Genomic DNA, 61,061 nt, shown 5'->3' on the forward strand with positions numbered 1-61,061 from the left:
ATATAAGTCTTTGAGCTTAGGTTAGACTCATTCTTGCATTAGACTGCAACAGAGAGGATTCAACCTCTTTGTACAGAGTGAGAGGAGGGGACTGAGCACAGATGCTCATCTCTCCCTTTAGCACAGGCCAAGCCTCTGCCTCCAAACGCCAGCACCTTCCCAGCACCAGGCAGGACTGAGCCCAGAAGTCAAAGCATTCAAGCTCTGTGAGCAACAGAGGGTGAGGAATGCTTCAAATACACTTGCATGGACAGGTACCCAAACTAAAAGAGAAGAGCTTACTAAAATATGCATCTTTATTCAAACAAGGTTATCTCTGAACTCTGAAGTGTCAATTTACATTAGTCAGAAACAACATATGAAAATGTCAGCTGTTTGAATTTTAAGATCCCCAGAACAGTGAACAGTCTTCAGTGTTACACAACTGGTGCATCGATAAGCCTCAGATTCTCTTCAAGCAGGAAGCCAGGTAACTTACAAACCATATTGTGAATTCTACTTTTGAACACTCAGTTGTGACCATGTACTTCATACGCCCTGATCAGTACAACAAGATTCTCTTGTCACTGCTAAATATTTGCTACTTATCACCCACAATTCAAACACAATTATTAGACTTGTTCTCCCCCATACTGTGAAACTTCATCCCAAGGCGTCTTCTCTTACTTTTTAAGAACCAAACATGCTATCCTTGTTGAAAGAGGCTTGTAGCAGCCAGCGTAACAGGAGGCTGCACTGACTGACAAGCATTTGAGTCCAAATTTGTTGCAGTCACTTCAAGAACAGAGATGACACTTGAGCTGGGCAGTCAGGAGCTTTCCTTTGATCCAGCGAGTTGAGGAGGCAGCAGTGGAAGTTCCAAGGAGAGATGACTGAAATGAAGCACGAAGCAAAGTTATCAGTCTTTGGATGTTATGCTTTAGACCTTCTGCTCCCCATTACAACACTTTCCTAGTTGCACATGGGCGATGTGTCAGATCTACGGGCAATACGAACACACGAGCTGAGCCTCACACTGCAGATGTAACTGTAGGTTCCAGTTTTCCCCTAGACACCATGCCCAGCCTTCTGTTCTGTCTAATGGAAGAATAAAAGCATGGGCTGCTCCAGCTTTAAAACAAAGTTACAGCTGGATGCATTCACAGTACCAGAAGGTACAGGCTTTGCCCAATGGACACAGAGGTCTTCCTCATTACACTGGTATATTCGCCTGCTTATCAAAGTGCCACTGGCAGCCTGCCTGTGTGAAGGGTCTTGCAAAGCCTCCTGTGAGAGGGAGTTCTGTCCAGGTGATGCAAGGATGCAAAAGGCTCACAACCGGGAGGAACAAGACTGTACATTTCCAGAACCACCTAAGAAGCTATTTGACATTTAGCTGGAGGAGTCAGGGTTGTAACAGCTTAGACTCAAGGCACCTGTAAGTATTTGCTGGTGTTGAAAGAACTGAATGGATAAACCTCTATGTGCTATTCTAGCTTATCTGAAAAGGTTTTTTTCATTGATTTACCATATTTATCAGCATGGTTAGTTTGAGGCAGTAGTTTCTCCAATTAGTACAGCAAAATCTTCTGACATTTAGAAGCGAATCCATAAAGCTGCACCACTCCCAGTACACCACCCACTGCAGCTGCTGAAATAGGTGCGTAGGAAGCACCATTCACTGGAATAGCACACACCCCTTCCTTTTGGACAATGTATTTGAAGGAACAAAGCAAATTGCATAGATTTGTGATTTCTCCAAACTGACAGGCACAGTACTGAAGTGTTCTTCTTCACAGCGAGTTTGGCAGCATGTCACACTCCCAGGGAGCAGACTGTAGGGATGCAGTAGTAGAATGCTAGATCCCAGGAAATTTTTGCTGATTCAGACAAACACACTGATAATTAAAGGTGAAATATGCTGTGTATGTTTTGTATTTTTATAAACCAAATCCCCCTATTCTAACTCTACACACAAACAACTCAAGGACAAAGGTACCACAGACACATAAACGAGGCAGAATTAGTTCCTTTCACATTCCTAATTTGGACTACCTTCTTTGCTTCTTTCCCAAAGCAAATGTTCACCTGGTAAGCAGTATCAAAAACACATGTTCAGTCTTATGCTTGTGATATGAAAGCAGGAATTGACACAAAACATTGGTTCTACAATAGCTGCTTGGATTAACAATCAAGTCTGAAGTAATAGTTGGTGAAGAAATGGGTTAACACTCAACACCTGCAGTTTAGAATACTTGCCACTCAAAGACTTAAATCAAGGCATCTGTAACTTGATTCATGAAAGACACAAGACAGCATTATAAAGGTAAAGACCTATTCATACACTAAACATATTCTTAATAAAACCAATGACATCTTTGCTGAGAAAGTGCCACAGATCCCCAAACAAAATTACAGACTGGCTTGAAAGAGGAAAAAATACCAATCGGTCCCACAATATACTTGAAGAAACCACCTGATCATGTTTTCTCTCACTGTCTAACATCACAGCCCAAAACAAGGCAATAAGCCTTTATCTGCACCTCTGTGTAGTTGTTTTCTAGATCAGGTTTTAAGAGTCAGACTCTTAAGAACTCCTGTGTTTGTGATCACGTATTTACAAGTGTTGGTATTTCAGGAAGGATTAGAATTAACTAAATAATTCTTAAACCATTAAATCCAAATGGTAAAGAAATGAAATGTTGGTTACAAATTTTTGCACCCCTCCAGAAACAGAGGATAACACTGTCTGGGGCTGTGGTTTTTTGGAGGGTTTTGTTGTTGTTGTTTGCTTTTGTTTTCTTAAATTGATACGCCAGGACACTTGGTGGCAAGCTTTCTGCACAAATCACCCATCTCCAGTTTTCGTTATGAACAACCACCAGACCTGTGTGTCTCAATTCCCTCCTCTCGCATCTTAATAAACCAGAAGAGGAACATGGCATTTGTCTTCTAGTATTTGTGAGAAAATTGGCTGAAAGCACAGACCTGGACAGGGTCTGCAGTCTCCTCCTATCTCGCATTTGCTTCACTCTTCCCCAGTCTGTTTTCATCATTAACAGTTTAAATGATAATTTGTTTAGCAAGATTCAATAATTTACAACATTGAAGTGTAACACACACTAAAATTCCCCTCATTTACAGAACTGTATAATTTTCTGTGCATACATACTGCTGTTATGTACACACAAAAGGGACAGGTCATCAAAAGAACTTTTTGGCTGCTGCTTCTTGTTGACTCCTGAAAGAAAAAGCAGACGAGAATTCATCAAGTACTTGGAGTATAAAACTAGCTAACTGGTTCCAGTTTCACATCAGACACAGAAGGAAAAAGTTCTAGACAGAAGCCAGAAACTGTGAAAGAACAGATGAACTGATTTATAAATGGAATACGTCAGCTAAAATTTTCTAAAGCTTCTCAGTATCTGATTGGCCTAAAGACGATCACAGAAAAGGAAATACATGCAGCTAAGGAGTGAAAGACTTCACTTGAAACAGGACTTCCTTTTCCCTCTGGTACAGAATACATTCATTTTCTTACTGGATACAGATATTGTGGATCAATCACACAGAGATGCTCAAAAAACGAGCTGGAGGGGACCAGCTCTGCATGTGTCCATTCAACTCAAGAGATGGCTTCCATGGCATAAGTAGGAAATGCACTCTGTCCACTTTGCAGAGCAGCAGACACACAACAAAAGTTACTGCTACCGGCAGCACTGGCCTTATGTTAACACTAGTTACTCTTATATGGAGGTGACAAACAGAATTTTGTCTTTGAAGGGCAATGCAGCTATTCTGGTCTCCTTATCCAGCATACTTATACTCCTTATCCTGATTAGTAGGTGTGAGAGGCAGAAGGGAAGAGCACTAAGCAGGAAAGTCCTTACTGTCAATGGGTTTTCCTTTCCATCAATGCAAATTTCATTTAAACATTATGACATTACAAGGAGGAGGGAGAGAGCAGAGAAAACATCCAAATTAGATTAGAGGGGAAAAAAAACCCAACAAAAACAAGCCAGAAAAGAAGTCCATCCACAATCAAGGTCATATGCAGGAGAAGAACAAAGGGATATTTAACATGGAACCCTGAAGAATCTCTAAGATGGGGGCAGTGGCTTACAGGTACAGACAGCAGAAACAAATTACAAAAAATCCCATCAGATTCTGTGAAGATTCACAAACTCCAGTAAGTCCATCAAAAAACCACCAAGGATAGCGGCTGAAGCACACGCCTCAAAAGAAGAGAGGGAGGGAAATGGGCTTCCTTATCCTAGGTGAGTTCAGAACAAGGAGTAAATTTTCCCTCCTTGCAGGTTTTTGAGACCTGACCAGTCTGGAAACTAATCAACCTGGTCTGAACACAGCGTTGAGCCTGCTCTGAGAAGAGGGCTGGACTGCAGACGTCCCAGGGTCTCCTCCAGTCTGAATGATTGCTTGTGTTAAAGAAGATTGACACAATCATACCATTGCTATTGCATTTCCAGTCAGATGTTCTAAAACCATTTGCCCTGTTGTCTTTAAACAAAAACATACTCACCTATACATGATATAACCAATGAGTAACACTGTTTGCACTGCTGCAAAGACGAAGAAGTGTACAGTAGATAAGCACGACGGGAACGGTGGCACGTCTGGACACTTCGACTTCTCACTAGATGGCTAAAACCCAAGAGAGGCAGTATTTGAGAAAAGAGTAAACAAGATAGTCACCAAAGGGCTGTTCCATGCAAGAAACAAAACAAGGTCTTTGAAATATGACTGAAAGTGCACAGCAGAAGACAGACGTCAATTTCATGACTCCTCCATTTAAACATAAAGACAAACTGTTTGTGTTTCACTGAGGGAGCCCTGTCCCAGGGAGGGTGAGGAGGCTCCTTCTCAGGAGGTTTGCAAACCCACCTGGACACGTTCCTGACCTAAGTGGAACCAGCTTTGGCAGAGAGTTGGACTGTATGATCTCTAAAGGTCCCTTCCAACCCCTCACATTCTACGATACTCTGCAAAATCATTACCTTGCTCACTCCCCATCTGACTTTCCTCTTTCACCCTGACTGACATTAGTTTGAGAGATACAGGGGAAAGCATAAATCTCTGATAAATTGACTCAGATATCGAGAACCTTCCATGGGATCATAAGCTAATCCAGCTTAACTGTCACCTAGACTAAGGTGCTTCTAAATGTGAACACAGTCATCTTTCACACTTACAGACCTTAAGTAGAGCCTGCCCAAGTTTCCCCTAATTAAAGCTCTCCCTTCTGTGCAGAAGCAAGAGAATCTCCTCTGTGTGGAGCTGTTAAGTAGGGGGACAAACACAAAAACAAGCACCCAGAAAACCTAATTGCTTGACCTTATTTCCACAGGAAATTAGACTAAAAATCATGCTCTTTGTGCAGAACTTCTCATCAAGACACAGATCATGCAGCTGGGTCAAGGCAGTGCAGTTTTAGCGAAGCAGCTTAATGAAGGATTAATTGCTCCGTAAATTGCATGCTGGCTCATCCTAGCTTTTCACTAACAGCCAAATAAAGAAGTATTACAGCCGTGCTTTACACTACCAGCACATAAATTACCATATTTCGTTGTACTAAATGCTCGATGTCTCTCTTTACTACATGAAGGTGTTCTTTGATGTCATTGAAGTGCTGAGTTGTCTCATAGGCTCCTGCAGCAGAGCCAGGATGTTGAGCTCCACTGATCAACCTCACAGTATCAGCCATGGAATTTCTGAAACAAGACAAACAGCAAAACACCTTTCAGCCCTGAACAGCTTTTCTGCAAATGGCAGCTATTGCAGATGCCTAGCCCATTAACAGTAAATACACAGATGCCCCAAAATGCAGAAAACAGTTTTTTCAGCTTCCAAGAAATATCAGGAGGTAATTTCTTAATCAAACTGCAATCTTCCTCTCAGGTATTTAACTCTGCAGGCAGTTTCCAGTTGCACAGTGCACCATCTCCCAAAGTCATGCTGAGAACAAGATCTGGCAAATATTCTACTGCCAGACATCTGCCTCGCTTGACTGATGAAGTCTAAAACAAGTGTTCTATCTGAGGCTCTTGCCAAGGCTTTAGGATAAGCAGAGTTTAAAGCAATCTTTGAAGAAACCCAAAAGCTGTTTGAAAAATAAACAAACAAAAGCAGACATGTAAGAAATAGAAATAAAGAAGAGGCTTTAGGGATAAGCAAAGATTTAGATATATCCTTGTTTCATGATTATCATTTATACGAGAAATTCATTTCCCACATGCGTTGTCATAATACTTAATATTGTCTTCATGTCAATTCATTTTGCTTCTACAACAAATCAAATTAAATCCACGAAAAGTTGAGGTTCCATAACTAATTTTATTTGAGGTAAACTAGTCAATGAGAGACAAATACTTAAATCTCTAGTCAATATGTTTATATAATTTTCCTCTACTATGATGTCTCTTTTCAGTTGCAAAAGAGGATTAATCTACAGCTAAAATGTTTATCATGTGAATGGTAATCTCTTCACTATTAACAAAATAAACAATCAAAATCTATGTCTTTGGATTTCTTTTTAATTTACTTAAAACTTTGCATTTTTCTCAGATGAGAGCCTACTTCGATGCCTTCAAGGTGCATTCCTATCTCTTTTCTCAGTGGTCAGCAACACACCACAGTACCACAGAATGCTTTGGGTTGGAAGGAACCTTTGACTGTTGTCTGGCCCAGCACGCCCCTGCCATGACCAGGGACACTTTCCACTCAACCAGATTGCCCAAAGCCCCAACCAACCTGGCCCTGAACGCTTTCAATTTTAACTTAAAACAAAGCCACAGTTGTCTGCAATACTATTCATAGCACAAACAGCGCATAATCACAGAAGTTCTTACACAAAGGTGTACTACTGATTTTTAAATGGCTCGTACTCCTTGTGAAACTGCAAGTTAGCACAGAAACTTAAAAGTTTACAAAAAATATCTTCATGAAGACATTGTCCATCTTTTAGTCCTGCATCAGTTGCTCTTCAGGCTATTGGACTTCAAGGACCACGGAAGAGAAGAAAAAAACCCATCACTTTAACACACAAATCACTCACTGGCTACCCGTGTTCTGTGTACTTCCTGAGTTAACACACAAAATATTTTCTCTTTCAGTAACAAAAAGATCCCAGAATCCCCCCTTTCCTATAAAAGCTTAATCCCACTTCCAGCACGTGCTGGAAAACCAATTGCTCTCCAGAGTTACGTTTCCAGTTACCCTGGGTAATGTACTGCACTCTAGGCCAAGCAGAGTTAGTCATGGATTTCTGCAAAACCTTCAACATTTGACCTCAACAAGTCTGGTTTTAATATTGCAAAGTTATCAAAAGCAGGTACCAAAACCCAGCTGTTTGCTTCTGCAAGCCACTGCAAACAAAACTAATCAAAGCAGCTCTCAGCCTACATTTCTGGCTCAGAACTTACACACACAAAGTAAACACAAAAAAACCCTCACCTGCCCCAACTTAACATTTACATTACCCTGAAATTACTTTGTATTTTTGTATTGTCTGTTTAAAGTTAGTTGATTAACATTCACCTGTACCTCAAATTGGTGTTACATCAACCTGTTCTAGAAGCTTTTCATGGGAGCATTTTCACTAACCCATGCAACTCCACCAAAACCAGTGCCTAACCAATGCTGACAGTCACTGTCCACATCCAGGTTATCCTGCCCCACTATTTCCTCTGCCTCCTAAAACCAGCAAGAGAAAGCTGTACACCCACGTTCCTGCAGACTGACAGGCTGTTTGTTACAGCAAAACAACTTCCCTAAATAGACATGGTCTGTATCAAATTTAATTTCCATTTACTTTTGCGTGGACAATACCATGCTGATAGTTTCTATTGTATGAACATGCAAGATTCTTCTGTAATCAGATGATTAAGAAATCCGCAAATCTTGACAAGAAAATTACTTAAGACAGTAAGTCCTTTTCCTCTGGGATGACCAGCGAGGCAACAGCGGGCTGTTCCATTTCTATCTATAAATAAAGCACTTCTTTAATCTAAGGAGAATATTAAGATGATGTTACGCAAACCCCTACCTAATAAGTAGTCACTGAAAAGGCAGACTGCCAATGCTAACAAGAAAATCTAATTTGCCTGCAAGGTATAAAGATTTGTCAAGAATATTAACATGAAAGCTTTCGTGGAAGAACAAGAGCAAAATGGATGCACTCTTAATCTTCCTTCTACAAAAAACTGACCTACTTAGATAAACCACACGAGCTGCCCTTGAACTAATACAGGAAAAGCCCCACAACTGTAGGAATTGTTTTTCTCCTTTTTTTTTTTTTAAAGGTCAGTAAACCCAACAGACCACTACAGAGCAATAATGAAGACATGAGCTTCAGGCAGCCATGGCAAGATCAGGGGAAAAACCCAAACACCAGGGACAAAAGAAATGTATCTGTATTGAAGAAAGGAGTGACCTACTTTAAGAAAGCCAAAATTAAGAATTAGAAGAATAAGCAATAAAAACAACTCTTACATGCAGAGAAATTTGTACAGAACTTCTGAGAATTACTTACATGCCTTTACAGATTGCTTACACTGAACAAAACCTCCGCTGTGTCTCATACAATGTTATCTAAAGAGAGTATTACAGCCTTTATTCCTAACATTATATAATAATGGACTCATATAATCATCATAACAGTAACAGACTGAGCATATAGACAAGGCACTCCAGGACACCTTTCTTCCCCAGGCTAGTTCCTCCCCAGGTGCAGGACTCTGCATTTGCCCTGTTGAAAATGGAGGCATTTCTGCTCAATACCCCAAACTCAGAGCATTGAATTTCCATGAGGTAGCAGGCTACCACCTTGTTTTTCAAGGGACTGACTCCCTTGGTGAAATGGAATCTCATGATCAAAAAAGAGAGGGAAACTAGAGGGCTCTGCCACCCCAGGGACTGAAATGACTTTCTTATGGAAATTAAAGCTATGCAAAGAGGCATCACTAAGGAACTGACAAAGGAAAACCTCAAGTTTGTCATTATTCTCCTACTGAAAAATAATCAGGATTTAAAAGGTGAAAAACAATATAACATTCAGAACAGAGCCTTAATATTTAGAAAGTATTTACCTTATTTCATTTATTTGTCTAACAATCACTTCTTGAGTTTTCACAACTGTCTCAATCTCTTGCTGGAAAACCTGGCAGGGGGAAGGGGGAGAAAAAAGTCAACATATCCTGGCAGAAGCAAATCAGTCATCAAAGAATCACAGAATGGTGGGGGTTGGGAGGGACCTGCTGAAATATCAATCACAGCATATCTTTTAATTTACCTGTCCTTGTTTATCTGGAAAACCAGCTCCCTTTTTAGCAATCTCGTCTGTGACAGCAGAGACGTATCTCCTCTGCTCGTCCAGAATCATGTCCAGCTGCCTATTAAGCTGTTTGATTTCGAGATGAATTCGATTCTGCCCCTCAAAGATTTGCCTCAGTTCACGATCATTTACAGTTTCAAAGAGATCATCCGCTAAGGAAAACAAAAGCACAAGTAGTTCTTAAAATGTGTGTTCCTCATAAGTTGCACTGTATCATTCTGCTTGCACCCTTGAAGCTTCCACAATAATATACTTTTTTCCCCATAATTTGATGTACTTGGTGTTTATTTATCACCATTGTCACAGCAAAGGGCATGATCCCAAATGGGATCAGAACAACTGAACAGAAAACCCAGATTAGAATCTTAGAGCTTCTCTTTCAATATATGGCTAAAGCACACCATAAAACAGAAATAGAAGGAAGCTCCAAAGACTCTGTAGCAAAAATATTGTGTCTCATAAATGGAAGGCCAGACTATATTGAAAAACACATATGAAGATCAAATGGCACGCGGCCTTTGGGTCACAGCTTAGCTTTTTTCCACAGTGACATCCTGAAATTCCAGGCCTTGGTGCTGCAGTACCTAAAGTACCTTCCTGAAACATGGTCATTCAAAACCACCTAATTCAGCCCACTGAAGTAAGAAACAGACTGGCTTCCATCACATTTTCAAATAAGCAGATTCTGTATTGCTCATATCTCAAAAATCCAACCTAGGCAAACAAACAAAACCCCCACCACGTTCTACAGCAGAACAATCAAAGCGCTTTGCCTGAACACTCAAAAAAGTGGGCAACAGCCACTAGTATCACTTCCCTAAACCAAATATGATTTTAAACCAGTGGAAAAACACTGTTGAGACTGAAATATCTTTAAGCCAACACTTGCTGGGAGCTGCAGGTGTTTGGTATCAACAGTAGAAAGGGCACTTTGTTATCAATGACTTAAAATGTAAAAATAAAGGCCATAGTTCTTAAGAACATCAGGCCAACCAGAACACCAACGTGAATGCCAGCTACGGCTGTAGTGCTGAAATTAACAGCATTCAATATGTATCCAGCAGCAGGCAAGCATTAAAAAGCTTTTTCATGCAAGCATATCCACTGGCATACCTTTAATAACTATCCCTAAAACAAGATGCAAACAAACCTTCCTGTTTGTTATGAATGTGCAGAAACAGACCAAGAAGATGACATCTAAAATACATTTTCAACTAAACAAACAGGGCATGCTTGCTTAATCATCACTGCAGGGAGGGACACACAGCCTTCTCTCCCTTCTGCTGCTTCACAAGGATTCTCATTGTTCCCATCATGTGTCTCTTTGTTCTGAATTCAGGCATGACAACAGGGACTTCTTATTTCAGAAAACACTTTACAAACAGGAGACTAAAGATTCTTAAATAAAGGAAATAACAGCAGCAGAAGCTTAGTAAAAGCAGTCAGAGTATCAGGCCCTAGTTCTGGAAAGCAAATGACAATTGAAAAAAGACTGCTCACAAAACTTGCCTGGCTGTCCCTGCACATCAGGATGTTCCTTCTGAAATTCTTCTTTCTTTTTATCCAATTCTTGTTGAAAGTGTTCAAACTCTTCTTGATACTTCTCTTTATCTTTTTGAGGAATTTCTGCACCTGGTAATGGCTTTAAAACATTATCAAAGAGAGATGATGGAGAGAGATTTAATATTTCATGTTCTCCAAAACTCCTATAGAACTTATTTTCCAGCAAGGCTGTTCAAATTTCAGATCTGAAGACATAGCATAACTAGTAGAGCACGTCAATATATTGTGGAAATGAGAACCACAGAATCATAGAATGGTGGGGGTTGGAAGGGACCTTTAGAGATCATCCAGTCCAACGCCTTGCCAGAGCAGGTCCCACCTAGATCAGGTCACACAGGAACGTGTCCAGGCGGGACTTGAAGACCTTCTGAGAAGAAGCCTCCACACCCTCCCTAGACAGCCTTGGCCAGGGCTCCCTCACCTCAACATCAAATAATTTTTCCCTCTATGTTCCAGTGGAACTCCCTTGTCCTGTCACTGGACACGACAGAAAAAAGTGCTGCCCCATCCACTTGACAAACAACTTTTAAATACTTGCAAACATTAATGAGATTCCTCCTCAGTCTCCTCCAAACTAAACAGCCTCAGGTCCCGCAGCCTTTCCTCACAAGGAAGATGCTCCAGTGCCCTGAGCATCTTGCTGGCCCTGCACTGGCCTCTCTGCAGCAGTTCCCTGTCCCTCTGCAGCTGGGGAGCCCACAGCTGGACACACGACTCCAGATGAGGCCTCAGCAGATGTGGCAGAGCAGAGGGGGAGCAGAACCTCCCCGGCTCTGCTGCCCACACTCCTCTTGATGCATCCCAGGTTGCCATTGGCTTCTTGCCCACGAGGGCACGTTGCTGGCTCACGTTCAGTTCATTATCACCCAGGACTCCCAGTTCCCTCTCCTGGAACTGCTCTCCAGCAGGTCAATCCCCAGTCTCTCCTAGTGATGGACTTCTGATACACATGTGCTTTTTGTGATTGGAAAAGAAACCAGGTTTTACAAGGACAGTTGCTGTTTAACAGGACAGAACTGCTCTAGAAGCACAGGAAGTTGAAAGACAGATTATTTGTCTACTTTCCAAGAAAAGTATACTTGTTAGGTTTTTTCTCTTCAGGTTTGATTTAACATCAGAACTTCTGTTGACTCAGTCTTGCTTCCAGAATTCTTGAATTAAAATATAACCAAAACATTACAGCATTACTCTCATTTTTCTAACGATAACTGCATAGCTACATGCAATAATCCTGAAACAGGGATGCCAAGCATAACTTCAGAGAAAATGTCATAATCAGGTGCTACATATAAAACATACACAATAATATATTTTACACTAATTATGCATAAAGATACTTACTACTTCCTTCCCAGGTTCAGTCAACTGAAAGGTCAGGAAAGACAGGACATCATGATCATCTGCATTCAATAAACAAAACAAAAGATCCACTGTTAATTGCTGCTGCTACATATTACTGGCACTTCTCAAATCAACCTTGCACATGGCAAAGGATTTTCAGGCAACAGCATCCTCTCAAAGTTCTCCCAAAAGTTTATACAGTGGGGAATGAGACTGCAGAATGTCATTGTCAGGTGAAACTGGAAGTCGTTCCTGTATCAGGAATTTGGGAAGGGGAGAAGATTATATTACAGTGGTCAAAAATTGGTATAATCGATCACCAGCAATAAAAAACCCTACTGCAAGCTCTGCAAGTCCCTGTGCTTCTTGTCACAATTGTAAGTATTTGTTACCTGCAAGTCCCCCTGTTGCTGCAGATATTCCAAAATACCCCTGTGGTGGCAGCACCATTTCTTCCACTTTTGCACAAAATTCATAGTCTTCTTTGTCTGGAGTAAAGCCATTGTTGATTAACACCTACAAGGAGGTAAATGCCACACAAATCTATTTATGTTGATTGCTTTGTCAGTTTTCAGTAACAGTCACACATACAACTTATTGGTAATTCAGTAGTAGCATCAGAAGTACTAGCAACAAAAAACTGTTTCTTTTCTGACTCTTTTTACCATGAAAAGTCCTAAGCTTTGTAGTTTAAAAGCAAAAGAAAGTCTGACTCAAGGTCAGCATGAACAAAAGTCAACATTTTCTACTCATCAGCTAAGAGGACATACTGCATATAACTCAGACACATATAAAGTGAACACATTTCAGTTATAAGAAGCAGCAAGACAAAACTGTGAGTGAAAAGGAACACACAGAGAGGTCAATGGATAGCATGGCACTGCCTGAGCATGCCAAGTAGAGCACTTACGCTGTTGAAGGGAGCACTGAGTGTTTAGGAGCATATCTGGAATACCTGTACACCAACATACACAGCACAAGTGGTGTCACACAGTATATAATTGGAGAAGTTTGACTGTACAGCCCTTATAGTTCGAGGTGATGTGGCTGAGAGCCTTTGGGTAAGGACTAAGGGGACGGAAAACAAAGCAGAGGTCATCGTGGGCATCCACTGTTGATCACTCAGCCAGGATGATAGCACTCATGGGTAATTCCACAGACAATTAGGAGAAATTGGGGAAAACCCATTAAACAATCCATCAGCTGCTCCATCTGCAGCACGTAATGGACATCGCAGGAAGAGGCGAAGGGTGCTTGTTGTGGGTGACTCGCTGCTAAGGGGCACTGAGAGACCCATCTGTGGAGCAGGTAGGGAGTCAAAAGAGGTGTGCTGCCTGCCTGGGGCCAAGATCAGGGATCTAGCTGAGAGAGTGCCATGGCTCATCAGGGATGCAGGCTACTACCCCCTACTTGTGTTCCATGTAGGTATGAATGATGTAATGAGGCATGAAATCTCCAGGATCCAGATGGATTTTAAATCCTTGGGGGAGCAGGTAAAAGGTAGAGGGGCTCAGGTTATTTTCTCCTGTCCTGTTCAGTACAGATAAAGGAGGAGTTTGCAATGGAAAAATCAGCCAAGTGAACTCCTGGCTGAGAGGCTGATGCCGGCGTGAAGGCTTTGGGTACTTTGACAATGGATCCTTCCTTGGGGACTACAGCTTCATAGGACGGGATGGGATTCATCTCTCCCATAAAGGCACTGGATTATTTGGGAGTAGACTAGCAAATTTAATAAAGAGGTCTTTAAACTAAGGGACTTGGGGAGTGGGGGGAGAAGTAAAACAGAACAAGCTGTCCCCTCTAGCTGGGAAACACGGCAGGACAGGGAATGCAAGGATAAGTGCCCTTCATCTGCACACTGGGCTGAGATATGGAAGGCTGACCACCCTGAGAAAGAGCCAAACCGGGGAGGAACCTCCTGCACCCGCCTCTACACCAATGCAGCAGCCTGGGGAATAAGCAGGAGGAACTGGAGATGTGGGTGTGGATGCAGGGCTACAAACTCATTGTGGTCACAGAGACATGGTGGGACAGCTGCCATGACTGGAGCACAGCCATGGAGGGTTATGTATTGTTCAGGAAGGACAGACTGACAAGGCGTGGAGGTGGAGTTGCTCTATGTGAGGGAGCAATTAATGTGTACTGAACTGTGCCTGGGTGTGGATGAGGAGAGAGTAGAATGCTTGTGGGTAAAAATTAATAGCCAGAGCAAGGCAGGTGATATTGTTGTAAGAGTCCACTACAGACCACCTCATCAGGAGGAGGATGTGGATGAGGCCTTCTACAAACAGCTGAGAGCTGCCTCACGATCACAGTCCCTGGTCCTCATGGGGGACTCCAACCACCCTGATATTTGCTGGGAGAGCCACACAGCCAAGCACACGCAGTCCAGGAGGTTGCTGCAGATTGCTGACGACAGCTTCCTGTTGCAGATGATTGAGGAACCAACAAGGAGGGATGTGCTGCTGGACCTGGTACTGACAAATAGAGAGGGCCTGGTTGGGATGTGAAGGTTGCAGGTAACCTCAGCTGCAGTGACCATGAGATGGCAGGGTTCAAGGTCCTGTGTGGAAGGGGCAGAACACAAAGCAGGACTGTGACCCTGGATTTCAGGCCAGCCGACTTTGGCCTCTTCAAAGATCTACTTGGATGGAACTCATGGGATATGATTCTAGAAGACAGAAGTGCCAATGAGAGCTGGTCAATCTTCAAGCAGCACTTCTTCCAAACCTAGGATCAGTGTGTCCCAACGTGCAAGAAAGGAGGAAAAGGAGATAGGAGGCCTCCAAGATTAGCAAGGATCTGTTGGGACAACTCAGGCAGAAAGCAGCCATCTATGAGAGGTGGAAACAGGGGCTGGCTTCTTGGGAAGAGTAACAGGAACACTGCCAGGACATGCAGGGCTGCAACTAGGAAGGCTAGAGACCTAGAAATAAATGTAGCCAGGGATGTTAAGGACAGTAATGAGGCATTTTTCAAGTACATCAGCAGCAGAAGGATGGTGAGGGGGAATGTGGGCCCGCTGCTAAATGCTGAGGGTGCCCTGGTGTCTGAGGATGCAGAGAAGGCTGAAGTACTGAATGTCTTCTTTGCTTCAGTCTTTACAGCCAAGGCTGACCCTCGGGAAGCCCAGTCCAGCAAGGATAATAGGATGGCCAGGGCAGCAGAGGACTTGTCCTGGGTGGAAGAGGAGGAGGTTAAAGATTTGTTGGCCAAGCTTAAGGCTCATAAGTCAATGGGTCCTGATGGGATGCATCCTAGAGTGCTGAGAGAGCTGCTGATGTGATTGCTAAGGCTCTCTCCATCATTTTTGACCAATCATGGAGGACAGGCAAAGTGCCTGAGGACCGGAGAAAGGCCAATGTCACTCCAGTCTTCCAAAAGGGCAGGAAGAATGACCCAGGAAACTCCAGGCCGGTCAGCCTCACCTCCATCACTGGAAAAGTGATAGAACAACTCATCCTAAATGTTATCACTGGACATGTGAACAATAAGATGGTTATCAGGGGGAGTCAACATGGATTCACCAAGGGGAAATCCTGTTTGACCAACCTGATATCCTTCTATGAGAGCACAACCAGCTGGCTAGATGAGGGGAGAGCAGCAGATGTCATCTACCTTGACTTCAGCAAGGCTTTGGACACTGTCTCCCACAACATCCTCATCAGAAAGCTCAGGCAGTGTGGCTGGGATGAGCGGAGGTGAGGTGGATGGAGAGCTGCTGAATGACAGAGCCCAGAGGGTGGGGATCAGTGGCACAGAATGGAGTTGGAGCCCTGTGGCCAGTGGAGTTCCACAGGGATGGGTTCTGGGGCCAGTCTGGTTCAACATCTTCATCAACCACCTGGATGAGGGGACAGAGTGTACCCTCATACCCTCAGCAAGTTCCCTGCTGGCACCAAACTGGGAGCACTGGCTGATGCACCAGAGGCTGTGCTGCCATTCAGTGAGAGCTGGGCAGCCTGAGAGTTGGGCACAGAGGAACCTCCTGAGGTTCAACAAGGACAAGTGCAGAGTCCTGCAGCTGGGGAGGAACAACACCCTGCCCCAGGCCAGGCTGGGAGTGACCTGCTGGAGAGCAGCTCTGCAGAGAGAGACGTGGGAGTGCTGATTGATAATAAGCTAAACATGAGCCAGCAACGTGCCCTCGTGGGCAAGAAGGCCAATGGCATCCTGGGATGCATCAAGAAGAGCGTGGCCAACAGGTCAAGGGAGGTTCTTCTCCCTCTCTACTCTGCCCTGGGGAGGCCTCATCTGGAGTCCTGTGTCCAGTTCTGGGCTCCTCAGCTCAGGAGGGACAGGGAACTGCTGGAGAGAGGCCAGTGCAGGGCCACCAAGATGATCAGGGGGTTGGAACATCTTTCATACAAGGAAAGGCTGTGGGAACTGGGGCTGTTTAGTCTGGAGAAGAGGAGACTGAGGGGAGATTTTATTAACATTTATAAATATCTAAAGGGTGGGTGTCAGGAGGTTGGGACAGCCCTTTTTTCTATAGTAGCAAGCAACAGGACAAGGGGTGATGGGATGAAGCTGGAACACAAAAAGTTCTACTTAAACATAAGAAAAAACTATTTCACTGTGAGGTGAGGAAGCCCTGGCCCAGGCTGCCCAGGGAGGGTGTGGAGGCTCCTTCCTTGGAGGTCTTCAAGACCCGCCTGGACATGTTCCTGTGTGACCTGATCTAGGTGAACCTGCTTCTGCAGGGGGGTTGGACTGGATGATCTCTAAAGGTCCCTTCCAACCCCTACTGTTCTATGATTCTATGAAATCTCTGGTTCAGCAGTCAGTAAGACTTCAACTTCTCAGATGTCAGCTGTGAATACCATACTGCTCTGACAAGCAAGCCTAGGAGATTCCGAAAGATGAATTTATCATCACAAATACTTGGCGACCCAACTTGCCCTCCTAGAACTGTTTGTGACTACAGGAGGACTTGTGGGAGGTGCAATGTTAGGTGGCTGTCTTGGCCACACGTAGCTTTTAACATTTTTGGTGAAACAAGAAAAAAGGTCAGCAGAGTTGCTACCCTGGATTTCAACTGTAAGCTACCCAAGGAGCTATTATTTGGCAGTGTCCTCTGCTCAATTGCTTTTGAGGGCCTAGGGGTCCATGAGTGCTGGTCACTCACCTAACTCACATGAGTGAGGTTTTAAGAAATACTTTGGGTTTTTTTCATTCTGTTTGCTTGGGTTGGAGTTTTTTTGGTTCTTTTTGGTTTTTGTGTTTGTTTTTTTTTTTTAAGAACCTTGCCCAGGAGAGACAATCCCATCTGTGTCAAAAGTCAGGCAAGTGGGGCAGTCAACCTGCTTGGCTGAACAAGGAATCTTCTTGGAACTCATGAGGAAAAAAGAAATCTATGCAATCCCTGGAAGCCAGGCCAGGCTTGGCAGGAAGATTTCAGAGCTGTTGGCACATTCAGGGAGAAGACTCAACGAGGTTTGAAACCAGCCATTGTTGTGTCAGGCAACAAGAAAGGCTTTTTTAAGAATGTTAATAGCAAGGGGAGGTGCAAGAAAAACAATGGATTAACACCTGTTGAAGATGGTCTCCTGACAAACAGAGATGAAGAAAAAACAGGCATTCAATGCTTTTTTGCATCAGTCTGTACAAACACCAACAGACCTTGGGCTGCCTGGCCCTCTGAGCCTTGTCGACAATTAAATGGCAAGGGACCAGCTGAATGTTTCTAAGTCCAAGGGGACAAATGAGATTCAACCCAGCCTACTGAAAGAGCTTGCAGATGTTACAAAAGGACCCCTTCTAAATTATCTACCAAAAAGTCTTCGGAGGCTGGAGAGGTTCTCACTGACTAGAAGCTGGCCAGTGTTATTCCAGTTTACAAGAAGGGCATGAGGGAAGACTCAGAAAACTGTAGGCCTGTTAGTTTAACCTCAGTGCCTGGAAAAACTATGGAGAAGATCATACAGAGTGCTTCCGAAAGGCACCAGGAATAATGCAATCATCAGGCATAGTCAGCATGGGTTCCTGTGATAAGGTCACCCACCTTGGGAACGAAGGGAAGGTGCTGAATGTAGTTATGGATTTCAGCAGGGCTTTGGATACTGTCCCTGATAGGATCTTCAGGACAAGATGTCCAGCTGTAAGATGAACAGGTTCATGGTGCACTAGGTGAAGAACTGGCTGAACAGCAGAGCTCAAAGGGCTGCCAGTGAATGGGGCTACACCTGTCTGGAGACAGGTCACCAGCAGCATTCCTCAGGGCTCAATCCCAGGGCCAGTGCTGCTCAACACTTCTACCACTGATCTGGATGCAGGATTTGAATGCACCCTTGGTAAGTTTACTGATGATGCTGAACTGGGAGGTGCTGTTGACTCAAGGGACATGAGGCCCCACAGTGGGATCTGGACAAACTGGAGCATTGGGCAATCATCAACGGCACGGAATGTAACAAGAACAAATGTTGGCTTCTTATTCTAGTCTATTCTAAAACTGATCACGGTGTAACAATATCAGCTCTGGTTGAAGAAATTCCTGACTCCTGCGTCATTAAAGGCCAGTCTGTTAAAAGTATCCATCCCAGTAAGATTCTGGGCAACAAAAACATTTTGTCTGATCTAGAAGAGTCACCTCTTACTGTTCCTAGGTTGATTCTAAGTTGAGAGATTCCTTCTTCCTCCATGGATGTATTTGCAAAACTGGTAAGGTCAGCAGCATTTGGGCCAGCGGATTTCCTAGCTAAGGCATCAGGAACCAGGCACATAGAAAAAGAGGGCAGCCTGGGAGTCTGACATTTAATTCTCATTCAAGAGTAACAGATAGCTTTTAACATTACAACACAGTGCAAGGTCCATCCTCTCTTAGGTGCACTCGTATTTACTCTTAGAGAAACTTTTACTACAAAACGACAGTTGCAGTTTTTTTGGCAAACACCTATGAACAGCATCTTTTCAGAAGAAATTGGAAGCCAACTTAAGCACCACATTAGTATTTTTTCTCCCCTTATCTACAAGGAAATCACAATTATCTGAATAGTGTTTAAGAACTTCTGAAGACTCCCTTATACCAGTGTTTTAGTATCCTCTGTAACCTTCAAAGCCCTGCTGTTTCTTGGGAGTGGGAAGCCTCAAATAACAAATTTAAGTCTAATGTCAAAAAGTGAGCTTTACTTCTTTCAGACACACATCAGGAACTTCTTAGAATCAGCTACAAAACCCTCTGCTGCTCTCAGATCAGCTTGAGAAATACCATTCAAGTTAAGGAGCTGCTCAGCCACTTGAAGTTGAGGAATGGATGCTGGCTTTGGGACATCTCTATAGGTAAGTCAACAGCAACAGAAATGTCTGAGCATATATGAGTACATTAGCACAACTGACTCCCAGGTAACAACAGGAAAACCAACAATATCTCCCGAGTCAGCTCAGGAAACCACAGATGCACTAAGGTAGCTAAAGGCACTTGCCTAGCATGCACCTCCTTCCAAACTCTGCTGCTGAGTTCAACGTTTTCAGTATTAGAACTAACACACGGGGTCTGAGGGTTTTCAAAGAGCTGCAACACTCTCATACTTAAAAACCTGAGAAACCTGAGTAACATGTTCTTTCAGAGTACTTACAGTCAGTGTCTTTTGGTAGTAAGTTATCTTTACTCGAATGGGATAGGGTTTGTTGCGGAAGTCTCTCTGACAGGATGCCAATGCTTGCGTGGAACCATCACTATGCAATAAGACAACTTACATGAAACTGTATCTGATCACTGATCAGGTAAGACAAAAAAGCAGCAATGTATCACAAAGCAACATCATGAGAGGTTTTGAATACGCAAGTTTCTCCAAAAGTTGTCCCACAACTGCACTGAGCTTTTCTGATGCCTGGGATCAACAGTACAACATGCTTTAGACAACACTGAGAGAAGGCAGCAGTGCAGACATCTGTTTGCTTCTAAGATATCTTCCTCCATCTGCGAGCAGAGATGGAAATGAACTATAGTCTGAACTGCACCAACTATGCTAGACACTTCTCTCAGAGAATCCAAAAATATGTCAATTGTGCCGCTGACAATAAACAGTCAGGAATCCAAATTCAATTAATTAATTTTAGCAATAGGCAAGTAGCTTTCTGTTAGTCACTTTTGTCAGTTATTAGCTGTGTGTGGAAGATATGCATAAGCAACGAAGAGGTAAAAAGTCTGTACCTCTGAGTTCACCCATCCCAAAGGACATATGTCATTTAAATATCCATCAGCTGCCAATTTCTGTGCTGTTACTGACAAAACAGTGTTTTAAGAAACAGAAAAACTCAACTGCAAAGAAAAGAATGAAATTTCACATGAAAGAAACATTTATAATGTTTCTCAAAGAGTCTCATGCAACTTTTCATTGTTCAAAACCACACATTCAGCATTAACACTAAAAATAAACTTACTTCTGATGGTCATACAGAAGTTGTCCATTGTTGCCTACAACAATGACTCCAGGATTGTTTTTCTAGAAAAGGAAACATTGAACAAATGGAATAGTTTAATTCAAAGTGAAGTATAAGTAACAATACTGACAGCCTTTCTGCAATAAAGCACCTGAAGTCGTTACACTACAGATACACTTCAGACGTTTTCATTCTTTCCGTACTTCAGGATTACTTAAGCAAAATGACTGAGCAGCACTGTATCACGCTGCAAGCTTTGCAAGAGGCTGCTACATTTGTTGCATAGTTAAGGGTGAAAAAAATCTACACAAATTAAGTTCTTGAATGTACTATCAATTTGACAAACACAAAAATATAGAAGCCACAGATAGAATAAATTCATATGCAGTGAAGATACAGACCTTGAAACTAATAGAAGACTGTCATTGGTTTATATCATGAGTTAATACATGCAACTTTTGCTGGGTAACACTGGGAAAAAAACATCCAAACAAACACTATGTTGTCATCCTACTGACCTTGCCAGTCACTAGAAAAACATCAGCACCTATCTATCAGAGACTAAACAAAGTCTGTTGAACACATCTCCAGTTACTTAAATTGCTAGAGGATGAGAACAAGCTAAAATGACAATGGTGCAACTGATCTGCAGTGCAATCACAGTTGCTTCCAAGAGTTTGCAAAGTGAACTCCAGTTTTCACAAGAACACAGGACTCCAGATTTAATATCGCTTCCCCCTTCAACGTTTTGATTCACCATCTCCTAAAGTGTACTGGATTTTGCTGGGATGGAGTTAAATTTCTTCATTGTAGATTGTATGGGGCTATGGTTTGGATCTATGACGAAAATGGTGTTGTTAATACAGCAATGTTTCAGATATTGCTTACACTGCCTCAACATCTGTTCTGCATCATACAGTCCCTCAGCAGCAAGCAGCCTAGGGGTGCACAAGCTGTGAGGCGAGTCCCTGGGACAGCTGACCCCAATTGACCAAGCAATATCCCAGATCATTTGGCATCATGCTCAGCAATAAAAGCCAAGTGGAGGAGGAAGAAGGTGGGGACACTCAGGTATGGCATTTGTCTTCCCAAGTCATTGTTATGCACAACAGAGTCCTGGGGATGGATGATCATCTGCTTGACAACAGGAAGCAGGGAACCAGTTCCTTGTTTTGCTTGACTTCAGCGTGCAGCTTTTGCTTTACCCACTAAACGGTGCTTATCTCAAACCACGAGTTTTCCTGTTTTCACTCTTCCAATTTTCTCCCCCATCCCATGAGGAGGAGTGGTGTTTGTCTGCCTACCAGTGTTAAGCCACAACATAAAGGAGTATACTACCCCACTAGGCAGACGATCAGCTCTTACGAAAACATGACTTGTGCTTCAAGAATTCAAGAAATAACTTCGTTGTCAGTTTGCAGTGACAGGGGAGGGTGGCACTTTGTTGTCAAAAAACACCACCACAACCAAACTCTGTGTTTCTTTTCCTTCATCACATAGACTGTAATAACAACATGACAGTATACTGGTAATAAAAATACACCAGCATTTCCACCTCTCAGCAATGCAGTTTGGTTAGCTTAACTGCTTCAACATCAGTACTACTGGCTCAGTACTACTGGAACACTTTAATGACATCTTCTTACTTACTATTTCTGCTTAACAACAGTAACACTGAGTTAGTTCAGAGAGAACCTACATGTGTTCTGCACATAAAATGAACAAACAGCTCCACTTCAAAGCATTCACAAGCTAAATCCAAGTCTAATCTACCTTAGAGCACAGCAGATAGCTACTAACAAAAGGATCCAATGGCAATGATTGATAGGCAGTCCAATATCTGCTGGGGATCATCTCTGGACGCAAGTACATACAAAAATGTACTAGAGAATCTAAAGTGAGGAATAACTTGTCAATTTTTTTGCTTTCAAAGGTCACAGGAAAGATGTGCTGTAAACTCTTGTGATGCTTAGCATGGTTCTTACCATTTCAGGTGTTCAGAGCTATGAAATTATACTTCTCTTTTTAAAAAGCTCTTGTCACTACTTCTACAGAGAAGTAAAAATTCAACTCTAGTACAACCTACAGTCTTAAAAGGAAGAGAAAAAACGCTTTGCAGTGTTTAAGGCAGCATCATAAGTAGGGTGCTTTGAGTTGGCACTACTATATCAAGTCTACTTATGGATTCAAGTATATTGGCTTGAGGACTAGTTACAGCACCAAACATCTTCCAGTGAACACACTGAAATATCAAGAAGAATTTCTCCATACTGGGACTCTAGAAGGTAGTTGAACATCTGCTACTTTCTGGTCAACACCAAATAAAGTCTTACAAACTCCAGTACTGGAGACATGGCTACAGACACGACTAAAACTTTTGTTTCGACTAGAAGTGACACATCATCACTTTCTAAAAAAAGGGTTTCTAACCACACTGACTAAACGTGGCATAAGCCAAGTAGCAGTGCTATCAAAGTTCTGAGAAACAGTGCTGTTCAGGTGCAATTCTTTGGTAGATGGCACATTCACCCGGCTCAATTACACCACTATCCATATTCATGCCAGATTCAGAACAAAAAGACAAAATCAGATTCAACAGTTCTTAGTAAGCTGAACAATACTCTCTATGTACTGTGTTTGAAGACCAGAAACTTAAACACCACCTTTGGCCTTTTAACTTCTATACATGATCAAGTCTGCAGTACACCAAAAGCCATCTGTAGGAGAAAAGCTGGTGTATCTACAAAAACCTACCTAAAAGCAAGCCAAATTGGGGCAGGAAAAGGAAAACAAAAGCAAAGCAGATCTACTATGTATTGTTAAAAGTTCTCCAGGACCATTCCAGACTGGAAACCTTGTAAATCAAACCAACAACTGCAACCCCATCTGCTACGGAATTCTTGCTGCTGAAATAAACAGGGCAGGTTTCTTCCAAGAAAGAAGAGCATCTCTGAAGACAGACACAGAAACTTTTGTTTCCACAGAGTCATTTTTTAGCAGAATATGCCTCTTCTAAATCACACGTCTTCAAATATAGCAGCATTTCAAATTGTGCACAGACACTCCAAGTTTCGGGTTGTACATACGTACAAGGCACCTTCCTTCCACACCAGCCTTCAGTGGCAATTCATTACATGTTATGCTTCACCTTTCAAGCTTTAAAAAAAACCAACCACAAAGTGTGAAAGAGTCTTGTAAAAGTCCTAAAAGTAAAACTTTATTATTTCAATTTATCCCTTTGAAGTGAAGGGGGAAAGAGTAGGAAAATAACATCCCTTTTCTTTCTCCCCCATAAAGTTATAGAAAGGAAAGGCAGTAAATTAACTTACAACGTTTGCTAGAAGTTTGCTTCTGACTAACCTTTCCATCGTTGTCAAAGGAATCAAAGAAGATCCCAACACCATTCCATTTGTCAGCTGCCCCAAACACAGGACCTTCCAAGCCTTGCTCTTCTGTGAACCAGATTGCCTAGAACAGAACGCAAGAAGGAGTGGCCAGTCAACACTCACTTTTTAAAGCACACCTTGTTTTCTTTCAGACAGATCAAACCCCTCAATGCATACCAATCCATCAGCTCCGATGCGGCCTCTTCCTGTAACCCGAAAGGTCACTTCGACTTCCCAAAATTCAAACACTGACTTGTTTTTCGTCCACACTGACCCTCTTTGGCTCTTCAAAGATGTTGTTATACGAATCTGATCTGCGCTTGGTATGGCATCTAGAAAGGAAAGAAACCAACCCAAATATATGAAAGGGAAGGGTTCAACAAGGACAAGTGCAGAGCTCTGCACCTGGGGAACAATCCCCTGCACCAGGACAGGCTGGGGGTGACCTGCTGGAAAGCAGCTCTGCAGAGACAGACCTGGCAGTGCTGACAGACCTGAGCAGCAACGTGCCCTCGTGGGCAAGAAGCCAATGGCAGCCTGGGGGCATCCAGCAGAGTGTGGGCAGCAGGGCCAGGGAGGTTCTGCTCCCCCTCTGCTCTGCCACATCTGCTGAGGCCTCATCTGGAGTCCTGTGTCCAGTTGTGGGCTCCCCAGCTGCAGAGGGACAGGGAACTGCTGCAGAGAGGCCAGTGCAGGGCCAGCAAGATGCTCAGGGCACTGGAGCATCTTCCTTGTGAGGAAAGGCTGCGGGACCTGGGGCTGTTTAGTCTGGAGGAGACTGAGGGGGGAGCTCATTAATATTGACAAATATCTCCCTGGTGGGTGTCAGGAGGTTGGGGCAGCACTTTTTTTCTGTTGTATCCAGTGACAGGACAAGGGGTGATGGGATGAAGCCGGAACACAAACAGTTCCATTGAAACATCAGGACAAACTGTGTCAGTGTTTGAGTGAGGGAGCCCTGGCCCAGGCTGCCCAGGGAGGGTGTGGAGGCTCCTTCTCAGGAGGTTTCCAAACCCACCTGGACACGTTCCTGTGTGACCTGATCTAGGTGGGAGCTGCTTCTGCAGGGGGTTGGACTGGATGTTCTCTAATGGTCCCTTCCAATTCCCACCATTCTATGATTCTATGAAAGTATTGCAAGTGCTTAAAGTAGACAATGAACAAATCATCTAAACTTACAAAATTTTCTAGTGTCCTCTATCAGACAGCAGTTTTCAAAGTAACTTGTTAGTGGTGTACTCAACTACTTGGGAGCAGGGGGGGGGAAACCCTCAACTCCCTACACCTTTACTTTCCACAGCTTGGTTACTACTGATTTACAGAACATTTAATCACTTTCTATTTGGGACCACAAATTACAACCTAAATAGAACACTGGCCTTGCTGTCAAGTTGTGTATTAAATTCATTAAAGTTTGGAAAACACAAATCAGGTTTAGCTCTCTGCTGTATCCCAGGTGACTTCTCACAAACCACAGATTTCCATTCTGCCCTTTAAAAACACATGTTCTAACGTGTTTAAAAGAACAATAGGCATATATTTAGAAAAATGCATTTGCTTGTGTTAACATTTATTTTCCTTAAAGAAGCAGGAGAAAAGCTCATCTGTAGGCAGTTTCCTTGGTGTCACTTGTAGCATGATATCAAAGAGCCACAAAATTAACATTCACGAATCAACTAATAGAAACTAAGTTAAAGTCTGTCCAAAAAATGGAAACATAGCAGAAGTTACTGCAGAGCAAGGACACGGAGGCAGAACCTCATGCACAGCAATGCACTGTACGTGGCAGGGGGACGTACAGAACAAGAGGTGCCTTTGCGAGTACGATCAATCCCTTAACCCTTGCTACAGAGGACACATAAACCACACTCGACAAAGCCGTACTAGCCACGGCACAATTTTCACCTCAAGGTCTCTGCTCAGTTCGTGTAACGGGCCGTGCAGCGGCACAGCCCCGCGGCCGCTCTGCCCGGCAGTGACACATCATCACTGCCATTTGGGAGCCTCAGCTCGCAGCGCCCAATGGCCCCGGGAGCCTTGCGACGGCCCCTCAGCGACACCGGGGTCGGCCGGGCTGACGTTTCACCGCCGTCACATCTCCTCTGTCCCTAAGGGACACCTGCGGGACGGGGCCCGGAGGGCGCGCGGGACGGCGGTGGGTGACGGCCCCGCGGCAGGTCCGGCCGACAGAGACAGACGCGGGGGAAGGACGCGGGGATCGCGGCCGACCTGTCCCCCCGGGCCACGAGGGCCCCGCCGCTCCCACACGCCGGTCCAGCGGCCCCTGGAACCCCGCCGAGCCTGGCCTGTCCCGCCGGCCCCGGCCATCTTCGCCGCTGCGCCCCGGCCACGGCCTGTGCCGGCTGCGGCCCGCACCGCCCCCTCCGGCGAGGGAGCCGCAGGCCCCGCTCGCCCCCCGCACAGCACTTACTGCCCGTGTGCGCCCAGAACGGCACCGTCCCATCCGCCTGCACCAGGTGCGGTCCCTTGAAGCTGTACTTGTACTCGAAGCGGCGGTGCGGCGGAGCCGCCCCCGCGCCCGCCTCCGCCGCGTCCCCGAGGGCGAGCGGCAGCCGGCCGAGGGCGAGCAGCGCAGCGGCGACAAGGGCCGCCGCCAGGCCGCCCCGCTGCTCGCGCGCCGCCATCTTGGCCCGTGCTGCGGGATGCCCGGCACAGCCAACAGGGCGCCGCGCGATTGGCCGAGCGCGGGGGCCGGGCGAAGGCCGGGGCGGGGCGGCGCCGCCAGCTCGGGATCGGCCCCGGGATCGGCCCCTGCCCTCGGCCCGCCCGGCCTCCGCCCCGCCGCCTCCCGCCTGCGCCGGGCCGTGCCGCTGAAGGCGGTAACCGGCGCTACCTCTGATGGCGCGGGCGGCCCGTGCCTCCGCCCGCTCGGCTGCCCGTGCGCTCGTGGCGGGCGTGCCGAAGCGGTCGCGGGCTCGGCCCCGCGGGATGGCCGTGCCCTGGGAACGGAGCGGGCCCGGAGAGTCCCGGGCTCGGCGGCTGGGAGAGAGGGAGCCAGGCTGGCGGCGGCTCCGAGCCGCCCCGGCCCCGCCGCGTCCCTGCGCTGTGCCCTCAGCGGTGCGGGCGGCCGTGGGCAGCGGGGCCGGGGCGGGCCCCGGAGGCCGTTTGCAGGGCTGTAGGGGATGAACAGGCTGCAGAGGGGTGAATAATCCGTAAATAATCCTTTACTCGGCTAAGGTCCCTCTTACGCGGGCTCTTGTTTCTTCACTTTTAATGGGAAATCCTGCGGAAGAAGCGATAGGGTCTCCCACAGCACACGGGGCTGTCCTGCAACGGCAGCCCGCAAGCAAAGCGGCAGTGCTGGGACACTCACCCTCGGCAACGCGAGCTGACAGCGCTGGAAGCTGGTTGTGACCCAGACACTGCTTCAGACAGGGTCGGGCTGTGAAAGGTGAGAAGCAGGAGGCTGGTTGTGGTTTGGCAGCATGCAGTGCCTCAGAGCACGGCAGCCCCCATGCCCAGAGCGTGCTCCTGTTAAACCTAGAGCTTTCTTGCTTAAATACCATCGATTGCTCTAACAACCTCATTCCAGAAGAAAATAATTACCAGCAGCGTTTTGTTTCAGTTTGTTTTCACCCTTGTGTTTTGCTCTACCTTTTTCATAGACATCTGTTTCTATCATGCCTTCTTTTCCTTTTACCTCGTCGGTGTGCATTAGCGATTTCAGAGTCAGTGAGCAGGTTCAGAACCTTCTAAAACAGAGGGTGACCCTGGAGCTGTTTAGGAGAGTTTAAATGGCACACATCTACTTCAGCACAGGTAAAGTAAAACCTGAGGTATTCACTGGGAAAGGCACTTTCTCAGTTACACAAAGAGCTAAGCAATTGTACTGATTGGAGATGTGCAACCAAAATATTTCTGAGGTAAATTTTAGAAGAACTTACAAAAGTGTCTTGAGTATTCTTGGTAAGTTAATACGTGTAAATATAAAGAAGTACTCGATGTTTTGTGTAGTATGTTCCATCCAACTGTATTCTAAAGTGTCTCTAAATGACTTAGAGTATGTTTTACTTTTGTAGAGTAAATGTGTGGGAGATGTTAAGGAGTCTTTTTTTTGACAGCCTGCTAGACACAGAAAGCTCATCTATTTGTCTGCTCTTTAAAGATATATATAGTGCTTATTTCAGGTAAAGTTATAGAGCATTGGAACAATACCTTATACTGCAGTTCCTTCAGGAAGGTGAAATGGTGTGTATGTGTCAGAGATGTAAAGAGAACAGTGTGAAGCCCTATCCTGTGTATTTCATACATTTGGTAGTAACCTTGGAACTTGCTGTGCCATTTAAAACACTGGTAAATGAGGTGCTGAGGGACACGGGTTAGTTTAGGGATGGGCCTGGCAGTGTGAGGTGAGGGATGGGACTCAATGATCTTCAAGGACTTCTCCAACCTTAATGATTGTGAAATAACTGAGCCACACTGAAGAGGCTGCAAACCCAACAGCACTAGCTGTGAAACAAATCTCTTACTCACTCACCCACACTCTTAAGCAGGTTTGAAATTCTGCCCCTTAGAGGCACTGGCATAGAGGCAATACCTGATTTAAGAGAACAGATGCTGTACTGCATAACTTTATGATGTTACATTAAATTGCCTCATCCTATTAATAGGTAAAGAACATTGTGCAGCTACTTTTTGCATTTATCTTTCTTGCTACCAAGTCTTCTATCATTTGACGGATCCTTCCCCTTTGTTTTATATAATTCTTCATAGTTGCTTCATAGTTGTCACAGAGCACACAAAGCTGCACAGTACTTGACAGCAGTCCAGAGCCAAGGAACAGGATTTCCCAGATCACCATATGGTTATTTCTCATTTACCATACTGTCACTTAGGCTGTGTAACCTCTCTGCAGTCTTACCTTCCTTTTGCTATTCCTCTCTTCCAAATTATTCTGTTCATTTTTGCCACAGGAAACTGACAAGTTTTTTCATTGCAACTAAGAGTTGAAACTGTTCCTCTCTCTCTTACTGTTTCCCTTTTATTAGGATCTTGAAATGGAGCATCTTGTAGGCTATAAGGCATTATTGCACAACTATATTTTTATCTTATTCCAAGAAACAGATCAAACGGATATAAACCAAAGAAATAAACCAGGGACGAAGATTAAAAAGCTCAAGAGAAGCTGAAGGCAAATCTCAAATGTTTGGGACCTCCAGAATTTGTTTTCTAGCTGATTGTCTTCACTCCATGAAACAATGTCAATCTCATGGTACAACAAAGTCAGACTTTTTAGAGCAGGTCTCTCTCTGGTTCTCACACCTTTGTTCCCCTGTTAGCTCTGCTATAAGAGAAACCAATCCCAGCTTGCTGCAGCCTAGGAGCTCAGCATTCTTTTAGGTGGTAAAATGTCCTCTTTTTCTACTCCTCCTCTCCTCTAACCTACACAAAGGCAGACTAGATGCCACAGCACTAGAGAGAGATAAGGATAATTGTCTCGTTCCTTTGTCCCAGGGGGAATCTGTGCCAGGCTTCTCTGGCCCTTCAGACACCTGGATCTCCAGTTCTGTCCTTTCAGCACCATTCTATTTTTTTTCAGTCTGATTTCTTATGGTAGCCATGAGTTTCCCACAAGGAATATGAAGATCAGGCCCATGCTTCTGACCATTCCTTCTTCTCCTTTTGGGAGAAGGAAGCTCGTTTCCTTATGCCTTCCAGCTTAGAGGAGGCTGGAAAGGAGGAGGCAGGTGGCTGAACATCAGTAGTCCTGCGTTCCATCACTGTAATTCCCCATGCCTTGACTGTAAAGGCTGAAGTAAGGGAGGGATCGATGTCATGAAGTGCTTTCTACGTTCTTATGATTGTTGGAACAAAGTAGTCAAAATGCTTGGGAAGCCCCCTCCCACCCCCAGGTATCACAGGGCTCACCAGTCCTGCTAATGAGGTGTTTTTTTCCAGTGAAAATTAAATGTATAGAACCTAATACTCCAAGGGAGGGAAATAAGGGGTTTATGCATGTTTGTGTGTGTGCTGACCTGAAGATCTAGGTTGCTTTCAAGAATCTGGTTGGCATCCAAAGATTCAATTGTAGTTACTAGGATGTGTTAGCAATTATGCATAGAGGATTTTTAAAACTTCATTTGAAAATGGAAGCTCGCTCCTTTAAAAATCTTTCCAGGCCTGGAAAGCAGCCCTACAATCCACAGTGACAGACAGGAAGACATCTAGTGTCTCCCAGATTATAGGAACTAGCAGCTGACACAGGGCACTGCCCATCCCAGATGTCTGGACTATGTGAGCAAAAAGATGTTTCCTATTTGTGAAAGCCTTCCTGAATCATGTCCTGAGAATTGCATTTGCATTTAAATACAGCAACAGGGAAAGGATAGTTCAGCAAGGAGAGAACAGAAAATGTCTTGTTACTGGCCTGAAACCTACTTGGACTACCATGGACTGACAGCTGACTGTGTTGATGAGAAGGTTTGCGACCATCAGTCCAGTTACCAATAGAGAGATGCTCTCTCAGAAAAGCATGATCCTGTTTGCTGGAAGTTTCAGCAGAAACACCAAAGAACCTGTGAATGTATTCTTGCATAGCACTTGCTAATATCTCTCACACATCCAGAATGCACCTTCACAAGACCTTGTGTGAGGGACCTGCCAGCAGGATGGGGAGTTCTGTCTAATCCCAATTCAATACCCCAGTGCCTCAGCACTGCTGAGACAGAGATGGTGGGGTTTCTCTGTCACTGTTCTTGGAAAAACACTGTCGTGTTTCTCAGAGGTCTCAGAAGGCAAGTCCAAGGCCCTGTGGGTGTGCAGTACACATGAATCCATCCTTCAGCCCCCAGTGTTGCCAGCACTTGCACATGCTACAGACATGGCATTGGGAGGAAGCAGAGAAAAGGGAGAAAACAGCTGAGGCCACAGAGAAGTCTTTCCTAAAGGCGTTGGGGGAACTGTTGCTTGTCCTGCCAATAAACTCCTGAATTTGAAAGAGTTTAAATGTGGTTAAACCTTGTGTTGAGTTTAGGAGTTCTGAGCAAAAGCGCAGATGACTGTACCTGTAACTAGAGTGTAGAAAACAAGTCTAGTGCTGTGGCACCTAGTCTGCCTTTGTGTGTTGCTTAAGGCAAGAGAAATCCGCACTGGTAACTGCACTTACTGTCCAGTCTCTTCCCATCTTAGTGCTTGTTCCATGAGTTTTATGTATATCCATGGAAGCAGGTACTTGTACAGAGACACAGATTATTTCACAACAGCTGGGGGCCTGCTGAAACAAACTGGTTCTTGCATTGGCTGTACTCAAATTTGTGTGTAGTGAATGAAGTGCTGTGTGGAGAGAAAGGCAGGGGAAAGCTGTGATTTCCAGACATCAGCCAGACATCAGCCTCCTGGTGAAAATGCTGATGTTGACATCTGCAGAACACAGAACCCAGGGGTTCTTGTCACTAATGGCGTGTGCTTTTGGAGGGCCCAAAGAAGATGGCTGCTTGTTCCAGGACTGATGGTTTTGCCAACCTCAAGCTACCTTTCTTCTCCTGCTTTGTGTCATCTGTGTCATGAAAATGAATCTGTGAGAGTCCAAAAGTGCTGCTGTGCAGTTGGCAGTATGTATGTCAGATGGAAAAGAACCATTAAATCATGTTATTCCAGTGAGATTTATGAAGCTCGGGCCTTCCACTAGCTGTGTAACACAGACTACTGTTCCCTGGAGACCTGCAGAAGAAAGAGTATTTCTGCAAGGCAAATATGGTGGGCAGCTGACCTGGCACACTCGCCCACATACACAGCATGCAGAGGAACCACAAAGATGTGCAGAGAGAGCTGGCACAGGCTGCATCTGTCCAAAGGGCACATTTCTGTTATCAGGTGGTGGTGAACGACCTTCGTCTGCTGGGGTCTTGCCTGCACAAGCCATGAGATTTCCTAGACAGGCTGACACAGACTCCCTGAAAAACAGACAAGTAAATAGTGCTACGTCTTCAGAGCAGACTGAGAGCCAGAGCATTTTGCAGAGCACATTGAGAGGTGAGCAAGTGACGTGTCTGTAAACTCTTTATTTCCACAAGTATGGCAGTGCCCCACAAGTAAGGCAATACGGAGGGGTTATGTGTGGAGAAAAAATGAGGGACCGTGGACATGGATCCCGGGGTATAATGTTAGGCCCATTGGGGCAAGGCAGCCTGGGCTCTAGTTATATGGATTTGATGCACAATCAAGACCAGAGTCAGAGCCATGGTTAAAGCAGTTGCTGTCATGTAGACAGCAGGCCGCTTTCTGTTCCCTCAAGGTCGGACTGTTTTCAGCTGAAGGTGGTAAACAACTTCGGGGAAAAACAAGATGTGAAAATGTGAGGGAGCTTGCTTATTGCAGAAACCGCAAGTAGGATGAACATGAAAATGTAATCTATTAGCTGCTGTTGCTGAGCTAGCTTTGAAGCTGTTGTGTATGTAAGTTAGAGCCTGCTTTCAATAAAGTGAAGAAGATTTCTGCTATCACTCACACGGAGTAGGACTGGATTTCTTCCCACCCAGCTGAGAATCGGACCCTGGGTTGAGAGCCGCATGAAGTAGGCTTAGAGCTAGTTTTCTTCTTTAGGCTTCGAGCTGGTTTAATAGGCTTCAAGTTGGTTTTTTAGGCTTCGAGCTGTTTTTTTTAGGCCAAGAGCTGAAAACTTCGTGGCAGTTACGGATGTAGATAACAGTATGAACACAGTGCAGAAGTGACCTGATGTCCATGAAAACAACCTTTAAGTGGTACTTTTGAGTGAACGAGCATTGGTGAGTCACAGAGCTGTGCCCTACCAGCCTTGTGGCAAGGCCAGAGTGCTATCCCTAGGACAGTCACCCTCAGGGCACGTCTGCAGACTAGGCTGTGTGCTTAAACCCAGCTGGCATGAGGCAGATGCTTCAGGGGCTGGGCCAAGCACAGGCAGTGCAGAAAAATACCTTGCACTAATGTCAGTTTTTGGCTCTACCAGGAAGATGCTTCAGCCTGGCCTGTGTTCTCCAGCTGGGACACCAGGCAGGGCTCTTTGTTTTTACTGATGCCCTGTGACAGTGTTTTCAGCCTTAGCACGGTTTTCACAGAATCACAGAATGGTGGGGTTGGAAGAGACCTTTAGAGATCATCCAGTCCAATCCCCTGCAGAAGCAGGTTCACCTAGATCAGGTCGCACAGGAACGTGTCCAGGCAGCTCTTGAAGACCTCCAAGGAAGGAGACTCCACAACCCCTCTGGGCAGCCTGTTCCACTGCTCCCTCACTTCACAGTGAACTCGTTTTTTCTTATGTTTAAGTGGAACTTTTTGTGTTCCAGCTTCATCCCATCACCCCTTGTCCTGTTGCTGGCTACTATAGAAAAAAGTGTTGCCCTAACCTCTTGACACCCACCATTTAGATATTTATAAGTGTTAATAAGATCTCCCCTCAGTCTCCTCTTCTCCAGACTAAACAGCCCCAGTTCCCACAGCCTTTCCTTGTATGAAAGCTCCAGTCCCCTGATGATCTTGATGACCCTGCGCTGGCCTCTCTCCAGAAGTTCCCTGTCCCTCTCGTGAGCTGAGGAGCTTGGAACTGGACACAGGACTCCAGATGAGGGCTCACCAGGGCAGAGTAGAGGGGGAGAAGAACCTCCCTTGACCTGCTGGCCACACTCTTCTTGATGCCCCCAGGATGCCATTGGCTTCTTGCCCACGAGGCTACGTTGCTGGCTCATATTTAGCTTATTATCAGTCAGGACTCCCAGGTCTTTCTCTGCAGAGCTGCTCTCCAGCAGGTCACCCACAGCCTGTCCTGGTTGGGGTTGGTCCTTCCCAGCTGCAAGACTCTGCACTTGTCCTTGTTGAACCTCGCGAGGTTCCTCTTTGCCCAACTCTCAGGCCGGTTAAGATCCCTCTGAGTGGTAGCACAGCCTCTGGTGCATCAGCCAGTACTCCCAGTTTGGTGTCAACAGCGATTGCAGAGCCACTCACATACACAGAGTTCCCACTCTCCTTTAAGTAGTTGTACTACTGCAAGTGATGGACAGGGGAACCACTAGGTATCCTGGAGACCATCACCTTCCGTTGCAGTTTGTGTTTGTCAAATCAGTGAAGGAAAGAAGTATTTTCAGAAATTGTAGGCAGAGGTTTGACAAAACAACCCCATTTCATCTCTGCTCCAAGACATCTGGAAGTCAGAGTAGTTTTTCTTTTGACTGAGTTGTTTCTGAGAATGTACCACAATTTTCAAGAGTCAATTAGTATATTCACTGCTGTTATTATTCTCTTAACTCCTCTCTCCCAGCCTTGGGGATTCTCCCTTCTTCGTTCTCTTAGTCCAGAAATCTGGGCATGAAGTGTATTACTTAATTTCAATTACAATGTTAATTACAGAAGACAAGTGGTTACTGAATCTTGCACCATAATTAATCAAGCTGATATTTACTTACTACATTGTTCATACTGGATTAAGCTGTAGCTGGACAAGCAGGGCGAGGAAAGTGAGTGACAGGAGCATTATCATGGCACACTGCTTCCCATTGGGAAAGTTCGTCTTCCTTCTGAAAGAGACGCCTTCAGGGATCATGTAATTTGAATTCCCTGTGAATTTAGTGTCATCTTAGCTTGACCAGCTCTGGAAGAACATATTAACCTCCTCTTGTGATTTTCAGAAAACCATTCTAATTTAGCAAGTAATTAAGGGTCACATGTAGGATAAAGAGCTAGGTAAGCTTGGATTACGCACAGGAAGCTTTGTTTCCAAGGCAACCGTAGCAGAGGGAGTGTTAATGCTGAGGTCAGCCAGTTAATGAACTGGGAATGGTTACTGGCTGCAAAATGTATCAGAACTGGGGAAACGAAACCAAAATGCGTTACCATTTAATGATTTGATGATAGAAACCAAATGCCTACAAAGAGAGTTGTATCGCTGAAAGTGCTGAAGACAAAGGTTACAGGCAGCGGGACCATTCTGCTGAGTGAGGTCACAAGGAGCCCCAAACAATGACGCCTGACAAAGTTTGTATTTCTTCTTTAAGCCAAAATGACTTCAGCCACCATTGGTGGATTTCACATCTTCTCAGTGTGAGGCTGTCAGTGCTTGCGTAAGCTGCTGCTGCTCACACGCATGCTCTGCGCTGGACCTGCGTTTCTGCCCGAGGTTGGTCCTGACAGAGGTTACCACCTGGTAACATGGTAAGGATGCAATCAGCCTGGCAAATTTAGCACACTGAAAGACCAGAGACACTGGGCTTCCCAGAGCTCAGGGTGTAACACACCCTACCTTTGGAGTCCAGGCGCTGGAAACTAGCCTCATGGAAGACTTGACAGGGCAAGCACATAAACATCACGGCCACAGCTGACGTGTCCAAGGCAGCTCATTTGCAACAAGCACCATGTAATGCATTAAAAGATGTTAATATTTTTTAAGGGGAATCTTACTCCCCCCCCTGCTATTCTTATAACCTTAATTTCGATGCTTTATGAGCCATGTGTAGTCTTAGTCTTCATCTCCTCTTGCTGATAATTGTCAGGCTTTGACAAATAAAGGTTGTGCTCCCCTGACTCCATGGTGACACATTGCTGGCAGTAGGAAGAACTTCTTTGCTTTTCTGCCTGCTATGTTTTAAAACTCCCGGATGCACTCTTCCAAACCAGGGGACTACCATAACAAGTTTCAGAGTTAATCAAAGGAAGTGCAGCTCTCATTGATTTACCCAGAAGCCATACCTGTTTTTTCAGGGACTTCAATTTCTCTGTAAGAGGTCTGGCTGCCTGTAAGCCTGTGCAGCTTGCAGATGGGGATATAAATCTCGTGTTTGTTCTCAATACTGAAGATCAATCTGTCTCTGAAAATTGTTACTGCAAGGGTTCAATGGCCCCACGTACAAACATTGGAATAGTCTTAGGGGAAGCAAAATATTTTCAGCTGCAGATAATCAAAGCATTTTGAAACAGGATTTCTGTGGAAAAAAAGCCCAGATTGTGTTGTCAAAATTGAGGATTTTTTGAAATGTATTTTTTTTCAACTACAGTTTGGATGATGGGAAAAATATTCTGACACAGACAGCAAAACATCTTATTCCATCTTAGCTCTCCAACAGTTTGAAATGTACTATTTTGACTTTTATGTGTTTCATTTTGATACAATACTGTATAGAATTTTAATGTAATTTATTAACCAAAGGAACATTACAGAAATTCAGTCTTTTTAACCCTATGAGAAAAAGCAATGCCTGTCTTTTTAATTCCAGGCATTTTTTCAGCTTTCTGTCTAATTTAAAATTAATCCCCCTAATTTCAGAACTTCCTCTCCTTACCTTTGGAATTAGCCTAAATTTCCAGTGGAAGAGGCTCTTTAACAAGCACACAAATTAGCATTTTCCCTTAAAATGTAGGCACTGCATGATATATGAAAAATCTGGGATTAGATTGTTGTGCTATAAAGCAGCATGAGAGCTATGATAGAGTGCAAAGAGGAGGAATGACCTGTTAAATGCTTTCTCAGTTCACTTGTACCATGGCTATCCCATGTGATTAGTGAGAGAAAGAACTGAGCAGGCGTTTTTGAAAGTCTTCTTTGAAACAAACAAGCATTCTCTGTTTTTTGCTACAATTAGATGACATTGATGCCACACAGCATCCTGGGTCAGTCTTGCAGGTGTGCAGGTTCCTCTGACCTTGTGCCGTGCTTCCTGGAAATGTGTGTCCACCATGGATGTGTAAATTTGGGCAATTTTTGATGTTAGCTGATCTGTATTTTTTCAATGTGCAGCCTTGGCATACAAGCAGGCTGCTTTGCATTAGTCCACCTCTGCTTGCACTGGGCGAATTTAGACACTCTACTCTCAACCACATGCTGTAAAACTTTCAGTAAAGATAAGCCTGTGCTGGAGCTGAGCTGACAGCCTGTGGTGGCAGCTATGTGGGGCAGACTGAGGCAGAAGCTGGTCCCACTGACCCTGCAACAAGTGTTACATGTATGTTTCTGTGACCAAAGGGGAGCACCAGAATGAGGAGAGGTGCAGAAAACACAACCTGTCAGGAAAGGTAGAGTTTTTTATCTTGTCAAAGGCTAGAACAAGGAAAGCACAGTGTAGCCATTCAAACCTAAAATTCAGAAATTTACCTTCTGTCTCCACAGGTAGCTGGAAAAAAGTGTAATGGCCTTAAATGAGTAATGGGTTTAAACAGTGCTGAGGAGAATGTGTGCAAAATGTTAGTGGATATTTTGCATTTGCTCCAACTGGTGAGTACCTGGAGAGAATGCTGACAAGTGCTGACAAGGCAACAGCATCTCTGCAAAGGTTCCTCAGTGACACGGTTTAGTTTTCTACAGTCCTGTGAGGAGGAGGGAGCTGGACTCCACAGGGGTCCCTTCTATCTTGAGATAATCTGTGGTTCCGTGATTCATCTTCTGTCTCAAAGTTAACTCCTTTTATGCTTCATTCAGCTCCAGGGTTGCAGAGCAACAACATTCAGCCAGCCATTCCTTGATTTTATTGAGCTTTTTTAAAATGAAGCCTCCTTGCTTTCCTGTTGAGTGAGAGGCTCCCTCCTAACATGTCCCTCTGGGTCTCCAAGGGGCTATTTTTTATTTGAATTTTACTAAAATGAACAATTGACCCATTCACATCTATCTCAAGCAGGGATGAGCTGAATGGATTTTAAACCATCTGAACCTCTTTGAACATTAGAAGTTGTCAAATTTAGAATCTGTTCAAGCAAATGACCTGGAAGTGAACCATGAAAAACATGGAAGCATCCCTGGCTTTGAACTTTGGCTTCTTGAGTGAAGCCTCTGGGAGAACTGCTCATGTGATTCTCAACACAGTGCAGCTTGAATTGCCCCATTTCCTCAATGCTCTATCTATGCAGCAAGTCCCTTTCCCTTGTCAGATGTCTACCATAGACTTGGAGCCTCACCTCTGCTATACTTCTGTTCTTTCAGTTGTCTTACCTCATCTCCCTTTTTCTTCTTGTTTGCTTTCTCCAGTTTATTTATCCACCTCCTGACAATAAGCCTTCCCTTAACAACTGGACCAGTTACTTCATTGTTTCTCTAATGCAATAAAACTGACAGCCTCGGTGATGAGGATGGGGTAAGGAATGATGCCTCAAGCATCAGCTGATGGATGGAGAATTACTCGGATTGTTTTCAATGCAAGCTTGCATGCTGCATATTTTTCTCCCTTAGTTTCTATATGGGAGCAGGAAGGACTTCTCAGTGATTTTGGTACCCAAAGGAAAAACTAGTCAGATAAAAGCCCCATTCAATTTACTTTTATTGAGAAATAGAAGAGTAAATATGCAGAATTCAGGAGAAAGCAGACAGTCACACACAGACACACACCATTCTGGTCAACCCACTGGCTGGGTCCAAGGACCTTGAATGTCAGGGCTCCCAACACCAGGAAACACAGCACAGCCAAGGGGGCTGCCCTGGCCTCCCACCCCATTACTGCACTGCCTTGCTACACAATTCGCCAGGGAAGGACTCCAGAGCCCATCCCCAACTGCCCTTGGCCAGCCACACTCGTACATCCCACTGCTGCTCAGATCAGCCTGCCTGGACTCAGGCTGTGTTCTTCCTGGTTGCATTCCAAGCTCACACCTTCCACTTGCACCTGATTCTCACTGACTTTGGCTGCGTCTCCCTCAGCTTTCTGCGGTCATACTGAAAGCTACAAAGCCCATTTCAGCCTACATGACACCTACTTCAGTGTGGGTTCACAGAGGTGGTATTTTTAGCATCTGATATTACCTAAAGGATGGAGAGATTTCTTTGTTCTTTTGGCATTAAAAAAAGAAATTGTTTGCATATCCCAAACTCTGACTGTTCCCTAGAGGCGTGTAGTGAGGATAACTGGCCTTGCATCACAGGAGCCACTTCTCATCTTGCTCCAACACCATTTGCTTTTTGTAGAGCGCTGACCACGTGGCTCGTGATGCTTGCAGTACCTCAGCGAATCAGACCCCTGAGCTGTCAAATGTATTCCTCATTACTAGTATGGTCATGAATTTCCAGTCATCTCAAACCCAAGGAGCAGATTCTAAGAGCAGCTCCCTACCTGATGGTGCATGTTGACTCTGGAAAAGGTGGCAGCACATATGTGAGCGCTGCCTCAGCTGGTGAGGTACTCAGCAAGTGCAATCAGGAGATGGAACCAGAAAGATCAGGTGTCTTTTGCTTAGTGCAGTTTGCTGACAGTGAATGCATTTCCCTTGCTCCTGTGGGTTTCAGGCAAGCCAATTCCCACGCCTTCCTTTCAGGCCAGTGGATGTGGCTCAGCACGGAACCATTGCCACAGTAGCTGTTGGATGGCTCACTGTGCCTGCCGTGTCTCAGGATGCTGCACACAGCTCGTGGGCCTGACACCCACAGCCTCTGTCCTGGGTAACTTGTACAGAGGGAGACTTTGACAGGACGGGAGTAAAAACCTGCTCACCCTTCCCTAGGAAAGATCCTTTCCAACTCTGTGTATCATTTGGAGCCTTTGTGATGATTTTAAGGTTTTCCCCTTAGATACAGCAATTTTTTCACTTTCAAAGATTGCCTCCTATATGTTCCTGTCACCCCCTGGGCCTTTTCCCTTCACATGAAGTTCATAAACAGGCTTCACTTCCCTTGGAGAGGACTTAGCTGTTAAACATTTGCCCATTTCCTGTGTGACCTGCTCCAGGTGGTCCTGCTCTGGCTGGGAGGTTGGACTGTTCAAGGTCACTTCCAGCCCTTGGGGTTCTGTGAAGTGAATTTGTGCTGAACTCACATTTACAGAGTCCTGATATTGATGAAGAGCCATTTTCAGACTGTATGGGACAGCACAGCAGAAAGGAGTGCAGGGAAAGGCAGGGAGACTTTGCTTACCTGCCTCCCCTCTGCTGCAGGCTCTCCCTGGGGCAGCAGTGGCGGGCAAGTGGCTCTGACACTCCCCACTTTGTACACAAGGGGCTGTGCCACCACACTGAGGACACACCATCTGCCATCTCTCAGGCAAGGATGGCTGCCATTGTCAAAGGTGAGACATTTATTGTCTAGTGATGGTAGGACTCCCTGGCTCATGTTCACAGGTGAGATGGCATGAAAACACATTCAGGGACAATTCCCAGCAAGCATTAAAAATGGTGCTTCTCTGGCAGGTGCAACATTAATTACAAATGTGGTTTTCCACTCCATGTACTTTGCAAACACTAAGCTAATCTCCACTTCTGCAGGAAAAGATAGGGTTTGCAGATCCCACCCTACCAACAAGAGGAGGCAGTTCAAAGCACCTGTAGTCAGGAGCAGCAGCTGAGAGATGTGCCATCTCATGCACTTGGGAAAGTGCTTCCTTTCTTTCCCACTCCTTATTTGCATTCATTCTCTGCTGTGCCCCCAAGCTGCAGCTGCTGAAGCTGCAGCTGCTGAAGCAGCAGCCAGAGCAATGAAGCCACCACTCAGCGGGACTGGAAACACTGAGCTGGGGAAGGACCCCAGCCCTCTTGCGTCTTTGTTCCTTAAGAATAGGATCACCTTCACCTTCAGAAAATTAAGGCCATTCCTATTTAAATTGGTGCACAATTGGTCATGCTCATTAGGAAGGAAGGAGGCCTGAGAACCCTGTTTCCCAACAGCAGCAAGGCAAAAAGTAAACTGGAGGAGGATGTGGAAAGGGGATAAAACATGTTTAAGGATTACACCTTGGCGTGCACAGCGTGCAGTTTGACAACAACTCATGTCGCACTGTCCTGTGGTAAACCAGAAGCTATTAATCCCATGGGAAACAAAGGAAACCCAAGGGACTACCTCCTGCACACGGTCTGTGGGAACACAGCAGGCAGCAGCGATGAGAGCACAGATCTCCGCAGCAGGACCACACCTGCCTGGGGCAGCACAGGAGGAGTTTCAACTGCCTGAACTGCGGGGAAAAAGAAGGGAAAAAAAGAGAAGATATTTGGTCAATTTGGCTTAAGGGAACCAAGCTTTATTTGTTCTCATCTCTGCGTCTTTTGGGACTTCACAAAGCAAGGATGGCTCTAGGAACATGTTTAAAGGGGTTCATGATAATTTTGTTCACTAAGAAGTTTCTTTCTACCAGCCAGCAAGAGCCAGAGCATGGCCCCGGCTCCAGGGGTGGCATTGACTGCAGGTAACAGCCTTCAAACACAATGCACCTGCTTGGGCTGTTTCCAGCCAGCCTGTATGTCACTTTGGAAGCCAAGACATGAAATTGCTTTGCTCTAGAACCCTTTCCATCCAGTGCAGTCCGTGAGGCCGTTTCCATGGGGCAGAGCTGGCAGCCATTGCTGCAGCCTCAGTACCTCTTGCCCGTGGCTGTGCTGTGGCTGCCAGGGTTGCTGCTGTGCCGCTGAGCGAGGCCTGGCCCTGGCGCTGGGTGCTGCCTGTGCTTCCCCAGGCCGGGGGGCTCTGCGGCACGGGGCCGGGAGATGGATCCAGCTGCCAGCCTGCCTGTGACCGAGGCAGGCGTGAACCTCCCCTCAGCAGCCACTGTAAGGGAGTCAGAACTGCCTCCGTGTGTGAGCCCATCGTGGTGTGACCCTGCCATGGTGTGAGCCCATCGCGGTGGGAGCCTGTCGTGGTGTGACCCTGCCACGGTGTGAGCCCATCATGGTGTGAGCCCACCGCACAGCATAGCACACTTGGGGTTCCTAAGCACCCTGCCAGTCGTGGGCACACTGCTCAGATGCCACAGCTGCCCCCAGCGTATTGGGTGTGAATTTATCCCTGGTGTTGCCCTTTTTCCCACCAAAATCAATTCCTCAAAGCTGTTTATCTAAAGCCCAATGTGTCCCAGCAGGATTCTGTTTGTACCTGTGGAAGGCAGCTGCTTCTGGGGTCTGTATGCACCTCGGTGGGCCCTGGGCTGGATGGGTTTTGGGGTTGCTGTGGGGGCTTTACATCAGTGCTTCCTGTTGCTGTGGGGTCTTAAGTCAGTTTAGGGGTTGGTGTGGCGTTTTGGTCAGGCTTTGGGGTTGGTTTGAAGGTTTTTGACCGGGCTTTGAGGTTGGTGTGGGGTTTTAGGTCAGGGTTTGAGGTTGGTGTGGGGTTTTAGGTCAGGGTTTGGGGTTGGTGTGGGGTTTTAGGTCAGGGTTTGGGGTTGGTGTGGGGTTTTAGGTCAGGTTTCAGGGTTGATGTGGGGGGTTTTGGCCTGGTTTTGACGTTGGTGTGGGGGTTTGGGCCGGGTTCTGTGATTGGTGTGGGGTTTTAGGCGAGGTTTTGGGGTTGATGTGGGGGTTTTTGGCCAGGTTTTGGGGTTGGTGTGGGGTTTTAGATCAGGATTTGGGGTTGGTGTGGGGATTTTGGCCAGGATTTGGGGTTGGTGTGGGGCTTTAGATCAGGATTTGGGGTTGGTGTGGGGATTTTGGCCGGGTTTTGAGATTGGTGTGGGGTTTTTGGGGGTGTGTGTGGTTTGTTTTTGGGTTTCTTTAATTCCCCTAAGCCCTCATTAACTCCACTCATGCTGTCTTACTCTGTTTGCCAGCGCTTAAGTAGTACTTTTTTTAAAAAAGCAACCAATTAGCACCTCATCAGCTCCAATTAGAGGAGACAAAAGCAGTGTAAAGATAACTCAATGAGAGGGGGTGGCACAACATCATGTAATCACTTAAGACAGCGGTGAGCATTCACTGTGCTGGCTGTGCCGGGCCTATTCACCTTTTCTCCTTCTCTTGGGATGCATTTAAGGTTTTTTTTTTCTGGGAAGCCAGGCCTCCCAGGAGTCTCAGTCTCTCATTGAGGGCTACCTGTTTACAGCTCACCGAACAGAAGGACCTAAACAATCCTATATTGTACGCCTTGTGCTTCCTTAAACTTAGGCCTCCACAATGGCTTGTTTTCAGAAGCTGGGCAGAATAAGTTAAAGGCTGGCTTTATACTCATTAAGTGTTCTGCTTGTACTGTCTTCTAATTACATGGCAGGGCAACAATGTATTTTTTTTTCAATGGAGTTCTTTGGAGCAGTTAATTTGGTGCCTGTACTAAATGCCCCAAAACATTAATTAGTGTGGAAGGAACCCTAATTTCCTCAGCGGCTTTCCTCTCCATTTACTTCCCTTGTTTTCACATAGGCTTGGATGAGCCTCTATAATGAAATTACCTCATTAATGCCTTTATTCTTGCAGAGTAACTCATTCAAGATCTACCATTTAGTTTTAATTTAATGCTGTCAGAAGCAAAAGGTGCATTCATGTCTTTGATTAGTGCATTTTTTTCCTCTCTAAAGAGTGGACAGATTTAAATTATTAAGATGGCAAGTAGCAAGTTATAATTGGATACAAGCAGCACTTCAGTGAATATTAAATGCTTTCAAAGCCTGGCCTATGTGGTCTGCTGACTATTAACTGTGTCCAGGGAGTTGTTCTGTGGGGTTTGAATTAACATCACCTTTGCCACTGTGGAACAAATTAAGTTTAATTCTGTTTTAAAGAAGTGAAGCTGCGTTTCTCAGAGTGGCGTGTAGCTGTAGCAGAGTTCAGTGCTGCCCATCACCCCATGCTGCCCATCACCCCATGCTGCCCTGCTCGCCTGGAGAGGACGGGGGCTCATCCCCTGCTGCACAGGCCTGTGGGGAGCTGCAGATTGCCCATGTGTGGCGGGAGGGTAAGGCCTCCTCTTTGCAAGAACTACTGAGGTCTGACTATCCTCAAGCAGAAACCACCTTAGTCACATGTACCACACTGATTATTTGCTTTCAGTGGCACAAAGTTTGCCTACTATTACCTTTGAATGCACAGTTACAAACTGTTTTGATAGAAGAGACTGAACAGGCAGGATTTAGCACCTTGATCTTCAACTCTCTCTCTTATCTCTGCTTTCATTTAGAACTCAAAACAGAATGCCTGAGGTACAGCGTAGAAAGATGCATGTCAGAAGACTTTAGCCACCTCTAGTCTGCTTGGCATGTGCACATTACAGTCTATTGTGTGGCTGCAGTGCTACCAGAGGTCAAAAATCAGCCCTGTACCTGGAGACAGGGGATAGGACCTCTGGAGGGCTCTAGTGTGACGCAAGGCAGGCACAGTCACATCAGCTTGCTCACATCCTTGTCCCCTTGTCTGGGGTCTTTCAGTTTTCAGCATCGCCAAGGAGGGAGACCCCACATTGTCTATGCTGCAGTGTTTACCCACCTCCACAGAGACGTTTTCCTCGTACAATTATAAGGAAATCACGATCTTTTCAGTGCAAGCCTTAAATACAACATATTGATGTGTTTTTATAAGTAACAAAGAATAACTTTGTTACAGCGTTTCACTTGCATTTATATGTATGTGATGTACTGGAACATGTATTTGTTGTTCTTGTCAAATATTAGGTATTGTACACTGCATTGGGCTACTATACAATTGCCACTTTGTTTAAATAGCATGCTGTAACTATGCTATATACATTTATTATAAGAGCATGCAGGTTACCTCTCTCAGGTTACCCTTCCCTATGGAGTCGGTGTAGGTCCCACCCAGCATGCAGTGAGGACGAGACTGAGGAAAGAAGAGGGGTGGCAGCTGTGATCCTGGCTCCCCTCCTTTGTGGCACTTTGGGAACTGCTTGTTGGGCTTGGTGGCATGTGGGCTACGCCTGTGCCCAAAGGACACAGTGCCGGGAGCTGCCCTGTGCTGTGAGCCCATGCAGCGTGTGCCGGATGCGGCCCCAGTGCCTGGCTCCTGGCTTTGGGTTCCCATGGGGTGCCATGTGAGTGCCATCTGGCCCCAAGGTGTGGAAAACATGGGGTGTTCTTTGCATGTGCACTGTTCTGTTCAGAACTATGCTGTTTCAGTTCAGAGTGTGAATAAGCACTGTAAGCTTGAAGAGTGTGCATGGCCAGCTGCACAGCGTGGCATCGGGGTGCATAATGTGGTCTGGAGCATGAAACGTGCAAAAGGCAGCTGCAAAAGGCTCAGAAAACCAGCTCCAACACAGTCTGCTCTGTCCTGTCTGTTGTCAGTGATTCCCTGCATGTGCTGTTGCCCTGTGGTGCACTGTAGCCCTTACAGATTGGTGCTTTGCAGAGTCCAAAGCTACGTCAGCACCTGCCTGTGCTAGCAGGTAGCATGAGCAACAGGGCTCCCAAAGCTGAACTGGCTCCCTGGCTTCCGATCCTTCTGCACTGAGAACAAGACATAGAGTCCTGTTTCTGTTCTAGGTCAGCTAAGAATAGTGTGTCTTGCTTATGAAGAGCTGGTTTAAGTTCAGTACTTACCCAGATACGAAGTGTTTCTCTACGCCACATGAAGGCCCCGGTGCAGGGAGTTTTCTCAGTGTAATGTGCCCTGTCCAGCCTGAGCTTCTCCTGCCATTCCCCATATCTCTTCAGCCCCATGCTTCAGCATATGCTCCAGAAGTGCGATAGCCAGCCCAAGAAGTATGCACATTTCAAATGATCACACCATGTCTTTCTAGGAGAAGGGAGAGGGAATAGCTTTTGCTATCCCCTTCTTTTCCTCTGAAACAAAGCATCATGCAGAGGAAGAGCCAGGGAGAGAAGACAAGACCCCCAGTCTGGGAGCTAGAGCTGTGTTTAGTCTCTGCTCTGAGAACTGTATCTGTCTTTCAAGCTGGTGTGATTATTTAATACAGTAACATAGTACCAGGAGTGGAGACAGGGAGTCATCTCTCCAAAGTGAGAGTCCTTGCTGGAGGACACCATGGCCACAGGAGTCAGCCAAAGAGCTCCGTTTCTGCTCCTGCTCTGGGGAGTATCAGGTATGGAGAGCAGCCAAGGTGAGCCCAGAGTGTGTGGTGAGCCCAGGGTGAAGCTGCATGGATTCAGATAGTGGCTCAGTGAAAAACAGGACTGAGTCTGATCCCAAGCCTTGTTCACCACAGCCTGAGGATGCTGTAGGACACTCAGATTAACTTTGGCTGGGTGCCTGTGCCTATGCCCTGGCAGAAGGCTTGGGCAGATGGAAGGAACGCTGAGCATGAGCAGCAGGAATCACAACCAAAAATACCACAAGGATCACCCGAAGTGACAGGTCAACCATGTTTTTGTTCCTCAGCAAGCACAGAACATGCAGCGGAATCTGGGCATGTGGGGCAGACGTGAGGAGAGGAGTGAGGTGTGTGTAGGGTGCAGGGCTAGCAGAGCTCCTGGGCTCAGGGGTCTCGGGGCGTGCTCCTGGCACCCAGAAGAGCTGAAAGCATGGCGGTGGTAGCCTGTTCCTGCCCTGCAGCACATACACCATGAGGCAAGGGTGCAGGCAGGGCCTCGCTGGGCAGGTGTCTGTGTCTGGAAGCAGTGCTATGCTCCCTGCCAGCTCCCACCTTTGTGGCATTGAGATGACTGTGGAACAAGGCAACAAATTCGGTTAAATACAGTGTCCCCCACTTTCCGTTTTGTTGACAGGTGAATTTGAAGTTCCCCACTGGAGTTCATTGCACTGTCCTCCACGTGCATCTGCTGGCACTGCTGGGCAGGGGGAAGGAGGCAGAAGGAGCAGCAGAGACGGCTGAGACAGTCTGAAGGTGTCTGAGCCATGGATGGAAATGCTGGTCTCTCCTTGAGCAGAGGAAGGTTTAAAGCACCTTTAAGGAAGGACATACATCTGAGGGGCAGGTGTTTGCCATACATTGATCAAGAAGGATTCTTAATCTAGGAGGCGTATGTGAATCTGAGAATTAACTACCCACCGCTGAATAACTGCTGTTGGGAACGCCTGAGCCGCGGGCAGAGCACCTGCGGCAGGCAGGCAGAGCCGTGGCCGCAGGGCACTAGTGCCCCCTTCTGCTCCACGGAGACTTGCAGAGCTGTAACAGCCAAAGGCTTGACTCATCGAGCCGGGAGGCTGAAGGAGCCAGGAGGTGGGTTACGAGGCACTGACAGAGGGACGACAGCACGAGGAGAACCAAGAGGCACGTGCGGCCCCGGGCCAGAGAGTTGAGGTGGCAGAATCGCTTTCTGCATTACTCTGGCCAGAAAATCATCCAAAGTAGATGTAGTGTCAGTAGTCTCTGTGGTAACATGTTGGTCAGACACAGCAGAGTCTGAGAGGTGAAAGATCTTGGTCGTGTGGCATGAGAACACACAAAGTGCTGCAGGCTCTGATGCAGCTGCACGCTCTGTCTGATGGGACACAGGCCGAGCTGCTCTCCACAGCCTGATCTCCTGCCTTATTCATCATCCCCATCCTCTTGATTAAGCTGTCAGGGAGCTTAATCAAGCTGGGAGAAGGGAGCAAAAGAGCCATGAAGTATAGGACGATGAGGATCCTACTGCTGAGATCTCCCATCACCGAGGTGGGAAATGGAAGTTACGTGCCACACTACGTTTCTCTACAGTCCTCAGGAAAGAAGACAAAAATCAGGCATCCAGAATGAATTATGTGTCTCTGTACAGTCTGCACTTCACTCTCTGGATCACAAGAATGATGTTACTTGGGTACACTTGTCTACCTCTCCTTTCCACTTAGAGGATGCTCTTAAAGATTTCTAAGGCCAGAGGAAATCCTGCCCTAACAGGCTCTTTCTTTCGGTCTGCTTGAATCCTGGGCATGACCCACTGCATACTGCATGTGGTCCCTTGCACTGGTGAATTCCTTTGTATGACCTGGATCTATGCAGAACATCTGGTTATCTGTTACTCAGTTTGATTAAAAGAGCCCTGACACAGCCAAGCCTTTGGTTGAACGTGCATCTCACTGTGAATAGCACGAATATTTGAATTCAAGTATATACCAACATCAATCAATGAAAGCTTCACAATGAAGGCCTGTGGGAACTCAAGGTAGAGGAAAGAGGAGGAAAGATTCTTTGTAGGGCTAAGTTAGGCTATTAAGACAACCCTGCTTCTTGTAAGCAGGTCAGATGTGTTCTGCACGGAGCCAGCAACTTGCAGACAGTATTCTGCTTAGCCCCCGCATCACAATGGCAGTAAGGTGGGTTTTGGTGAAAGCACGCTGAAAATTCACACCACATGCTGCAAGGTGGTCCTGTGAAAAAATGTGGTCTCCTTGCCCAGGACTGGTGGGCTGAATGACTTCAGGAGAAGGAAGCTAGTAGTTAATGCAATGCTTTGGTGGAAAAGGTTCACGTATTTACACATGAAATACAAGGGGGTTAATAGAAGCAGCAAATGAAATCGTCATCTTCCCAACAGGCAGCAACAGTGACACAGGGAGAAACTGGCAGGACACAGGGTGACAGCTGCTGCTTTGAAAATACTCAATGCATGTTTGTTGTGAAGATCTTCATCAGGGAGCTGGAGCAACATCAGTAAAGAGAAGAAAATGAACACAGAAGAGGCACCTGATTAAGCCATCTTGTGGGCTTATCACTTTGTAATAAAAGAACTGAGTGAGTGAAAGGGACCGGGAACAAACAGTGTCAGAGCCGGCCTTAACTGCAAAGTAAAGTAAATATATCTATAGGAAAGACACCTCTTCCTCACACATACATGTTAGGCATCAGTGATGGAAGAAGGCACATTTTAAACTAATTGCATGCATGAATGCATCTCTCACTCAACATGCCCTCAGAGAGATGACTGTCGGTGGCAGGAGATGAAATGTCTGTTGCAGTTTCCTGACACATTTATTTAAACACCGGAGAACACCGAAAAGAGCAAGACCTAACTTACCACAGCTGCAGCCACCAAAGTTGCATTTGTCGCTGTAACACGAGGGTGGCAGTGGTGCTGGGCCTGTGTTCATAGGCACACACGAACAGGCCACAGCAATGTGTATATGTCAGCCACACAGATCAACACAGGCAATGCCAAGAGCACTCAGGCATTGTCCTGTTCCTCCTTCTGGATGGCCAGGATGAAGGCCTAATAGTGGGAAACACATAGGGTAGGTAGGAGGTGAGTCCCTCTGGTACCAGGGCTTAGATACATAGCCTGCCCTGCAGCTCGAACCTGTGTCTCCAGCCCTGCTCTCAAACTCTTCCCCCAAGCCACTGGCCTAAAACAGCTGATCCAGGAGCTGGTCCCCAGACCCCAACTCACCCTCACTGCTGGCACCTGGGCACAGCAGCCCCTGAGGTTCACAGTCCCACTCAACTGCTGCAGTAGGTTCCCCTCTTGCTACGAATCCCTCAAGCAACAGTCCTCCAACATCCAGTGCATCCAGTAGCCACCACTGGATTCTTGCTCTCCCTGTCTTCTTCTAGCACAGAGGCACAAACGCACATAAGTGTCCCAGCCATCTCCTGCAGGCCCCTCACCCTCCTACACAAACACACATGCCTGGCTGGCCCCACAGGCTGGCCAGTCTGGTTCCATCCTGCCAGTGCCCACACACTGACACACACACACTTGCTCCAGATGGGAAAGGTCCTTATGACCTCTCCTCTATCTCTAGCTGCTGGCACTTGAATTTCCCTCACTCAGATCTCTCCAGTTGCTGGCACCACAGACATGTGGGCCTCTACGTCTTGTAGTGTGATTGGAGTTGTGGGCACCCAAACCTGCACACACAGGCACATAGGTCACAGACAACCCTTCACCCACAAAGGTACCTGGAGATGGAGCTGGACAGCTTATGCTGGCTGGGCACAGGGCATGAGACAGTCTGACTTACCAGCAACCTCTTTGCATGCTACTGGCCCTTTCTATCCCCTAGTCCCTTGTTCCCATGCCCATTCCTGCCTGTCCACACCCCAACACCGCTCCTTCCCCAGCTTCGACTCCTGCGGTAAACACAGGTGGTGCATCCTGTGCAAGCCCCAAATGCTCTTCCCTTGTTCCCGTAGCAGGTCCCATATCCTGAGGCAGTAACCTTCCTCAGTCTGTGTGACAGTCCAGAAGGCCCCTCCTGACTACAGAGCGTGGCGAGTGTCACCCCATACAGTGGGGCTAGTGGCTTCTACAGATACAGGGCTTCTGTGAGAGACTGAGGTTATGCAAGCCAGCTTTTATCACATAATCTAGCAGGGGAACACAGGTAAAGCTTTAGAAAAATGCCCTAAAACTAGAGCTAAGGTCACTGGACTAATTTGTTTGTAGGATAATCCTCTCAGAGCCACCAACTTGAAGAGCAGCAGCTAACCCAGAATGTACAGAAAGGGTCAAGGAGGTGCAGCAACAGAAAGGGAAGAGCAACTAAGCCTTGAGAGAGGGGAAAAACCCAAGTGCTCTGAGTGACTGAAATTGCTGAGGGTAAGATTTTTAGATTAGCTGTGCACATATGAAGGTCCAAGTAGCAACAGTGCACAAGGCAGTAACACACAATCACAGAACCACAAGGGCAGGAAGGGAGCTCGAAAGCTCATCCAGTGCAACCCCCTGCAAGAGCAGCACCACCTAGAGCAGGGCACACAGGAACTCATCCAGCTGGGGTTGAATGTCTCCAGAGAAGGAGCCTCCACAGCCCATCTGGGCAGCCCCTGCCAGTGCTCCCTCACCAAAACAGGGAAGCCAAGATTGCTCCTTCTGGGGCTGCACATTCGCCACTGCAGAGCTCTTGTGCTCTGCTACTGAAGAGCTCTGCATCTTTGATGGGAAGGGTCATGAAGGGGTCCCTCACAAACAGGGAGGCACAACCACCCCAAACACCTGAAAGCTTGTGGTGCAGGAATTATGTCCTATGGTGTTACAAACTACCAGTGTGGGTGGGAGGTGTTGCAACAGAGGAAAATATCTCAGTTTATATAGAATGACAAAAATATATATCTTCAGGGACTCTGAAGTAAAACACAAGCTATATCCTAGAAATTGAATGGGAAAAACATCTAAATAGAGATATATCAGCTTTTAAAATTAAGAAACTCCCAACTATGTGTATACATAAAAATTAAACAAGATAAAGGGCTTTAAAATGCAGGGAAAAAGAGATATACTTGATACAGGAAGGAATTTAAAGCCAGGAAAAAGCCTGAACGGAGCTGTTTATCCTTACTATGTGTTACACTGTGAGCTTAGATACACGTAACGTCTGCATACACCTAAACAGAGGTTATCTGTAAGTGTACAGAGATTCTGGAGTCTCAGGAGGTGCAACTGGCACTCGAGCCTGTCTGGGTATGTGAACACAGCTGTGTACCAGAATATACAAGTGTGAGCAGAGGTGTGAGTCTAAACCAATGCTCCATGTAACTGTAATAGATATGGGGGTAAAGATACGTGTGTCCGAACAGACGCTGTGAGTGGAACCCAGTGACACCTGTGAGCACAACCTGTGTCAGCCTTTCTCGTGTCAGCCCTGTCAGCCCGGCCCGTCTCTGCCGTGTTCGTCTCAGCCGTGTTTGTCTCAGCCTGTCCCGTCTCTGCCGTGTCTGTCTCAGCCCGTCCCAAGCCGCGGCTGCCGCCGGATCCGCGTCCCGAGGGGACGCCGAGACTCGCCCGGCGCGGGCTCGAAAGGCACCGAACGGCCGGGAAACGCGGAACCCCGCAGCGTCCCCCGCGAGCCGCGAACCCGCGACGGCACCCGAGGGAACGGCCAAAGCCCCCGGCACGGGGCTGCCGGGAAAGCTGGGTGCTCCTGGCTGAGGGAAGCGGCGCAGGACAGAAGTGCCCGTTTTCGTGTGCAAAAGCAGAAATCACCGCGAGTATTACCTGGTGAGAAAGCCCCAAACCCACCCCCCCGGATCGAACGGAACGTCCCGCGCCAGGACGCCCCGCAGCGTTGGAAGGGGGTGCCCAGGGCAGTGGGGAGCCCCCGTCCCGGAGATAGCCCAAGGACACGCGGTTGCAGTGCTGGGGGGTGTGGGCTGTTTAGTGACGGCATTGCCGGTGTGAGTGGTTGGATTCGATGATCTTCAAGGTGTTTTCCAATCGTAACGATTCTGATGCTGTGATGCTGTGACATTCCTGGGGTGCAGGGTCACCACTGCACTTTCTTCTGACAGATTATTGTATTGCAATCGCTGTTGCTCTTGTCTCCTGTTCTCTCACACTTCTACACATGGGCATTGGTGGGAATAGAGACATTGGAAAAGTGTGCAAAAGCCCCTGCAGAGCTGGGATCTGGTGCAGTGTGACAGCAAGAATGATGGAAGCACAGAACCATCCATCCTTTGGCTTGGAAAAGCTGTACCTGGGCTGGCAGGTGGGGAATCCTTGGGCCATGCCTTGCTGCTTCCCCCTGTGCTGTCAGCGGCCCTTGTGCAGCACTGCCCTGGGGCTCCTGTCCCAGCCCCAGCTCTGCAGCTCTGGGTGCAGCTCCCACATCCTTCACCTGCTGCAACGACAAGGAAGAGAGACCCGGGTGCACAACGAGACGTGCCGTGGCACGCTGAGAAGCCGCTGCTGGAGAGCTCCAGCCAGCTGCAGAGAGCAAAGGTGTCTCCTGAGCATGATGCTGCCAGCACCCAGACACTTGTCTCTGTTACCAGACGGGCACCAGATGGGGACAGGACTTTTCTTCTTGGAATCCTGTGGCACTGGGGTTCATGACAAGGGCACGGGGGAGACTGGCCTGCTCCTGCTGCTGCAATGGGATGTGCTCCAGCTGTTTCTCCTGCAGCTGCTCCTCCTCCTGATGATTGGGCTTCTCCTCCCAGCCCCTCTCCAGGGCATCCTCCTCCCTCTGAGGGTTCTTCCCTCTCGATGTGCTGAGGGCTGTGGAGACTGGAGCATGCAGTCAGACTCCCAGAGCCTCAGTAACACCCAGTGGCATCAGGTCTGTTTGCACAGCCTTGAGTATGGTGCTTCTCAACGACTCTGGGGCTCCCAGCATTGTCCCAATTCATTTTTCCAAAACCCATTTATCCTGTGACCACTTCTTGTCTCAATATCTGGCAAAACCCATCAATGTTTTTCTGATCCTTCCTACTATGGGATCAGACTGTGCTCATCTGGAGATAAGAGAGCAACAGCAAAGAGGTAGAACCACGGGAAAAGCCGCAATCCCCCTTGCCACTGGGCTCCAGAAGACACTGCAGCGCGGGGATGCGGCGCCCCCCCGGATCGGGTCGTGGGGAGGACCTGCTCTTGCAGAAAAGGAGACAATCCCTTTGGTGTCCTTTTGCTTGTGCTACTCACTGACTTGTGGAAATGGTCAAAGTCAGGCTGAACAAGGCTCTGAGCAGCTTCAGTCTGGGCAGCACGTCAAAGCTTTGGCAACACTCAGGCAGGCAGGTGGCCTTCCCTACCTTAAGGTAAGTGAACTCCAGCATCAAAAGGGATTTTTAATCAAACAAGCAGTGCAGGACAACAATACAACTTCGGTAGGAAGTGCTTCTCCCTCTGAAACAAGCATCAGCCTGGGTCAGTTAACATCTGCCATCTCCTTTCCAGCTATGACAGACTAAATACCAGTCCAAACCCAGGATGTGGCTCTCCATCCTAGTTCAGACTTCTTTGTTCTCCTGTTGCAGCATGAGGAGTCTTTTTTCTTCCCATTAGTGATATTTTTGAACCTACAGCAAAAGGTTTGTTAAGTGTGAAGAAAGACCAACACCTGATACAAGAGTGAGTGCTGCAGGTGCTGCAAGTCCTGCCGTCCTGTCAGTAGCCATGGGCTGGCCAGCTCTGTGAAGCAGTTGCCAAGTGATGGACTCTGGGTACGGGGTGCAAAATGGCAATGCTTGTTCCAGCCCTTCTAACTGTGAGGGGTGTCAGGACAATGAGAGCAGTGACAAATGGGCCCGCTGCTAAATGCTGAGGGTGCCCTGGTGTCTGAGGATGCAGAGAAGGCTGAAGTACTGAGTGCCACCTTTGCTTCAGTCTGTACGGCCAAGGCTGACCCTCGGGAAGCCCAGTCCGGCAAGGATAACAGAATGGCCAGGACAGCAGAGGACTTGCCCTGGGTGGAAGAGGAAGAGGTTAAAGACTTGTTGGCCAAGCTCAAGGCTCATAAGTCAATGGGTCCTGATGGGATGCATCCGAGAGTGCTGAGAGAGCTGCTGATGTGATTGCTAAGGCTCTCTCCATCATTTTTGACCAATCATGGAGGACAGGCAAAGTGCCTGAGGACTAGAGAAAGGCCAATGTCCCTGCAGGCTTCCAAAAGGGCAGGAAGGACGACCCAGGAAACTCCAGGCCGGTCAGGCTCACCTCCATCCCTGGAGAAGTGATGGAACAACTCATCCTGAATGTTATCACTGAACATGTGAAGGATAAGATGGTTATCAGGGGGAGTCAACATGGATTCACCAAGGGGAAATCCTGCTTGACCAACCTGATATCCTTCTATGAGTGCATAACGAGCTGGCTAGATGAGGGGAGAGCAGCAGATGTCATCTACCTTGACTTCAGCAAGGCTTTGGACAATGTCTCCCACAACATCCTCATCAGAAAGCTCAGGCAGTGTGGCTGGATGAGTGGAGGTGAGGTGGATGGAGAGCTGCTGAATGACAGAGCCCAGAGGGTGGGGATCAATGGCACAGAGTCGAGTTGGAGGCCTGTGGCCAGTGGAGTTCCACAGGGATGGGTTCTGGGGCCAGTCTGGTTCAACATCTTCATCAATGACCTGGACAAGGGGACAGAGGGACCCTCAGCAAGTTCCCTGCTGGCACCAAACTGGGAGCACTGGCTGATGCACCAGAGGCTGTGCTGCCTTTCAGCGGGATCTCAATCAGCTTCACAGCTGGGCAGAGAGGAACATCATGAGGTTCAACAAGGACAAGTGCAGAGTCCTGCATGTGGGAAGGAATAACCCCATGCACCACTACAGGCTAGGGGTCGACCTGCTGAAGAGCAGCTCTGCAGAGACAGACCTGGGAGTGCTGATTGATAATAAGCTAAATATGAGCCAGCAATGTGCCCTCGTGGCCAAGAAGCCAATGGAAACCTGGGATGCATCAAGACGAGTGTGGCCAGCAGAGCAAAGGAGGTTCTGCTCCATCTCTACTCTGCCCTGGTGAGGCCTCATCTGGAGTCCTGTGTCCAGTTCTGGGCTCTTCAGCACAACAGGGACAGGGAACTGCTGGAGAGAGGCCAGTGCAGGGCCAGCAAGATGATCAGGGGACTGGAGCATCTTCCTTGTGAGGAAAGGCTGCGGGACCTGAGGTTGTTTAGTCTGGAGAAGAGGAGATTGACGGGAGATCTCATTAATATTGACAAATATCTCACTGGTGGGTGTCAGGAGGTTGGGACATCCCTTTTTTCTATAGTAGCGAGCAACAGGACAAGGGGTGATGGGATGAAGCTGGAACACAAAAAGTTCCACTTAAACATAAGAAAAAACTCTTTCATTGTGAGGCGAGGGAGCAGTGGAACAGGCTGCCCAGAGGGGTTGTGGAGTCTGGACATGTTCCTATGCGACCTGATCTAGGTGAACCTGCTTCTGCAGGGGGGTTGGACTGGATGATCTCTAAAGGTCCCTTCCAACCCCACCATTCTGTGATTCTATGAAACACTCCTCAGCTCCATCAGCAGCATAAGGAAGACTGGGGGTCCTGTGAGCCTTGCTGCTGAAGGAGTTGGGTGCCCTGGCGAGGGAAGATACAGAGCAGGCAGAGCTACTGCACTGCCTTTGCTTCAGTCCTCACTGCTGAGGCTGGTCCTGGGGAACCTCAGTTCCTTGAAGATGAGAGAAAGTCCAGAGAAATGAAAACCTCCTTGGTTAAGGAGGATTGGGTTAGGGATCTTCTAGGCAAGCTGAACACTCACAAATCCATGGGCCCTGAGGGAACAGATGCACCCCTGAGTGCTGAGGTAGCTGCTGCTGCAATAAGCCACTCTCCATCATTTCTGAACGATCTTGGAGCACAGAGTGAGCTGTGTTCCACTAGCACAGGAGGAGAAACTCCTTTGGTGCAGAGGTGAGGGAGCCCTGGCCCAGGCTGCCCAGGGAGGGTGTAAAGGCTCCTTCTCAGGAGGTTTCGAAATCCACCTGGACATGTTTCTGTGCCTCCTGAGTGAGGGGAACCTGCTTTAGCAGGGGCTTGGGCTGCAGCAGCTCTGCAGGGCCCTTCCCACCCCCACCATGCTGGGATTCTGTGATTACCTCTGTAATGTCTTTTCTGGAGGAAAAAATGACAACTCACCTTTTTCTATCTCCATAACGTTGGTCTCCTGTTGCTCAGTCTGATGGTTCTGTATTTCCAGAGCTTCTTTCATGCTCTCCAGATGTTTTTCTAAGTGCAGATGTGCAGCTCATGCAGCCTGGGAAACAGACCAGCGATTTGGGTATCTGTCAGCCATAAAAGAAAAGTTCCTCGAAGCATGCAGTGATTTAAAAGTCTCAGTGAGCCTGCAGAGTCCATTCCTCCACAGGGATGTGGATGCTCTGACACAGCCCCAGAGGCAACCTACTGAACTTGTTAATGAGAGCAAAATGATAAAGACCTTACCTGGGACAGAGATCAGCCAACTTCCCAGGGCAGGGGCATGGATACAGCACCTCCAGAACCAGACTGAGCGACCCAAGTGTCCAGAAAGTTAAACTTCTGCCAAGCCCAAGAGAGAGTTGCTATCTCAGGCCTGATCCTTGAGGCCACTTGCTTACTCTGCCCTCGACTCTGCTGCCCTTTAGCCCAAAGCTCAGCGCCCCTCCCCAGGGCCCTGTCCATGTTGCTGAGGCCGCTGCACTGCGGGTGGGGAAGGGAAGGGCTGTACCTCTGCTCAGCACACACAGCATGCTGAGTCTAGTCCAGCTGCTGGAGACAGAGGATAGGGAGATGCGCTTACACTGTGCCAAGGGACTCGCAAGATGCAACCTTGGTCAGAACAGGTTCCTGTGCCCAAAGGATGTGTCTGGGTGTCTTGGTGAAGCTCAAATACAACCCAGACATATGCTGCAATGCAGGGAGGGAGCAGAGGATTTGCAGGGCCTCCAGCCTGAGTCTTCCCATCACCCCAACCCAGGAGGAGCCTCCATTCTCTCACTGCTACTTGCACAAACCCAGCCCACCTGCACCTACCTTTCCTGGAGTGACAGAGCAAGCAGCCAGGCCAATGAGTCCCCTCCTTCCAGCTGTGGGAGCACTGGGAGACCACCAACTCCTGTGACAGGATCTGGATCATGCATTGGATTTGTGTTGTTTCTCTCACACCAGCCTAGGGAGAGAAATGGAAGGGAAAAAAAATAGCACTGAGCTACAGGAGTCGCCATGGAGCGGGAGCAGGTGCAGGGGGCCACGGCCTCCAACTGCCTCCTCATCGTCCTCACAGACCACATCTGGAATGATGTGTCCAGTTCTGGGCCCCTCAGTTGCAGAAGGACAGGGAGCTGCTGGAGAGAGTTCACTGCAGGGCCACAAAAGTGATGAAAGGATGGGAGCATCTTCCTTGTGATGAGAAGCTGAGGGAGTTGGGGAGCTTGGAGGAGACTGAGGGGTGACCTCATTCATGTTCACAAATTCATAAAGGGTAAGTGTCACAGGCTGTTCTCAGTGATGGCTAGTGATAGGACAAGGGGCAACAGGGAAAAGCTGGAACAGAAGAGGTTCCAAAGAAATACAAGGAGGAATTTCTTCCCTGTTGAGGTGAGGGAGCACTGGCAGGGGCTGCCCAGATGGGCTGTGGAGGTTCCTTCTCTGGAGACATTCAACCCCAGCTGGATGAGTCCCTGTGTGCCCTACTCTAGGTGGTGCTGCTCTGGCAGGGGGTTGCACTGGATGAGCTTTGCAGGTCCCTTCCAGCCCTTCAGATTCTGTGATTCTGTCCTGGCCCTGCTGGCCCTGGCTGCCTGGGCTGCACTGTGGCAAGTGTGACAGTTGGGTAAACAGGCAGCCAGAGGCAGCACCAGGGCCACGAGGTGTCAGAGGAGCTGGGGTTACGTTCTGCTCCTCGAGCCTATCTCACCATGGATGGCAGAAACCTCTGATAGCTATTTTGTTGCAGACATGGCTGCAGCTCCATCTCCTCATCTGGATCCTTTGCTGCAGATGCCCAGGCTTCCCAGAGGTGAGCAGTCAGCCTTGACTGACTCCACGGACCAAGCACTGCTTTTCAGTGCTGCATTTGTAAGAAAATAAACCTTACACTTTCTGTTAATGTCCTCAAAGAGCAAATAAAACCGAAAAAGGAGAATCTTCCCAGCAGTCATCCGAACTCCTCCAGGAACTGACGCACAGCTTGGACAAAGCAGAAGCTGGTGGGTATATCACACGTAACCAGAAGACTTGGGACGTCGTGCCTTTGGACAAGCTGTAGCCTACAGAACAGGAAGGGATCAGTCGGAGCCTCAGCAGTCACAGTGATTTTCACACACTGCAGACGCTGGTGAGCTGCAGAGATGGCTCAGAGTCTCTGCTGACAGTTGTGGTTCAAGCTGAGTCCCACGGACAGCAGCTGTCCCAGTGACACCCTCAGTGGCCTGAGGTGTTGTGGGCAGACACTGGATCCAGCTGTTAGTGGAGGTGCTCACACCCTGAGCTTGTGAAAGACTTGCCGAGGAGCTGGTTCCTCATGAGCTGTGACAGGGTCGGCACCCTGCCCACAACCCAAGAGGACAGATTCCCTGGGCAGTGGAGACGCTGCTCAGGCAGCTTGCCATCACTGAGACCAGCAGAGTCTGCTGGGGCTGAAGTCAAGCTGACCTGAAGGGTCACTGAAGGGAGTAAAGGGCTGTGAATTCTGCCTTGTGTGGCTTAGCTGTCTGTTCCTAGCTGTGGCAATCCACACTTGGCTGTGGATTGCTTCTGTTTTGTGGGAACCTGGGCTCTTCTCTGTCACTTGATAGTGTCCAGAGTGTGTTTGCAAGAGCCTGGGGTTCAGTCCACTGTATGAGTCTCTTCCCATTACCGTGGGATGATATTGGCATGATGGGAAGTGCTCCTCTTTACCAATCTGATTTGGCTGCAGCATCTCCCTGTCCTCTCTGAAGGACATAATTTGCCATAATCCATCAGTTTGCCAAAACTGCCCTAAGTGGAATGTGAACAAGAGGACGACCTGCAATCTCCTGTTCTCTCGGCTCAGGTTTTGCTGACTAATGGTAAACTGAAAAGGTTCTAGAGCTTCAGTTTTTCTCCACGAATGACACATTGTTGGGACTAGTGATGAGATGCACTCCTAAACACCCATTATTTCTGACTCCTATGAATGTATTTTGCCTCCTGACGATATGGTGTTCCTGATGAGTAACTATTACTTCTAATTAAACTGACCCTCTTTCTTTCTAAAGAGATTAACTGAGGAGACTGAGGAGACACCAACGCTTCAGGGAGGAGGCAATCAGACAGTGTCAATCTGAGGAAAAGCAGGGGCCATTCCATCAAGAGTGCCAGGTGTCTGCAGTGCCCCGGTCATAGAGTCGTAAATCAAAATCACAGAGCGATTACTTTCTTCCCGAGTCCAGCTACTGCACATCATGTCTGCAGCCAATCTCTGTGCAGTGCAAGCGTTCTAAAAGAAGGACAACTGAGCACAACTGTCAGCTCTGCAGTGTGGAGACTGTTGCCAACAGTGTCCTGGGGAGATGCTTGCTCGTAACCCTCTGTTTGTGCAGCGAGGTGCTCTTGCCCCATCTCATGCTATTCACAGGAGTTTCATCCCTCTGCCATGGTTTGCATGGAAGGAAACACCACCCAGCAGCCAAGTAAGTTAGGTGCTGTGCCTTAGTCCCTGTGTGAAGCATGAGCCCCTGAGACAGTCTCCCCTGACTCATGGCCTGGTCTGTATCCCAAATATCAGTCCCAGTGCTTTGTACCATTCATCTACACAGCTGGCAGTCACTATGATCTGCTTCATTTCAGTGTCATTATTCTGAGAACTTGAAAACATTGCAGCTTCGATACGACTGGCTGAAAGTGATCACTTGGTGCAGTTCTGTAGAACTGACCAAGATTTCTTTGGTTACACTTCATCATATCCCTTGTGCCTAAGAAAAAGCCCTGACAAACACGTACTTGGCTCAGCTGAAAGACCTCGGGAGGACATAAACTTCTGGTTTGAATGAATTGACTGAAGCATTGCCGACTTTGAAGGCCCCAGTGCAGAGGTTAGAAGTGTTCGAGGTAGCCATTCAAACCTGTGCTTCTTAGGCCTTTAGAGTATTTCAGAATGGGTGGAAGGGCATGCCTGATGTCAACAACCACCTGAGAAATGGGCTCAGAAAGAGAAACTAGGCTGAAGTGTCACCTCCTGAGAGATTTAATTCACCCAGACCACGACAAGGTGGTGGGGCTGAGATTGCTGTTTGGTTTCAGAGAATTTAGGGGACAAGAGGCTTCATTCTTGCTGAACAGAAACAACTTTTTCTCATTGCTTGTGGTTCCCTTCACAATATGAGAAGTGTTTTTACAGTCCATGGTTTTATAGGTTACCAAGTAGCAGAACAAAACGAGACAAATAACACCAAGAGGAGGAGGAATAAATAAAGAGAAGATTATTCTCTTCAAAACTGAGAGGAATAAAGCCCATTTGCCTAATTGCAGAAGAAGACAGGTCAGGCTGCCTCCACGGGAGTACAAAACATTTATTGGTCCCACTATGCCTCATCTCGCCTTCAGACTCTGTGGGCCCTCTGGGATTCTGCACCCACTAGTATATGAATGTGCATGCCAACTGCTAAAACACCTACTTGCTGGTAAGTGCAAGGTATCTTCCTCTCTCTGACTCTGCTAGAGACACAGTAGGTCTTCCTCTCTGGTTTTATGAAACAGAAATCGCTTCTTATTTGGAACTAGAAGAGAATGTGCACCTTGCAGTCAAATCTGCATTGACAGAATGTTTCCCTTTCCCCTGTTGCTTTTCCATTTGCAAGAGAAGAAGCTTCAATGCTTCCAACATGCTGAGACATGAGTGGTAAGGTAAGAAACAGGGCTGGAATGACAAATCCTGTGATGGGCAGGAACGCATCTAGCAGACATATTTTATACCTTTGTGGGGAGGGAGGGAAGGAGAATTACCACAGAAACACAGGTATTCTTCACATTTCCTGATTGCTTCTTTTTCAGGTTTTGGGACCTGGGCTTGGGACCTTTGGAAGTAGTTTTCTCATCTTGCTAAGGGTCTGTTTGACATGTTTGCCACTGGGACAAACTATTTGAATTCAAGATAATGATTTAGAAAATGAATTCTTGCCCTAGGGAAAAAACCAGCACTCCAAAAAGGTGACTCTTAAAACTGATAGTGGACAAACATATAAATTCGTGGGGTGTCTGGACAATGCTCTCAGTTATATGGATGGGTTTTAGGTCATCATGCAGAGAGTGGGGACTTGAACCCAATGACCATTACAACTCCTTTCCAGTCTAAGATACTGTGATCATAGAATCACAGAATGGTAGGGTTGGAAAGGACCTTTAGAGATCATCCTATCCAACCCCCCCAGCAGAAGCAGGTCCCACCTAG

The 61,061-nt window shown here is 46.9% G+C and overlaps 1 protein-coding gene across 3 annotated transcripts; it reads right to left on the reverse strand.

Annotated features, from left to right (window-relative positions):
- Positions 1-278: 278 nt before the first annotated feature.
- Positions 279-26,645, reverse strand: LMAN1 (lectin, mannose binding 1). Of its 3 annotated transcripts, none has more exons than XR_009820907.1 (14): positions 26,432-26,645; positions 24,178-24,332; positions 23,975-24,082; positions 20,615-20,676; positions 19,807-19,906; positions 12,625-12,748; positions 12,233-12,291; positions 10,838-10,970; positions 9,287-9,480; positions 9,084-9,154; positions 5,555-5,708; positions 4,520-4,641; positions 1,508-3,220; positions 279-872 (listed from the first exon to the last, which is right to left on the reverse strand). XR_009820907.1 is itself a non-coding variant. In XM_062019003.1 (14 exons), exons 1-13 carry the CDS (start codon positions 26,643-26,645, stop codon positions 3,184-3,186), a joined length of 1,533 nt encoding a protein of 510 aa, XP_061874987.1. In that variant the 3' UTR covers positions 279-872; positions 3,152-3,183. The 3 variants fall into 3 exon arrangements, 2 of the variants coding, with proteins under 2 accessions (XP_061874987.1, XP_061874986.1); XM_062019003.1 differs by having other exon boundaries at positions 3,152-3,220; XM_062019002.1 differs by having other exon boundaries at positions 279-3,220.
- Between the last annotated feature and the right edge of the window lie 34,416 nt (positions 26,646-61,061).

Source organism: Colius striatus, chromosome Z, assembly GCF_028858725.1.
Source record: "Colius striatus isolate bColStr4 chromosome Z, bColStr4.1.hap1, whole genome shotgun sequence".
Classification (NCBI taxonomy): domain Eukaryota; kingdom Metazoa; phylum Chordata; class Aves; order Coliiformes; family Coliidae; genus Colius; species Colius striatus.

Coding starts and splice junctions, on each gene's coding strand:
- LMAN1 (XM_062019003.1), bottom strand. CDS start 26,645: ATGGCGGCGCGCGAGCAGCGGGGCGGCCTGGCGGCGGCCCTTGTCGCC. Junction 20,677..23,974: donor CCTTTGACAACGATGGAAAG/GTTAGTCAGAAG, acceptor TTCCTTTTCTAG/AAAAACAATCCTGGAGTCAT. Junction 5,709..9,083: donor AGACAAATAAATGAAATAAG/GTAAATACTTTC, acceptor GTCTTGTTTCAG/AAATTCCATGGCTGATACTG.